Here is a 72089-nt window from a genome sequence, read left to right on the forward strand (position 1 = left end):
GGAAAGGGATAAGTAATAAATAGAGATGAGCAGTGTTCGACTAGAAATGGTCGCCAATCTCAAATTCGAGCTGTTGTGGGCGGTGTTCGAGTTGTTCGACGAATGCGAACGATTTGCAAAAAATTCAGCTGTTCGAGGTTATGTTCGATAACTGTTCGTGCACCAAAAGCGTAACTGGATTTTTTCACATCATGCAGGGATTGTCTGACACTCACTGTAATGTCACAGCCATGGTGGTTGTGGCATTACAGTGGTTGCCCAAATCGATGGGAATAGAGCTCACAGTAAAACATGAAAAGCTGGCAATTCAGCAGCGGCATACACCGGTACCCCACAATTTAGAACAGAAAGAATAGAGCATCACACATAGATTAGATAGACAGAAACATGTCAGTCACATATATAATAAGTACAGTGACAGTGTTGGTTACTGTACTTGTCATTTAGTGTTAAAGGATTTATTAAAAAAAATAATAGTGTTTTCATGCACCGTCTCTTTAAAAATGCCTGCCGGCAATTCAGCATCGGTACCCGACGATTTAGAACAGAAAGAATAGAGCATCACACATAGATTAGATAGATAGAAACATGTCAGTCACATATATAAGAAGTACAGTGATAGTGTTGGTTACTGTACTTGTCATTTAGTGTTAAAATAAAGGATTTATTAAAAAAAAATTGGCATGGGGTTCCCCGTAATTTTAGTCATTAGCGGAGGTTAAGCAGACGGCTGGGGCAGATGTTTGAAGCCTGGGTAGGGGGTAATACCAACAGAGCTTCCCAGGCTACTAATATCAGCCCCTAGCTGAATATCTAGCCTTTACTAGTAGAGATGAGCGTTGTTCGACTCGAACTGTTCGCCAATCTCAAATTCGAGCTGTTTTGGGCGGTGTTCGAGCCGTTCGGCGAACACGAACGATTTGAAAAAAATTCGGCTGTTCGAGGTTATGTTCGATAGCTGTTCGTGCACCAAAATCATAACTGGATTTTTTCTCAGTAATGCTGAAAATTAATGTTAATACGCAGTTTGAGTGTACAGTGGGTCGGGGGGAGTGGCAGGGGATGGATCTCTGCAGGAATAATGAAGATCTCCATTTTTTTTTCTCTTTCCCCCATTTACAGTGGGGAGGTGCAATCTGTCAGCCTATCAGCAGAGCACGCACGGAGCGAACTGCTTTTTTTCACACAAGCAATGGCATGTGTCATTGGCAGTGTATGTCACATGTCCTTGCCCTATAAGACCCAGCCATTTTCCCTGTCGCCACCATTTTCTCACTGCTGCAGCTGCGTGTTAGACGGCACCGCTGTTGCTGTGTGCGCTATACCTTGTTAATTTAAAGCCAATTTTCGCACAAATCTACAGATAGCTTGGGAGTAGGGAATAGTTGTGATTGCAGTCCTTTTAAGGACTAGGTTACAGCATTTCCTACGACTTTTATCAGGCAGGTCAGTGCTCTTAAATAGATAGGTTGGGAGTAAAGACTAATTGTAATTGCAGTCCTTTTCAGGACTAAGTTAGATCAGTTCCTATCAGTTTTTGCCAGGCAGGTCTGTGCCAGTGCTGTGCAAGTTTTTTTCACAGCATTTGGCTAAATCTAGCAAAGCTAATCCTTTTTGGCCTATTGCAGAGTGTGTTAGTGAGTGGAGTAGCCTATCTGTGTTGCAAGCTACACCACCTGTGTATAGAATACCATTTTTTTCACTGCACCTAGTGAAGTAAAACCTTTTGGGCATAGCATCATTCTATTAGTCCATCTATACTGACCTCCATCAGGTTGCAAATTAAAAATAACTTTTATCGGCATCTAGCTCTGAAAAAATATTTGGCCTTCTAGCAGTGTGTGGGACTTGTTCTATTAGTCAATCTATACTGACCTCAATCAGGTTGCAAATTGAATATAATTTTTTTCTGCATCTAGCTCTGAAAAAATATTTGGCCTTCTAGTAGTGTGTGGGACTTGTTCTATTAGTCCATCTATACTGAACTCCATCAGGTTGCAAAGTGAATATAATTTTTTTCTGCATCTAGCTCTGAAAAAATATTTGGGCTTCTAGCAGTGTGTGGGACTTGTTCTATTAGTCCATCTATACTGACCTCCATCAGGTTGAAAATTAAAAATATTTTTTATCTGCATCTAGCTCTGAAAAAATATTTGGGCTTCTTGCAGTGTGTGGGACTTGGTCTATTAGTCCATCTATACTGACCTCCATCAGGTTGCAAATTAAAAATAATTTTTATCTGCATCTAGCTCTGAAAAAATATTTGGCCTTCTAGCAGTGTGTGGGACTTGTTCTATTAGTCCATCTATACTGACCTCCATGAGGTTGCAAATTGAAAATAATTTTTTTCTGCATCTAGCTCTGAAAAAATATTTGGGCTTTTAGCAGTGTGTGGGACTTGTTCTATTAGTCCATCTATACTGACCTCCATCAAGTTGCAAATTGAATATAATTTTTTTCTGCATCTAGCTCAGAAAAAATATTTGGGCTTCTAGCATTGTGTGGGACTTGTTCTATTAGTCCATCTATACTGACCTCCATCAGGTTGCAAACTAAATATAATTTTTTTCTGCATCTAGCTCTGAAAAAATATTTGGGCTTCTAGCAGTGTGTGGGACTTGTTCTATTTGTCCATCTATACTGACCTCCATCAGGTTGCGAGTTGAATATAATTTTTTTCTGCATCTAGCTCTGAAAAAATATTTGGGCTTCTAGCAGTGTGTGGGACTTGTTCTATTAGTCCATCTATACTGACCTCCATCAGGTTGCAAATTGAATATAATTTTTTTCTGCATCTAACCCAGACAATAGTTTTGGCCTAATACCACAGTTTGGCCACTCAGCTCTGCTCGGTTCCCATCCATTGTTTTTTTGTGCAAACAACTCCAGAGTTGTGAATTAGTTAACCACCAAAATGAGTGGAAAAAGGCATGCTGCTTGTGGAAAGGGGAATAGGCGTGTTGGGAAGGGGAAAAAAGGTTGTGTCAGTTGGGTAGGTGTTAAAGCAACAGTAACATCTGCAGAAGAAAGACCATCTTCCAGCCAAACTAAAATGTCTGCTTCTTTTAGCAGACAATGTGATAAGATCCCTTTCTTACGGCCACGCCAATCGCTACAAATTCCAGATGAGGCAGAAAACAGCAGGTGCTTCAGTGGATATCAAGTGCTCCTTAAAGTGGGCTCTCCTCCACATCAACTTCAACATCACAAATACTCCAGTCCTCAGAGGTGTCACCCCAATCGCACTTGCTTCCTCACAGCTCCAAAATCTCCAGCTGCCCGTCTGAGTATGAGGTAGAACAGATGGTTGAGTCTGCAGAGCTGTTTAATCATACTATAGCCTGGGAATCAGAGGTCAGCTCCAGCGCTTCTGTGAATCCAGACGAGGAAATGATCTGCACTGATGCCAGAATCTTTATGAGTCGGATCCAGGACCTGACGCAGATGGTTCTGACCATAATGTAGACCCTCATTCCCAAACTGTAACTCCTGTTGGTGGAGACAAAGAGGAAGACGATGATGAGACTCAAATACCTGATTGGAGTGACAACTTTAGTTTTTTGTCAGGGCAGGAACAGGTTGGCTCTGAGGACGACGGGTGTGATAACACACAGGGTGATGATGATGAGGTTGGAGATCCCACTTACTGTCAACCCACAGTCAGCCAAGAGATGAGGTCAGCAGAGGAGGTGGAGGAGGATGCTAGTGACGACGAGGTCAGGTTGCGCCTTCCTGGACAGAGACGTAGTACTGGAAGCACGTCAACAACTGCATCCTCAAACACAACTCTGCCTCTGACCACAAGTCGTGGTGGCTCTTCAGGTCGCATGGGTGCTAAGCCTTGCATAGCCTGGGCATTTTTTCAGATCGATAAAGATGACCCAACTTGTGTTATCTGTAACATTTGTCAACAAAAGCTAAGTAGATGCCAAAAAAAACATAGTTTGAGTACTTCTTGCATGAACCGGCACATGGACATGAAGCATAAGTTGCAGTGGGAAGCTCACTGTGCTACAATGCGGCCTAGCTGGCCGGGCCAACCACCGTCTGCCCCATCTTGTGCATCTGTGGCCTCTTCATCCTCTGTGACTGGGGGGACAGCAGTCACACCTGTTTTGGGACGCAGACCTGCCACCTCTTTACCCGCAACAGCCAGCGTGATTGGCAGGTCATCATTTTCTTTGGAGGTGGTAACACCAGCTGGTGTTGAGCGTTGTCCGACATCGATAGCACCACCTTTGGATCAAGGCAACCTAACATGTCCGCCTGCATCTTCCTCACAAACCGGCAGTTTGCCGGGGACACCCTTATCAACCCCGTCTAAGCACAACAGCCAGCCCTCGGTCCCTTAGATGTGGACAAGTAAAAGACCATTTCCTCCTAGCCATGAGAAAGCTAAGAGGTTGAATTTCACCATCTGCAAGCTCTTGGCTACAGAAATGCTGCCTTTCCACCTGGTGGACACAGAGGATTTTCGAGACCTTATGTCCGTCGCAGTGCCCCAGTACCAGATGCCCAGTCGGCACTACTTCTCAAAGAAAGGTGTGCCTGCGCTCCACCAGCATGTCGCACACAACATCACCGCTTCTTTGAGAAACTCTGTGTGTGACAGGGTGCTTTTCACCACAGACACTTGGACGAGTAGGCATAGACAAGGGCGTTACATGTCGCTGACTGGGCACTGGGTAACTATGGTGACAGCAGGACAAGGGGCTGCTGTCCAAGTCTTGCCGTCCCCACGAGTTGTGCGTCAATCCTCTTTATGTCAAAGTTCCTCCACTGCTTCTGCCTCCTCAACCTCCTCTCGGTCTTCCACCTGCACCCAAAGCCTGTCTGGTCATGCCACAAGCTTTCTAACTGCGCAGAAGGGATCCTGCACACCTCCTTACTATGCTGGCAGTAGGGCTCAACGTCATCAGGCGGCTTTTACTTTGAAATGTCTGGGAAATGTGAGTCACACAGCTGAGGAGTTGTGGTCAGCTCTTGAGAACCAATTTCATGAATGGTTGTCTCCACTGGACCTGAAACCAGGGAAGGCCGTGTGCGACAATGCTGCAAACCTGGGTGCAGCCCTTCGCCGGTGCAATGTCACACACGTGCCTTGTATGGCTCACGTGTTGAACCTGGTTGTCCAGCAATTTTTAGCCCACTATCACGGACTAGATGGCCTTCTGCAGAGGGCACGGTCGCTGTGTGCTCACTTCCGCCGTTCGCATCCCGCAGCTCAGCAACTTACATCTCTACAGAAGTCGTTGGGCCTGCCACTTCACCGGCTAAAATGCGATGTGCCTACCCGGTGGAATTCAACTCTGCACATGTTGCAGCGACTGTGGCAGCACCGACAAGCCCTGGTGCAATATGTTCTGACGTATAGCCTGGGCCAACGAGATCCAGAGGTGGGGCAAATCACGCTGGAGGAGTGGTCTCAGATCAGGGACCTATGCACCCTTCTGCACGGTTTTGAAATGGCGCCGAAGATGTTTAGTGCTGACGATGCCATTATCAGCATGACTATTCCAGTGATTTACATGCTGGAGCACATGTTAAACAGAATTCGGAGTCAGGTGGTGGCACAAGAGGAGGTGGAGGAAGTAGAGAAGGAGGAGTTGTATGCGGAAGGGCTAACATCTGCAAGGTCCAGACGGTCGGCAGCACCAAGGCAGTAGGCATGTGAGGGTGGGGGAGATGGTTTTACCAGGGCGCATGGTAGCAGCCAAACTAGTGAGGAAGGTGCAGGAGCCCAGGAAGAAGTGGAGGACAAACTGATGGAAGACTCATCAGATGAGGGAGACGTTGATCACATTTCTGTTGTGCGAGGTTGGGGGGAGAGGACAGAGGAAGGGAGCATGATTGTTACCTCGCCACCAACACAACAGGGACTTGGTGCTCCTGGATGCGCAAGACACATGAGTGCCTTCTTGCTGCACTACCTGCAACATGACCCTCGAATTGTGAGAATTAGAAATAATCCTGACTACTGGGTGCCACACTGTTAGATCCCCGGTACAAAAGTAAATTTGCAGAAATTATTCCTGCCATAGAAAGGGATGCACGCATGCAGGAGTATCACCAGAGACTGTTGCAGAATCTTACATGTGCTTTTCCTCAAAACACCAGTGGTGCACGTAGTGAATCTCACAGTTCCAACTTGCCAACCGTGGGACCGTCGAGTGTTCAGCACTCAAACAGTAACAGAAACACAGTATCTGATGGTAACATCAATTTTGCGGAATCATTTCACCACTTTTTTAGCACATCCTTTGCAAGGCCACAGGAGACAAGAAGTCTGATACATAGTCAACACCTAGAGACGATGGTACAGGAGTATCTCCAAGTAAACATTGAAGCCATGACTGTGTCACTGGACCCTTGCTCTTTTTGGGCTTCCAATCTGGATAAATGGCCGGAGCTCGCCACTTACGCCTTGGAGATCTTGTCATGCCCCGCAGTCAGCGTTCTGTCTGAACGTGTGTTCAGCGCTGCTGGTGGTGTGCTGACATATAAGCGCACGCGGCTCTCCACTGATAATGTAGACAGACTCACGTTCATAAAGATGAACAAATCATGGATCCGAAACGACTTTTCTACCCCTGTGTCATCCTGGGGAGAGTAAAAGCTTGATGATTGGTTAAAATCACCTCACCAACCGTTTTAAGCTTTCAAATTACTAATCATCTTTATCGGTATCTTGGCTGGAAAATAATTTGGGCTTTGTAGCACTGTGCAGTACTGATTAGTGTTGAGCGATACCTTCCGATATCGGGAAATATCGGATCGGATTGGATAGGACCGATACCGAAAAAGTATCGGATGTCGCCGATTCCGATACCGGAAACCAATGCAAGTCAATGGGACAGAAATATCGGAATGAAAATAAACCCTTTCTTTCCTTGTAGGTTAATTGTACATGAAGGAAAACAACTAAGAATAATGTAGAATGTATTGGGGGAGATGGGGGAGACAATAAAGGCAGAGAGGTTTAGCCCAATCAAATGGAATAGCAGGAATTAATATTTTTTTTAAGACGTTCTGAGTTACGGAAATATTGACTATGTTAAGTATTTTTATTTTTTGTCAGATATTTATGTTTCACTACTTCCAAGCTCTTCTTCTTTTTTACTTCTCCCACACTTTCTCCTTCAACATCCTCAGCATCAGCATCTTTTTCTTCCACTTCTTCTTCACCTTCTTCATCTTCTTCTTCTTCACCTTCTTCGTATTATTTTTTTTTTTTACATTCTTCATATTCTACTTCTTCATCTTCTTCTTCTTCATCATATTCTTATTTGTGACAGGCATTCCTGTAGTTGTTATATTTCAAAGTTTGGACATTACACCTTTCGCTCTGCCCGTCACAAAAGATTTACAACAGGATTTGTCCACGTTCAGTTTGGCCTGCAGCAGCAGGTCTTTTCCAGGGGCACCACGAGGAGGAACGGACTCACCCCCATACACTGCTTAGTCATCTTCTGCTTATAATTTAGATATTATCTTTTGCTCTGATTTTTAGTCTTATGCTTAATGTTCTTCCGCTTTTTGTTCTGCAGCTTCTTGTACTTCTGCTTCTTGGTTTTCTGTCTCTTGTTATTCTGTATCTTGGTGGTTGTCTTCTCTTATTTGTCCTCCTGGTCAACTTCTTCAGGGTCATCTTCTTGGTCTTCTTCGGGGTGGTCTTCAGGGTCATCGTCTTCGGGAGTCCTCGTCTTCGGGGTCCTCTTCTTCTTCTTCGGGTTGGTCTTCAGTGTCCTCGTCTTCGGGGTGGTCCTCGTCTTCTTCGGGGTGGTCTTCAGGGTCCTCGTCTTCTTCAGGGTGGTCTTCAGGGTCCTCGTCTTCTTCGGGGTGGTCTTCAGGGTCCTCGTCTTCAGGATCATCGTCTTCGGGGTCCTCGTCTTCTTCGGGTTGGTCTTCAGGGTACTCGTCTTCAGGGTCCTCGTCAGGGAGATCCAGAGTGATTACCAAGAACCATTTCAAAAAGCTTGAACTTGGAAATGTAGCAGAAGGTACAAGAAGGCTGAGGAACTACCGAGGACCAGCTGACGGTACTGGAACCCGGATGGGTAGCAGAAGGTACAAGAGCCAATGGAACTACCGAGGACCAGCTGATGGTACTGGAACTCGGTTACTAAGCAGGAGGTACCTGTGCCAGAAAGCACTACCAAGGACCAGCAGACGTTGGTGGAACTTGGATACCGAGAAGGAGGCACCTAATCCAAAGGCACTGCCGAGAACCAGCTGACGGTACTGGAACCCGGATGGGTATCAGAAGGTACCCATGTAAAAAAAAGTTTCAAGGCCGCGAGCCGGCCGCAGTTACCAAAACGCACAGTCCTACAATGAGTGCTTGTCCTATTGGCACTATGGAACCAGCCTTCATTGCCAGATCCCGCAGCCCACATAGGAGTCACCTAAACTGCAGGCACCATAGAGTCGGCTAACCCGACCGCAACACGACAGGACAACGCATTGGAGGCAAAGTGACGTTGACACTACCCGGAAACAGCTGGCGTGCTGGAACCAGGCTGGGCAGGAGGGAGTACCCGTGCCAAAGACACTGCCGAGAACCAGCTGATGGTACTGGAACCCGGATGGATAGTAGAAGGTACAAGAGCCAATGAAACTACCGAGGACCAGCTGACGGTACTGGAACTCGGTTACTAAGCAAGAGGTACCTGTGTCAGAAAGCACTACCAAGGACCAGCAGACGTTGGTGGAACTTGGATACCGAGAAGGAGGCACCTAATCCAAAGGCACTGCCGAGAACCAGCTGACGGTACTGGAACCCGGATGGGTAGCAGAAGGTACAAGAGCCAATGGAACTACCGAGGACCAGCTGACGGTACTGGAACTCGGTTACTAACCAGGAGGTACCTGTGCCAGAAAGCACTACCAAGGACCAGCAGACATTGGTGGAACTTGGATACCGAGTTGGAGGCACCTAATCCAAAGGCACTGCCGAGAACCAGCTGACGGTACTGGAACCCGGATGGGTATCAGAAGGTACCCATGTAAAAAAAGTTTCAGGGCCGCGAGCCGGCCGCAGTTACCAAAACGCACAGTCATACAGGGGGTGCTTGTCCTATTGGCACTATGGAATCAGCCTTCATTGCCAGATCCCGCAGCCCACATAGGAGTCACCTAAACTGCAGGCACCATAGAGTCGGCTAACCCGACCGCAACACGACAGGACAACACATTGGAGGCAAAGTGACGTTGACACTACCCGGAAACAGCTGGCGTGCTGGAACCAGGCTGGGCAGGAGGGAGTACCCGTGCCAAAGACACTGCTGAGAAACAGCTGGCGGTGCTGGAACCCGGGGTAAATACTAAAAACAGAGTGGAGCCCGAGGCGTAATTGGAGCAACTTTAAAATCTGTAGTAGTGTGAATGTGGACAGAGCAGGAGAATTTGCCGGACACACAGCAGGGAAACAGCTGACGTTACTGAACCCAAATAACACTGGAGCAAGCGTTGACTGTGCAGACGGCACTTCTGAGCAGCAACTAGCGGTATTGGAGCCCAGGGTAAATACTAAAAACAGAGGAGCCAGATGTGTATTTGGAGGAGGTTTTAAATCAGTAGTACAGTGGATGTGGACAAAGCAGGAGAATTTGCCGGACACACAGCTGGGGATCAGCTGACGTTACTGAACCCCAATAACACTGGAGCAAGCGTTGACTGTGCAGATGGCACTTCTGAGCAGCAACTAGCGGTATTGGAGCCCAGGGTAAATACTAAAAGCAGAGGAGCCAGAGGTATTTGGAGGAAGTTTTAAATCAGTAGTACAGTGGATGTGGACAAAGCAGGAGAATTTGCCGGACACACAGCTGGGGATCAGCTGACGTTACTGAACCAAAATAACACTGGAGCAAGCGTTGACTGTGCAGACGGCACTTCTGAGCAGCAACTAGCGGTATTGGAGCCCAGGGTAAATACTAAAAACAGAGGAGCCAGAGGTGTATTTGGAGGAGGTTTTAAATCAGTAGTACAGTGGATGTGGACAAAGCAGGAGAATTTGCCGGACACACAGCTGGGGATCAGCTGATGTTACTGAACCCCAATAACACTGGAGCAAGCGTTGACTGTGCAGACGGCACTTCTGAGCAGCAACTAGCGGTATTGGAGCCCAGGGTAAATACTAAAAACAGAGGAGCCAGAGGTGTATTTGGAGGAGGTTTTAAATCAGTAGTACAATGGATGTGGACAAAGCAGGAGAATTTGCCGGACACACAGCTGGGGATCAGCTGACGTTACAGAACCCCAATAACACTGGAGCAAGCGTTGACTGTGCAGACGGCACTTCCGAGCGCCAACTGGCGGTGTTGGAGCTCAGGGATAATACTGAAAACAGAGCAGCCAGAGGTGTAATTGGAGCAACTTTAAAATCTGTAGTAGTGAGAAGGTGGACAGAGCAGGAGAAATTGCCGTCCGCACAGCAGGGGAACAGCTGACGTTACTGAACCCCAATAACACGGCAGCAAGTGTTGACTGTGCAGACGGCACTTCCGAGCGCCAACTGGCAGTGTTGGAGCTCAGGGATAATACTGAAAACAGAGGAGCCAGAGGTGTAATTGGAGCAACTTTAAAATCTGTAGTAGTGAGAATGTGGACAGAGCAGTAGAAATTGCCGTCCGCACAGCAGGGGAACAGCTGACGTTACTGAACCCCAATAACACGGCAGCAAGTGTTGACTGTGCAGACGGCACTTCCGAGCGCCAACTGGCGGTGTTGGAGCTCAGGGATAATACTGAAAACAGAGGAGCCAGAGGTGTAATTGGAGCAACTTTAAAATCTGTAGTAGTGAGAAGGTGGACAGAGCAGGAGAAATTGCCGTCCACACAGCAGGGGAACAGCTGACGTTACTGAACCCCAATAACATGGCAGCAAGTGTTGACTGTGCAGACGGCACTTCCGAGCGCCAACTGGCGGTGTTGGAGCTCAGGGATTACAGTTCAGGTGGTAGAAACATGAACACAACAGGAGACCTGGATACTGTTGCCAACCAATTATTTATTCTGGAAGAGGACTGGCAAATTCATGAGAGATCCAGGCCTTGTTCATTTTGTGAAAAGTAAGCCGGTCAACGTTATCGGAGGATAGTCGCATGCGACGGTCTGTTAGTACACCACCTGCGGCACTAAAGACGCGTTCCGATAATACACTAGCAGCAGGGAAAGCTAGCACCTCCAATGCATACTGACTAAGCTCTGGCCATTTATCCAGCTTACAGACCCAAAACTTGAAGGGAGAAGAGCCGTCTGGGAGTACACTGAGAGGGCAAGACATGTAGTCTGTCACCATCTGACGGAAACGTTGCCTCCTGCTGACTGGAGCCGTCTGTGATGGTGTAGACATTTGTGGCGGCGGGGACACAAAACTTTGCCACATTTCGGCCATACTGGTCTTGCCTTGTGCTGAGGCGCTGCTTCTGCTCCCTCTTTGTGCAGAGCTTCCTCCACTGCCTCGACGCACTGAGCAGCTTTGTAAAGCACTAGCAGCACTGCTCTCGGTTGGAATGGAGAACATGATGGAATGCACCAGTGAGTCTTGGTACTCCCGCATTTTACGCTCCCAGTTCAACGGTGTTATGAGGCTTTGTAAGTTGTCCCGGTAGCAAGGATCTAGGAGGGTGGACACCCAATAATCAGCCGTGTTGAGAATGTGGGCGATGCGGCGGTCGTTTCTCAGGCACTGCAGCATGAAATCAACCATGTGCTGCAGACTGCCAACTGGCCAAGAAACGCTGTCCCCTGCTTGAGGCGTGATCTCTGCCTGCTCTGCATCACCCCACCCTCGCTCTAGATACTGACTACTAGAGCATTGTGTACCTCCCTCCTCTGGACAGATGTCTTCCTCAACCATTGACTCCTCCTCATCCTCCTCACAAAGTGTCCCCTGCCTAGGCCTTTGTGAGGAACCACGTTGCGCAGACTGTAGAGAAGCAGATGGCATTTGTGACTCCTCATCCTCCACCTCTTCCAAAACCTCGTCCCTTAGTGCTTGCAGTGTTTTTTCAAGCAGGCAGATAAGGGGGATAGTCATGCTGACTAGTGCATCATCTGCACTCGCCATCCGCGTGGAATAATCGAAGGCACGCCAAACGTGGCAAATGTCCTTCATAGAGGCCCACTCAGTGGTGGTGAAGTGTGAACGGCGCGCACTGCGACTTGTTTGCGCCTGCTGCAGCTGGTACTCCATTACTGCTGCCTGCTGCTCACACAACCTCTCCAACATATGTAACATTGAATTCCACCTGGTGGGTAGGTCACATATGATGCGATGTTCCGGAAGAGCTGCAATGCGTGATCTTGCGTTGCTGGAACGCCGCAAGTGAGCGCACTCTATGCGGACCTTGTGAAGCAGTGCATCAAGGTCCGGATAGTCCCTCAAAAAACTCTGCACGACAAAGTTGAGCGCATGTGTCAGACATGGGATGTGAGTAAGGTTGCCTAGGCCCAGAGCTGCCACCAGATTTCGACCACTGTCACACACTACCATGCCTGGCTGGAGATTCGCTGGCACAAACCACACGTCGCTCTGCTGCTTGATGGCATTCCAGAGCTCCTGCGCTGTGTGGCTTTAATTCCCCAAATAAATTAATTTTAATACGGCCTGTTGACGTTTGACCACGGCTGTGCTCATATCGGTCATCATAACAGGTAACAGTTCACGGGTCGATGTGGAGGTAGACCGTGACGGCTCCTGCAGCGCTGATTCAGAAGAACTGGAGTATGAGGAGGAGTCAATGTGTACAGACTGGATTCCTGCAATCCTTGGAGTTGGCAGAACACGTACAGCGCCACTCTCAAGATCTGTACCCAGCTCCACAACATTTACCCAATGGGCAGTGAGGGAAAGGTATCGTCCCTGTCCATGCTTACTGGTCCACGCATCGGTGGTCAGGTGGACCTTGCTACTGACGGCGTTTTGTAGCGCATGTTTAATTTTTCCCTCCACATGATGTTGCAGGGCAGGGACGGCTTGCCTGCTGAAATAAAAGCGGCTGGGCACGTTGTATTGTGGGACTGCCAATGCCATAAAGTTACGGAAGGTGTCAGTCTCCACCAGCCTGAATGATAGCATTTCAAGGGCCAGTAGTTTAGCAATGCCAGCATTCAGAGCCTGTGCTCGGGGGTGGTTTGCCGAGTATGGGCGCCTTTTCTCCCATGCCTGTGCTAACGATGGCTGTAGACTGGCCTGGGAGTGTGAGGATGACTGGGAAAGTGGTGCTGTGGGTGAAATTACACTGTGTCTCTGTACAACAGTGCGAGAGATTCTTCCATGGCGATCCTGTGAGGAAGCCGAACCAGCTGTGTGTGAGCTGGAGGAAGATGCTACAACACGAGCTGAAGAGGTGGTAGGTGGCGCTGTAGGTTGGCCTAGGTCTTCAGTGTGTTTTTGTAACTCCACCACGTGCTTGGTCCGCACATGTTTCCACATATTTGTGGTATTGAGGTTGCTGACACTTTTCCCTCTTTTCACCTTCTGTTTACACAGCTTGCATTTGACAAAGCAAACGTCATCTGCAACTTTGTCAAAAAAGGACCAGGCACTGCAAGTCTTGGGAGCGCCCGCTTTGGATTGTGGAAGAACCATGCTCCTAATGGGTGCCGAAGTGGAGGCTACAGGCAACCAAGTCTGCCCCCTCCCTCTCCCTCTTTTTTGGGCTGTTCGGAGAATCTCTTCCTCAGAGCTGCTCCCACCACCTTCCTGTCCCTCACGCCATGATGGGTCAAGGACCTCATAATCTACACCACCCTCTTCAAACAACTGCTTCTCCTGGGTAGTCTCGACAGCACAGTACGCACCAGAAAGTCACACCTGAGTCTCATCATCAGATGCGTACTGAGGTGTGCTGCTGACCATAGGCACTGGCCCACCCGCCTCTTCAGATTCAGAGAGACAAAACGGTTGCGCATCACTGCATACTACCTCTTCTTCAAATTCTCGAATTCTGCTTTGCTGGCCCCCTCTTTCCAAGCCAAGAGATTCAGAGAACAGAAGTAGATATGGCTCCTGTCCAGGGCTCTCTGACTGCTTGGGCAATTTGGCAGGTGGTGAAGAGACAGATGGGTGCTCTTCAGTGCTCAGGACCTGAGAGGATCTGGAACTAATTGAAGTTGATGCGTTAGCTGCCATCCATCCGACAACGGCTTCAATTTGGTCCTCCCGCAGCAGTGGGGTATGGCTAGCTCCTACAAAGCTGCGCATAAAGGATTGTTCCCTGGTAAAACTGGGGGATGCTGAGTCACTGGTGCCCGCAGCAGGCACAGAATCCCCATGTCCTCTCCCTGCAGGCACAGAATCCTCACATCCTCTCCCTGCAGAAACTCCACGCCCACGACCACGACCACATGCCTTACTCCCTGCCTTCTTCATCTTGGTAGACTGATAAAGATAGGCAGAAAAGTACTAAGGGCTTAGTGTGCTTATTCCTGAACAGCTGCTAACAGGTATAAGAAACACTAATTTTATAAAGTGTGGACTAGACTTTAATATGAGCAAATGTGGCCTACACAACTGTAAAGTGGAGTGTTTGGTGAACTTTATTTAGGCTTTTTTTGTCACAAAAAGACACTGGATGTGCCTATAGATGTAATACCGATAGTATCACAAACTTTTTGTAGCTATTACAATGTAGGAAGGTAACCTACAATGCAATAGATGAGGCTACAAAAAATAGGCTAATACTAGTCTGGCTGGGGCTGCAGGGCCCAATGCTGCAGAAAGGCTCCTCTAACTACTCCTATATAGAGTGTTTGGAATCAATTTAGCTGAATACGGATGGAACCACCACACTAATAGGAGAAATCAGGAAAAATTATGAATTGGCAAAAAAGGACAATGTATGAGGCAGTGACACACACTGAGTGCACTACAACCAGACGTGGCTGAAGCACACACTACAGGGTGAGCTGCACTCACACACACAGACCTTGCAGACAGGCGAGAACAGTGCAGATGCAGAGCACTGTGCACTAGCGCTGCAAGACCAAAAAAATTTCTCTATCTACTCCTATATAGTGTGTTTGGAACCAATTTAGCTGAATACGGATGGAACCACCACACTAATAGGAGATATCAGGAAAAATTATGAATTGGCAAAAAAGGACAATGTATGAGGCAGTGACACACTCTGAGTGCACTACAACCAGACGTGGTTGAAGCACACACTACAGGGTGAGCTGCACTCACACACACAGACCTTGCAGAAAGCGGTGAACAGCACAGAGAACTGTGCACTAGCGCTGCAAGGCACAGTGATTTATAAAGTAGCTTGGGTAAAGCAGAATAGACCAAATAGGTAGCTAAAACTATCCCTCAGAACAACAGCGTCCTATCCCTAACTGAATTCACAGCAGAGTGAGCTCAAAATGGCGGCGGCGGCTTTTATAGTGCATCATTTCAGCAGCCAATCACAGCCATGCCATTAGTTAAGATGCCTACATGCCTAACAGGATGTGCCCACACTTCTTAGGATCCTCATTGGCTGAATAAAATGAAAATGGCTCATTGCATTATGGGAACTTCCGATTCCGGTATACAATATTGCAAAAGTATCGGAATTAAGTATCGGAATTCCTATACCGCGAATATCGGCCGATACCCGATATTTCAGTATCGGAATGCTCAACACTAGTACTGATTCTATTAGGCCATCTATACTAAGCTCCACCAGATTTAAAATTAGTAATCATGTTTATCTGTATCTTGGGTGGAAAATAATTTGGGCTTTGTAGCAGTGTGCAGTACTGATTGTATTAGGCCATCTATACTAAGCTCCACCAGATTTAAAATTACTAATCATGTTTATCTGTATCTTGGCTGGAAAATAATTTGGGCTTTGTAGCAGTGTGCAGTACTGATTCTATTAGGCCATCTATACTAAGCTCCACCAGATTTAAAATTAATAATAATTTTTAGCTGCATCTAGCCCGGAAAATAATTTTGGGGCTCCGAGATGCGCAAGACACATAAGTGCCTTCTTGCTGCACTACCTGCAACATGACCCTCAGAATGTCAGAATTCGAAGTAATCCTGACTACTGGGTTGCCACACTCTTAGATCCCCCACACTCTTCGATCAACCTTTTCATTTTAATAAAGACCAAAAAAATTGTCATTTTTGAAATTATAAGCATTAGCAGGTTAACAGAAACTGAAATCAAACAGTTTTCAACTCAAAACTTTATTCTAGGTGATGTTACATTTGCACATAGGACCCCTTGTTCGAAAGGAGCTTCTGAACTCTCTCGTCCATTGAATTTGTCAGGTTTTGGATGGTTTCTGCTTCAATTGTTTTGCATGAGGACAGAATACCCTCCCAGAGCTGTTGCTTAGATGTGAACTGCCTCCCGCCATCATAGACACTCCTTTTGATGATGCTCCAGAGGTTCTGAATGGGGTAGAGGTCAGGGGAGCATGGGGGTCACACCATAAGTTTGTCCCCTTTTATGCCCATATCAGCCAAAGATGCAGATGTGTTATGTGCAGCATGAGACGGTGCATTATCATGCATGAAAATGATCTTGCTGTGGAATACACGGTTCTTCTTCTTGAACCATGGCAGGAAGTGCTGTTTGAGAAACTCCACATACATTATGGAGTTCATCTTTACCCCTTCAGGGATCCTAAAGGGGCCGACAATCTCTCTCCCCATGATTCCAGCCCAAAACATTACTCCACCTCCTCCTTGTTGGCGCTGTAGCCGTGTTTGCGTGGGGTGTCCATCAACCAGCCATCCTCCACTCCATCCATCTGGAACATCGAGCGTTGCACGGCACTCATCCGTGAACAAAACAGTTTTGAAGTCAGTCTTCATGTATTGTTTGGCCCACTGGAGCCGTTTCTGCTTGTGTGCAGTGGATAGAGGAGGTCGACAGGATGGCGTACGCACAGCTGCAATCCTCTGAAGCACCCTGCATCTTGTTGTTTGGGGGACGTTGGAGGCACCAGCAGCTTCAAAAACTTGTCTGCTGCTATGACAAGGCTTTTTTGCCACTGCTCTTTTAACCTGACGTAATTGCCTGTAGGAAAGAGTCCTCAATTTTCCCTTATCAGCACGCACACGTGTGTACTGTGAATCAGCTACATACTTCTTGATTGCCAAGACACTTCATCCTGATCATCGCACAATGTTGATTGTAGTCATGCCTTGACCTAAACACTCCACAATTTGTTGCTTCTCAGCAGCCGACACATCCTTTTCTTTCCCATTTTGGCAGAAAATGTAGACTGCTTAATAATGTGGGACAGCCTTCTTAAGTAGTCTTGCCTTTCATTGGACACACCTGCCAAACTATTTAGCACAGGTGTCTGCAATTGCTTACAGTGATATAAAGAGCCCTGACACACATCACCATCAATGAGTTTAACTGACAAACAAACAAATTCTTCCCTTATCACCCCTAAACACTTTTTGCATAATAATTTGGAACACAGTGGACATGTGCTTTTCCACAAAACACCAGTGGTTCACGTAGTGAATCTTACAGTTCTAACTTGCCAACCGTGGTCTGTATGGAGTTGTTCAATAAAGGGCCCAAAATTAAGATAACATAGACGGGAGAGGTCTCTATGAATAGGAATTCCTAAGTATTTGATACCCTGTGAGGGCCAGGCAAAGGGAAAGTTGGACTGGATGGAATCCTGTATGGATTTGGGGAGGGAGACATCGAGGGCCTCAGACTTCGCTGCATTGATTTTAAAATTTGACCATGTAACAAAGTGATCTATTTCAGCCATAACAGCAGGGATGGATATATGTGATTGAGTGATATATACTAGGACATCATCAGCAAATACAGAGCACTTGTACTTGGTGCCTCCCACCTCAATCCACCTAATATTGGGGTTATGGCGAATTGATGAGAGCAGGTGCTCCGTCACTAGGATGTATAAGAGAGGGGACAGAGGACATCCCTGCCTTGTCCCATTGGTGATTATGAAAGGTGATGAAAATGTTCTGACGTGCCCCCTAGGCCTTGGGACACCCGGAGCCAGACCCTTTTTGGTGGATGCTGGTGGTTGTAGTCTCTGTGGCGGCGACCCGGTTCCGTGGCTCAGGGCGGTCAAACCAGTGGCGGAACTATTTATGTGGTTTTGATGTTTAAATGTCCGACTACGCCACCCGTGGATTGCGGTCAGAGTGAACCGCCGCTGCAGGGCAGACCGCTCAGGCTGGTGTTGTGGGTGCAGCAGAGCGTAGCATAACTCCCCACGGGAGGAGTATAGCCTCAGGGCAGTGTATGCGGAGGATGGGGGTGATGGTGCAGGGCAGCAGCAGTAACGACACGGAGTCATTGATGCAGTCCAGGGCCTTTACTCACAGTTCTTATTATCCTGACCACTTCTGCAGGTAACGGCTGCCCACGTCGTACTGTGCTCACCAGGTGAGGGGCTCAGACAACTCCCAGATAACTTTGGAGCGCTTCACAGGATCCCCTTTGTGTGTCCTTTGTCTCGCCTTTCTTACCAACCCTTCTGTCCGGCTGCCTCGGGCCTCCTCTTGGTAAACTTGGCGCAAGTTTCCCTGACCCTATGTGGTGCCTTCCTAGCGGGTGTAGCGAGGGGCTGCGCCACATAAAATGTCACAGCCTTCGGGTTCTAGCTGAGGGTCGTTTCCCGCCTCCACTAGTTTCGGGGACCGGTCTCCCCCTTTGGCCTGACCCCTCCACTCAGGTGGATTCGGGCGTGCGGTAGCGACTCGCCCGTCCGCACCCCTGGGATCCCTTCATTCCTCATTCCTGTAGCCTTCTCCGCTCCTCTTCCTTCCTTCTCCCTCTTCCAGGCCTGGGCCTCTGTTACTAGGCCTGCCTCCGGAGGTGAGCTCATGCAGAACCCCTGCTCCCTGTCACTTCTGCTCAGACTTCTCTGCACTGAACTAAGATGGTGCCCACCTTTTATACTCCCTTCTCAATGCACCCAGGAACTGCTTCCTCCCTTCTCCTGCACTGCAGGGTTCTCCTTCCTCAGTGTTCCCTCCCCCCACTCCAGCCAGGGACAGGGACTGTCGTGCCCATCTCAGGGGCATATTGGTCGCCCTGCCCCACGGCAATGTGGTGTAATGCATGCAGGTGTCGGGTCCTGATCCAAACTCCATCCTTACCTGAGAGTGAGATATCCCACCTCTGGGTGAGGTGCAATACCTCTGTAGCAACCGAGCCCTCAGGGTGCTACAGTTCCATTTATCTTCAGCCTAGGTGACGTATTGCGATACAGGGCCGTGATTTTGGCTATAAAAGGGTCCCCTAGACCCCTACCCCAAGCTTTTTAAGAGAATAATATATGGCGTGCCAGGAGACTCTATGGAATGCTTTCTCAGCATCCAACGAGAGTATCTAATTACAAATTTTTAACTGCATCTAGCCCAGGAAATACTTTGTGCCTAGAAGCAGTGTCTGCTAGTCAGCGGATTATCCGAGCTGTTAAGCAAGCTACACCACCTGTAGTTTGGACACTAAATTTTTTTAAAGGAAATGCTTCGGGACCACGGGATACTCAGTGAAGAGAATCAGGAGGCACCCCAAGGCATAGGGGCTGGGACTGGCGGTAGGACGCCTTGCGGTGGACAGCCGAGCTCGATCCTTATAAAATCTTTTTAACTGCAGCAGCTTTAGTGGACGCTACTAGAGCTGGAATTACGCGGCTGCTGGCATGAGACTTGCCCTCCAATAGATCCTTGTAAAAGGATTTAAAGTGTATTCATTCAAATTAGAGAGACAATTTAAATTAGAAAGCTTAGAGCTGCCTCCACCACAGGGGGGCTTGCTCGACCCACCAGCGGACAGGCACCAGTATTGGGAGAGGGGGGCTGGCCGTCAGGATCCACCGTGGCTCTAGCACAAACGCGGCGACACGGAGGTGGCATGGGCAGGAACGGACTGGCCGTGTCGGCTTCTCACTTTTTGGATTTTAGAAGGGCATGACATGCCTATATCTGTGTCTCCCCCTCCTTTTACTTCTCCACCTCTTTTCTTTTCGCATGACTATATGTATTTGTCACTTTTCCATGTGTTAGTTATGTCTTCTGAGCAGTTTGTCAGCTTTTGGACACCTTTAATGGTGTTTTCTATGTGTTTCTATGTGTTTTTGTTTGCCTGCCATTGGTTTTAACGGTGTTCGAAGGTGTTCGACGAACAGTTCAGCGAACACACGGGTGTTCGACGAACCGAACTCAAACACTACGGGGGTGGCTCAACACTAATTCCAATGTGCTCGACCCGAGCATTCTAGTGCTCGCTCATCACTATTACTAATGTGATACAGTAGGGGACATCTTAGTTTGAAATTGTTTGTAGCATATTTCCTATGTTATACAGGCCTCATGCACACTAAAAAAATACTTTCTTCTGTTACTAACGTCATACACTAGGGGGGGTCCCCCTATTTTAATAGCTAGCAAAGGCTAGGCAGACAGCTGGGGGCTGATATTAATAGCCCAGGAAGGGTGCCATGAATATTGGCCCCTTCCCAGGCTAGAAACACCAGCTGTCAGCCGCCCCAGAAGTGGCGCATCCATAGGATGTGCCAATTCTGGCACTTAGCCTCGCTCTTCCCACTGCCCTGTAGCGGTGGCAGTGGGGTAATAGGGCTGGGGTCGATGTCAGCTTATAATGCCAGCTGACATCATGCCCGGGTTAGTAATGGAGAGGCATCTATAAGACACCCCCATTACTAACCCCATAGTCTAAGATAAAAAAAACACAAACACCCAGAATAAAGTCCTTTAAATGAAATAAACACAAAATTCTTTAATGTTCTAAATTAAACCATACTTACCATCACGCCCATTCCAGCTGAAGCAAATGTCTTCTGCAATAAAAGTAAAATAATAAACCAACATCATCCAGATGAGCCAAGCTCACGTCCAATGAACTCAGCTCACCTCATGCCCATCATTGACAATGTGGGAGAATTCTCCTGTGCTCAGCGCTTGAGCAGGAGAATTATCCCACGCTGGAATGGCATTGAGAGGACAGGCTGGATCGCAGCTGAGCACTCTGCAGTGTCTATGAAGGATGGCATGCTAGATGGCAATGCTCAGCTGCGATCCAGCCTGTCATCTCAATGCCATCCCAGCGTGAAAGAATTCTCCTGATCAAGCACTGAGCGCAGGAGAATTCTAACACGCTGTCAGTGATGTGCATGAGGTGAGCTGAGTTCATTGGACATTTACTCGGCTCATCTGGATGCCGTCACAGCCAGACACTGAGGAGCGCAAGCATGCCTGCGCTTCTCAGTGTCTGCGGCATGGCAAGCTGGATGGCAGCTATCGGCTGCGATCCAGCCTGTCATGTGAATGTAGCAGAGCTGGAGCCGTCCTGGGAACCATGAAAAGGATGATGTTGGATTATTATTTTACTTTTTTTGCAGGAGATCGTTGGCTTCAGCTGGAATGGGCGTGATGGTAAGTTTGGTTTAATTTAGAACAATAAAGAATTGTGTGTTTATTTCAATTAAAGGACTTTATTCTGGGTGTTTGTGTTTTTTTTAACTTTGACTATGGGGTTAGTAATGGGGGTGTCTTATAGATGCCTCTCCATTACTAACCTGGGCTTAATGTCAGCTGGCATTATAAGCTGACATTAACCCCAGCCCTATTACCCCTCTGCCACCGCTATAGGGCAGTGGGAAGAGTGAGGCTAAGTGCCAGAATTGGCGCATCCTATGGATGCGCCATTTCTGGGGCGGCTGACGGATGGTGTTTCTAGCCTGGGAGGGGGACAATATTCATGGCACCCTTCCTGGGCTATTAATATCAGCCCCCAGCTGTCTGCCTAGCCTTTGCTAGCTATTAAAAAAGGGGGGACCCCACGTCATTTTTTTTTGGGTCCCCCATTTTAATAGCTAGTAAAGGCTAGGTATTCAGCTGGGGGCTGATATTAGTAGCCTGGGAAGCTCTGTGTGTATCACCCCGTTCCCAGGCTTCAAACATCTGCCCCAGCCATCTGCTTAACCTCCGCTAGAGACTAAAATTACGGGGAACCCCACGCCAATTTTTTCTTTAATAAATCCTTTATTTTAACATTAAATGACAAGTACAGTAATCAACACTATCACTGTACTTATTATATATGTGACTGACATGTTTCTATCTATCTAATCTATGTCTGATGCTTTATTCTTTCTGTTCGAAATTGTCGGGTACTGATGCTGAATTGCCGGCCCTCTTTTTTAAAGAGAAGGTGCATGAAAACACTATTATTTTTTTAATAAATCCTTTAACACTAAATGACAAGTACAGTAACCAACACTGTCACAGTAATTCTTATATATGTGACTGACATGTTTCTATCTATCTAATCTATGTGTGATGCTCTATTCTTTCTTTTCTAAATTGTCGGGTACCGATGCTGAATTGCCGGCCGGCTTTTTTAAAGAGAGTGTATTCTGAGCAGTTTGTCAGCTTTTGGACAGCTTTAAATGTGTTTTCTAGGTATTTTTATTTGCCTGCCATTGGTTTTAACATTGTTCGACGGTATTCGACAGTGTTCTAAGGTGTTCGACGAACAGTTCCACGAACATCCCGGTGTTCGACGAACCGAACCGAACCTGAACACTATGGGGGTGGCTCAACACTAGTAATAAACCTCCAGATCACAAATAAACGCTCAGGGGTACCATAACATGGTGCTTAGGGACCGCAAAGCTATACTCACCACAGCGGGTCCCTTATAAATGTATCAGAAACTCCAATTTCACATTGTACCTGTTGATTTTCTATATTCAACAGATACAAATACCGAGAAACAACCTAATAATTAAAATGACAGAGTATTAATATTAGGCAGGGTGTGAACAGGTTCAGAAGAGCTGACATCATTAGCTAGGGTGTGAACATGTTCAGAAGAGCTGAAATCATTAGCTAGGGTGTGAACAGGTTCAGAAGAGCTCAAAACATGGGGAAACTCCCAATAATAAAAAAAATGTATCTTCAAGGTACAGTAAGAGCCCCTGTTCACATAAAGAATTGTATTATATAAATCAAGATGTTATGACATTGCAAACCCAAAACCTTTGAATAAAAGAGACATCTGTTTCTTATCAATTATATAAGATGGCAAATTAACAACATTATATTCACCCGCCGTTAACGTATTTTCTTGCGATTTCTCTTGGGACATCTTCCTCCCGTGTTTAAATAAAAAATATGTATTTTGAATAATTGTTACAATTAAAAAGGGATAGGATAGGTAAAGAGAAGGGATAGAACTATGTATATGGAGACCTCTATTAAAGGGCATAGAAATAATGGGGACCCATAGCAAAAGTCCTAATAAGGTCTCCACCCCCAAAAATAAATAATCATTTGGTGGGGGCACAAAGGAGCATATACTACAAACTTTCATCTTTTACAAAGTAATCTTGCCATTATTGAAACCCCTTAATGTTCCCACACAGGGCTGGCCTCACCACCCGGCGCACATGGGCAAGTGCCAGGGCCCTGAGCAAGCGGGGGGCCCACTCACCTTCGGGGACACCGGCATGCTATGGCGGCCGTGAGTCGGGGAGCCCTTGCCAGGGTACACGTGAGTGGGCCCCCTGCTTGCTTAGGGCCCTGGCACTTGAAGTACTTATCTCTCCCTGTTCCACTGCAGCTCCAGTGTCTTCTGTTTCTTCTGACTCTGCAGCATCTCAGGGAAGAGGGCACAATGACATCACTACAGCGCGCTCTCTGTACTGAGCAGTCACAGTGCAGAGAGCTGGAAGACACTGAGGAATAGGAAGCAGAGAATTGGCAGTGGGGAATGAGGAGAGGTGAGTATTTGCTTTTTTTATGTATGTAGCAATATATGGGGCCCATACTGTATGGAGCATTATTGTTACGCAAGATGTGGGAAAGACTCAGTGCAACACAAAGGGAAGAGGGGAAGGAAGCACAAACACTAGCGAAAGGGGGAGTGGGGACCCATAGGCAGATCTAATATCACTCTGTCTACCCTACCGTCCCTATATAGGCTTCACACCTATCGCCAAGCAAGACCCAAAGCCCTGTATGTCCCTAGAGCTTGGTCCTGGATAGGGAGGGGTGAGCAGTGGTCAGGCCCCACTGCAAACAAAGACAACAATGTAGACAAACAAAGGGGATAAACTTAGCTTGAGCAGAGGAGTAATGCCAAGTGTCCTCCAAGGGCACCAGAGAAGAAGCTAGCCGACTGCTAGTGCTCCAAGCCTGCACAAAGGTACATAGAAGTATCACCAGCGATTCCCTGGAGCCGAGTGGTTTTAATGCCCAGGCAAGGGTGTGTCAATAAGCAGCAGGAGGGAGGTTGCCACTAGGTCCAAAAGGAAGAAGGATTAAGAAGGCATCTGTAATGCAAAGCATAGCCAGATCCAGAGCAACTGTCTACTACACCTGACACATCCATGACAATTATATGGGGTCCATTATTTTGTATGGAGCATTATATGGGGCTCATTACACTGTATAAAGCATTGTATGGGTTCCATTATTCCGTATGAAGCATTATATGGGGCTCATTACACTGTATAGAGCATTGTATGGGGTCCATTATTCTGTATGAAGCACTATATGGGGCTTATTTAACTGTATGGAGGACTATACTGTCCTGTCCAAAATATGCAAATTGCCTCTTCAGAGAAAAAAAGGACTTGAACTCTATTCGAGTTCCACCTATTCCACCTATTGGAAGCAGCAATCCTACAAGTCACAATCGACCCTTAACGAGTCTTGCAATATGACTTAAGCTAATAGTCAAATCAGAATTAGTGTTGAGCCACCCCCGTAGTGTTCGAGTTCGGTTCGGTTCGTCGAACACCCGTGTGTTCGCCGAACTGTTCGTCGAACTGTTCGTCGAACACCTTCGAACACCGTTAAAACCAATGGCAGGCAAACAAAAACACATAGAAACACATAGAAAACACCTTCAAAGGTGTCCAAAAGCTGACAAACTGCTCAGAAGACACAACTAACACATGGAAAAGTGACAAGTACATATAGTCATGCGAAAAGAAAAGAGGTGGAGGAGTAAAAGGAGGGGGAGATACAGATATAGGCATGTCATGCCCTTCTAAAATCCAAAAAGTGAAAAGCCGACACGTTCAGTCCGCTCCTGCCAGTGCTACCTCCGCGTCGCCGGGTTTGTGCCAGAGCCGCGGTGAACCCTGACGGCCAGCCCCCCTCTCCCAATACTGGTGCCTGTCCGCTGGTGGGTCGAGCGAGCCCCCCTGTGGTGGAGGCAGCTCTAAGCTTTTTAATTTAAATTGTCTCTCTAATTTGAATGAATACACTTTAAATCCATTTACAAGGATCTATTGGAGGGCAAGTCTCATGCCAGCAGCCGCGTAATTCCAGCTCCAGTAGCGTCCACTAAAGCTGCTGCAGTTAAAAAGCTTTTATAAGGATCGAGCTCGGCTGTCCACCGCAAGGCATCCTACTGCCAGTCCCAGCCCCTATGCCTTGGGGTGCCTCCTGATGCTCTTCACTGAGTATCCCGTGTCCCCAAGCATTTCCTTTGAAAAAATTAAGTGTCCAAACTACAGGTGGTGTAGCTTGCTTAACAGCCGGGATAATCCGCTGACTAGCAGACACTGCTACTAGGCACAAAGTATTTCCTGGGCTAGATGCAGTTAAAAATTTGTAATTAGATACTCTGGTTGGATGCTGAGAAAGCATTCCATAGAGTCTCCTGGCACGCCATATATGATTCTCTTAAAAAGCTTGGGGTAGGGGTCTAGGGGACCCTTTTATGGCCAAAATCACGGCCCTGTATCGCAATACGTAACCTAGGCTGAAGATAAATGGAACTGTAGCACCCTGAGGGCTCGGTTGCTACAGAGGTATTGCACCTCACCCAGAGGTGTGATATCTCACTCTCAGGTAAGGATGTAGTGTGGATCAGGACCCGACACCTGCATGCATTACACCACATTGCCGTGGGGCAGCGCGACCAATATGCCCCTGAGATGGGCACGACAGTCCCTGTCCCTGGCTGGAGTGGGGGGAGGGAACACTGAGGAAGGGGAACCCTGTAGTGCAGGAGCAGGGAGGAAGCAGTTCCTGGGTGCATTGAGAAGGGAGTATAAAAGGTGGGCACCATCTTAGTTCAGTGCAGAGAAGTCTGAGCAGAAGTGGCAGGGAGCAGGGGCTCTGCATGAGCTCTGCTCCGGAGGCGGGCCTAGTAACAGAGGCCCAGGCCTGGAAGAGGGAGAAGGAAGGAAGAGGAGCGGAGAAGGCTCCAGGAACGAGGAACGAAGGGATCCCAGGGGTGCGGACGGGCGAGTCGCCACCGCACGCCCGAATCCACCTGCGTGGAGGGGTCAGGCCAAAGGGGGAGACCGGTCCCCGAAACTAGTGGAGGCAGGAAATGACCCTCAGCTAGAAACAGGAGGCTGTGACATTTTATGTGGCGCAGCCCCTCGCTACACCCGCTAGGAAGGCACCACATAGGGTCAGGGAAACTGGCGCCAAGTTTACCAAGAGGAGGCCCGAGGCAGCCGGATAGAAGGGTTGGTAAGAAAGGCCAGACAAAGGACACACAAAGGGGGTCCTGTGAAGCGTTCCAAAGTTATCTGGGAGTTGTCTGAGCCCCTCACCTGGTGAGCACAGTACGACGTGGGCAGCCGTTACCTGCAGAAGTGGTCTGGTTAATAAGAACTGTGAGTAAAGGCCCTGGACTGCATCACTGACTCCGTGTCGTTACTGCTGCTGCCCTGCACCATCACCCCCATCCTCCGCATACACTGCCCTGAGGCTATACTCCTCCCGTGGGGAGTTATGCTACGCTCTGCTGCACCCACAACACCAGCCTCAGCGGTCTGCCCTGGAGCGGCGGTTCACTCTGACCGCAATCCACGGGTGGCGTAGTCGGACATTTAAACATCAAAACCACTGGTTTGACCGCCCTGAGCCACGGAACCGGGTCGCCGCCACGGAGACTACAACCACCAGCATCCACCAAAAAGGGTCCGGCTCCGGGTGTCCCAAGGCCCAGGGGGCGCGTCAGAACATTTTCATCACCTTTCACAATCACCAATGGGACAAGGCAGGGATGTTCTCTGTCCCCTCTCTTATACATCCTAGTGACGGAGCACCTGCTCTCATCAATTCGCCATAACCCCAATATTAGGTGGATTGAGGTGGGAGGCACCGAGTACATGTGCTCTCTATTTGCTGATGATGTCCTAGTATATATCACTCAATCACATATATCCATCCATGCTGTTATGGCTGAAATAGATCACTTTGTTACATGGTCAAATTTTAAAATCAATGCAGCGAAGTCTGAGGCCCTCGATGTCTCCCTCCCCAAATCCATATAGAATTCCATCCAGTCCAACTTTCCCTTTGCCTGGCCCTCACAGGGTATCAAATACTTAGGAACTCCTATTCATAGGACCTCTCCCATCTATGTTATCTTAATTTTGGGCCCTTTATTGAACAACTCCATACAGACCACTGTTGGCAAGTTAGAACTGTAAGATTCACTACGTGAACCACTGGTGTTTTGTGGAAAAGCACATGTACACTGTGTTCCAAATTATTATGCAAAAAGTGTTTAGGAGTGATAAGGGAAGAATTTGTTTGTTTGTCAGTTAAACTCATTGATGGTGATGTGTGTCAGGGCTCTTTATATCACTGTAAGCAATTGCAGACACCTGTGCTAATTAGTTTGGCAGGTGTGTCCAATGAAAGGCAAGACTACTTAAGAAGGCTGTCTCACATTATTAAGCAGCCTACATTTTCTGCCAAAATGGGAAATAAAAAGGATGTGTCGGCTGCTGAGAAGCAACAAATTGTGGAGTGTTTAGGTCAAGGCATGACTACAATCAACATTGTGCGATGATCAGGATGAAGTGTCTTGGCAATCAAGAAGTATGTAGCTGATTCACAGTACACACGTGTGCGTGCTGATAAGGGCAAATTGAGGACTCTTTCCTACAGGCAATTACGTCAGGTTGAAAGAGCAGCGGCAAAAAAGCCTTGTCATAGCAGCAGACAAGTTTTTGAAGCTGCTGGTGCCTCCAACGTCCCCCGAACAACAAGATGCAGGGTCCTTCAGAGGTTTGCAGCTGTACATACGCCATCCTGTCGACCTCCTCTATCCACTGCACACAAGCAGAAACGGCTCCAGTGGGCCAAACATTACATGAAGACTGATTTCAAAACTGTTTTGTTCACGGATGAGTGCCGTGCAGCGCTCGATGGTCCAGATGGATGGAGTGGAGGATGGCTGGTTGATGGACACCCGACGCAAACACGGCTACAGCGCCAACAAGGAGGAGGTGGAGTAATGTTTTGGGCTGGAATCATGGGAAGAGAGATTGTCGGCCCCTTTAGGATCCCTGAAGGCGCTAAAGATGAACTCCATAATGTATGTGGATTTTCTCAAACAGCACTTCCTGCCATGGTTCAAGAAGAAGAACCGTGTATTTCACAGCAAGATCATTTTTTTGCATGATAATGCACCATCTCATGCTGCACATAAAACATCTGCATCTCTGGCTGATATGGGCATAAAAGGGGACAAACTTATGGTGTGACCCCCATGCTCCCCTGACCTCTACCCCATTCAGAACCTTTGGAGCATCATTAAAAGGAGTGTCTATGATGGCGGGAGGCAGTTCACATCTAAGCAACAGCTCTGGGAGGGTATTCTGTCCTCATGCAAAACAATTGAAGCAGAAACCATCCAAAACCTGACAAATTCAATGGACGAGAGAGTTTAGAAGCTCCTTTCGAACAAAGGGTCCTATGTGAAAATGTAACATCACCTAGAATAAAGTTTTGAGTTGAAAACTGTTTGATTTCAGTTTCTAACAACCTGCTAATGCTTATAATTTCAAAAATGACCATTTTTTTGGTCTTTATTAAAATGAAAAGGTTGATCGAAAAGTTTGGGGGATCTAAGGGTGTGGCAACCCAGTAGTCATGATTACTTCGAATTCTGACAATATGAGGGTCATGCTGCAGGTAGTGCAGCAAGAAGGCACTTATGTGTCTTGCGCATCTCGGAGCCCCAAAATTATTTTCCGGGCTAGATGCAGCTAAAAATTATTATTGATTTTAAATCTGGTGAAGCTTTAGTATAGATGGCCTAATAGGATCAGTGCTGCACACTGCTACAAAGCCCAAATTATTTTCCAGTCAAGATACAGATAAACATGATTAGTAATTTTAAATCTGGTGGAGCTTATTATAGATGGCCTAATAGAATCAGTGCTGCACACTGCTACAAAGCCCAAATTATTTTCCAGCCAAGATACAGATAAACATGATTAGTAATTTGAAAGCTTAAAACGGTTGGTAGGGTGATTTTAACCAATCATCAAGCTTTTACTCTCCCAGGGATGACACAGGGGTAGAAAAGTCATTTCGGATCCATGATTTGTTTATCTTTATGAACGTGAGTCTGTCTACATTATCAGTGGAGAGCCGCGTGCGCTTATATGTCAGCACACCACCAGCAGCGCTGAACACACGTTCAGACAGAACGCTGGCTGCGGGGCATGACAAGATCTCCAAGGCGTAAGTGGCTAGCTTCGGCCATTTATCCAGATTGGAAGCCCAAAAAGAGCAAGGGTCCAGTGACACAGTCATGGCTTCAATGTTTACTTGGAGATACTCCTGTACCATCGTCTCTAGGCGTTGACTATGTGTCAGACTTCTTGTCTCCTGTGGCCTTGCAAAGGATGGGCTAAAAAAGTGGTGAAATGATTCCGCAAAATTGATGTTACCAGCAGATACTGTGGTTCTGTTACGGTTTGAGTGCTGAACACTTGACGGTCCCACGGTTGGCAAGTTGGAACTGTGAGATTCACTACGTGCACCACTGGTATTTTGTGGAAAAGCACATGTAAGATTCTGCAACAGTCTCTGCTGATACTCCTGCATGCGTGCATCCCTTTCTATGGCAGGAATAATTTCTGCAAATTTACTTTTGTACCAGGGATCTAACAGTGTGGCAACCCAGAAGTCAGGATTATTTCTAATTCTCACAATTCGAGGGTCATGTTGCAGGTAGTGCAGCAAGAAGGCACTCATGTGTGTTGCGCATCCAGGAGCACCAAGTCCCTGTTGTGTTGGTGGCGAGGTAACAATCATGCTTCCTTCCTCTGTCCTCTCCCCCCAACCTCGCACAACAGAAATGTGATCAAGGTCTCCCTCATCTGATGAGTCTTCCATCAGTTCGTCCTCCACTTCTTCCTGGGCTCCTGCACCTTCCTCACTAGTTTGGCTGCTACCATGCGCCCTGGTAAAACCATCTCCCCCACCCTCACATGCCTGCCGCCTTGGTGCTGCCGACCGTCTGGACCTTGCAGATGTTAGCCCTTCCGCATACAGCTCCTCCTCCTCTACTTCCTCCACCTCCTCTTGTGCCACCACCTGACTCCGAATTCTGTTTAACATGTGCTCCAGCTTGTAAATCACCGGAATAGTCATGCTGATAATGGCATCGTCAGCACTAAACATCTTTGTCGCCATTTCAAAACTGTGCAGAAGGGTGCATAGGTCCCTGATCTGAGACCACTCCTCCAGCGTGATTTGCCCCACCTCTGGATCTCGTTGGCCCAGGCTATACGTCGGAACGTATTGCACCAGGGCTTGTCGGTGCTGCCACAGTCGCTGCAACATGTGCAGAGTTGAATTCCACCGGGTAGGCACATCGCATTTTAGCCGGTGAAGTGGCAGGCCCAACGACTTCTGTAAAGATGTAAGTCGCTGAGCTGCGGGATGCGAACGGCGGAAGTGAGCACACAGCGACCGTGCCCTCTGCAGAAGGCCATCTAGTATGGGATAGTGGGCTAAAAATTGCTGGACAACCAGGTTCAACACGTGAGCCATACAAGGCACGTGTGTGACATTGCCCCGGCGAAGGGCCACACCCAGGTTTGCAGCATTGTCGCACATGGCCTTCCCTGGTTTCAGGTCCAGTGGAGACAACCATTCATGAAATTGGTTCTCCAGAGCTGACCACAACTCCTCAGCTGTGTGACTCACATTTCCCAGACATTTCAATGTAAAAACCGCCTGATGACGTTGAGCCCTACTGCCAGCATAGTAAGGAGGTGTGCAGGATCCCTTCTGCGCAGTTAGAAAGATTGTGGCATGACCAGACAGGCTTTGGGTGCAGGTGGAAGACCGAGAGGAGGTTGAGGAGGCAGAAGCAGTGGAGGAACTTTGACATAAAGAGGATTGACGCACAACTCGTGGGGACGGCAAGACTTGGACAGCAGCCCCTTGTCCTGCTGTCACCATAGTTACCCAGTGCCCAGTCAGCGACAAGTAACGCCCCTGTCCATGCCTACTCGTCCAAGTGTCTGTGGTGAAATGCACCCTGTCACACACAGAGTTTCTCAAAGAAGCGGTGATGTTGTGTGCGACATGCTGGTGGAGCGCAGGCACACCTTTCTTTGAGAAGTAGTGCCGACTGGGCATCTGGTACTGGGGCACTGCGACGGACATAAGGTCTCGAAAATCCTCTGTGTCCACCAGGCGGAAAGGCAGCATTTCTGTAGCCAAGAGCTTGCAGATGGTGAAATTCAACCTCTTAGCTTTCTCATTGCTAGGAGGAAATGGTCTTTTACTTGTCCACATCTGAGGGACCGAGGGCTGGCTATTGTGCTTAGACGGGGTTGATAAGGGTGTCCCCGGCAAACTGCCGGTCTGTGAGGAAGATGCAGGCGGACATGTTAGGTTGCCTTGATCCAAAGGTGGTGCTATCGATGTCGGACAGCGCTCAACACCAGCTGGTGTTACCACCTCCAAAGAAAATGATGAACTGCCAATCACGCTGGCTGTTGCGGGTAAAGAGGTGGCAGGTCTGCGCCCCAAAACAGGTGTGACTGCTGTCCCCCAGTCACAGAGGATGAAGAGGCCACGGATGCACAAGATATGGCAGACGGTGGTTGGCCCGGCCGGCTAGGCCGCATTGTAGCACACTGAGCTTCCCACTGCAACTTATGCTTCATGTCCATGTGCCGGTTCATGCATGAAGTACTCAAACTATGTATTTTTTGGCCTCTACTTAGCTTTTGCTGACAAATGTTACAGATAACACGAGTTGGGTCATCTTTATCGATCTGAAAAAATGCCCAGGCTATGCAAGGCTTAGCACCCATGCGACCTGAAGAGCCACCACGACTTGTGGTGAGAGGCAGAGTTGTGTTTGAGGATGCAGTTGTTGACGTGCTTCCAGTACTACGTCTCTGTCCAGGAAGGCGCAACCTGACCTCGTCGTCACTAGCATCTTCCTCCACCTCCTCTGCTGACCTCATCTCTTGGCTGACTGTGGGTTGACAGTAAGTGGGATCTCCAACCTCATCATCATCACCCTGTGCGTTATCAGACCCGTCATCCTCAGAGCCAACCTGTTCCTGCCCTGACAAAAAACTAAAGTTGTCGCTCCAATCAGGTATTTGAGTCTTATCATCGTCTTCCTCATTGTCTGCACCAACAGGAGTTACAGTTTGGGAATGAGGGTCTACATTATGGTCAGAACCTTCTGTGTCTGGTCCTGGATCCGACTCATAAAGATTCTGGGCATCAGTGCAGATCATTTCCTCGTCTGGATTCACAGAAGCGCTGGAGTCGACCTCTGATTCCCAGGCTATAGTATGAGTAAACAGCTCTGCAGACTCAACCATCTGTTCTACCTCATACTCAGACGGGCAGCTGGAGATTTGGGAGCTGTGAGGAAGCAAGTGCGATTGGGGTGACACCTTTGAGGACTGGAGTATTTGTGATGTTGAAGTTGATGTGGAGGAGAGCCCACTTAAAGGAGCACTTGATATCCGTTGAAGCACCTGCTGTTTTTGTGCCTCATCTGGAATTTGTAGCGATTGGCGTGGCCGTAAGAAAGGGATCTTATCACATTGTCCGCTAAAAGAAGTAGACATTTTAGTTTGGCTGGAAGATGGTCTTTCTTCTGCAGATGTTACTGTTGCTTTAACACCTACCCCATGGACACAACCTTTTTTCCCCTTCCCAATACGCCTATTCTCCTTTCCACCAGCAGCAGGCCTTTTTCCACTCATTTTGGTGGTTAACTAATTCACAACTCTGGAGTTGTTTGCACAAAAAAACAATGGATGGGAACCGAGCAGAGCTGAGTGGCCAAACTGTGGTATTAGGCCAAAACTATTGGCTGGGTTAGATGCAGAAAAAAATTATATTCAATTTGCAACCTGATGGAGGTCAGTATAGATGGACTAATAGAACAAGTCCCACACACAGCTAGAAACCCAAATATTTTTTCAGAGGTAGATGCAGAAATTTTTTTTATTCAGTTTGCAACCTGATGGAGGTCTGTATAGAAGGATTAATAGAACAAGTCCCACACACAGCTACAAGCCCAATATTTTTCAGAGGTAGATGCAGAAAAAAAATATATTCAGTTTGCAACCTGATGGAGGTCAGTATAGATGGACTAATAGAGAAAGTCCCACACACTGCTAGAAGGCCAAATATTTTTTCAGAGCTAGATGCAGACAAAAAATTATTTTGAATTTGCAACCTGATGGAGGTCAGTATAGGTGGACTAATAGAGAAAGTCCCACACACTGCTAGAAGGCCAAATATTTTTTCAGAGCTAGATGCAGATAAAAATTATTTTTAATTTGCAACCTGATGGAGGTCAGTATAGATGGACTAATAGAGAAAGTCCCACACACTGCTAGAAGGCCAAATATTTTTTCAGAGCTACATGCAGATAAAAATTACATTCAATTTGCAACCTGATGGAGGTCAGTATAGATGGACTAATAGAACAAGTCCCACACACAGCTAGAAGCCCAAATATTTTTTCAGAGGTACTGTAGATGCATATAAAATTTATTTTTAATTTGTAACCTGATGGAGGTCAGTATAGATGGACTAATACAACAAGTCCCACACACAGCTAGAAGCCCAATATTTTTTCAGAGGTAGATGCAGAAAATAATATATTCAGTTTGCAACCTGATGGAGGTCAGTATAGATGGAGTAATAGAACAAGTCCCACACACAGCTAGAAGCCCAAATATTTTTTCAGAGGTAGATGCAGATAAAAATTATTTTTAATTTGCAACCTGATGGAGGTCAGTATAGATGGACTAATAGAGAAAGTCCCACACACTGCTAGAAGGCCAAATAATTTTTCAGAGCTAGATGCAGATAAAAATTATATTCAATTTGCAACCTGATGGAGGTCAGTATAAATGGACTAATAGAGAAAGTCCCACACACTGCTAGAAGGCCAAATATTTTTTCAGAGCTAGATGCAGATAAAAATTATTTTTAATTTGCAACCTGATGGAGGTCAGTATAGATGGACTAATAGAGAAAGTCCCACACACTGCTAGAAGGCCAAATATTTTTTCAGAGCTAGATGCAGATAAAAATAATTTTTAATTTGCAACCTGATGGAGGTCAGTATAGATGGACTAATAGAGAAAGTCCCACACACTGCTAGAAGGCCAAATATTTTTTCAGAGCTACATGCAGATAAAAATTATATTCAATTTGCAACCTGATGGAGGTCAGTATAGATGGACTAATAGAACAAGTCCCACACACAGCTAGAAGCCCAAATATTTTTTCAGAGGTACTGTAGATGCAGATAAAAATTATTTTTAATTTGCAACCTGATGGAGGTCAGTATAGATGGACTAATACAACAAGTCCCACACACAGCTAGAAGCCCAATATTTTTTCAGAGGTAGATGCAGAAAAAAATATATTCAGTTTGCAACCTGATGGAGGTCAGTATAGATGGAGTAATAGAACAAGTCTCACACACAGATAGAAGCCCAAATATTTTTTCAGAGGTACTGTAGATGCAGATAAAAATTATTTTTCATTTGCAACCTGATGGAGGTCAGTATAGATGGACTAATACAACAAGTCCCACACACAGCTAGAAGCCCAATATTTTTTCAGAGGTAGATGCAGAAAAAAATGTATTCAGTTTGCAACCTGATGGAGGTCAGTATAGATGGAGTAATAGAACAAGTCCCACACACAGCTAGAAGCCCAAATATTTTTTCAGAGGTAGATGCAGATAAAATCTATTTTTAATTTGCAACCTGATGGAGGTCAGTATAGATGGACTAATAGAGAAAGTCCCACACACTGCTAGAAGGCCAAATATTTTTTCAGAGCTAGATGCAGATAAAAATTATATTCAATTTGCAACCTGATGGAGGTCAGTATAGATGGACTAATAGAGAAAGTCCCACACACTGCTAGAAGGCCAAATATTTTTTCAGAGCTAGATGCAGATAAAAATTATATTCAATTTGCAACCTGATGGAGGTCAGTATAGATGGACTAATAGAACAAGTCCCACACACAGCTAGAAGCCCAAATATTTTTTCAGAGGTACTGTAGATGCAGATAAAAATTATTTTTAATTTGCAACATGATGGAGGTCAGTATAGATGGACTAATAGAGAAAGTCCCACACACTGCTAGAAGGCCACATATTTTTTCAGAGGTAGATGCAGAAAAAAATATATTCAGTTTGCAACCTGATGGAGGTCTGTATAGATGGATTAATAGAACAAGTCCCACACAAAGCTAGAAGCCCAATATTTTTTCAGAGGTAGATGCAGAAAAAAATATATTCAGTTTGCAACCTGATGGAGGTCAGTATAGATGGACTAATACATCAAGTCCCACACACAGCTAGAAGCCCAATATTTTTTCAGAGGTAGATGCAGAAAAAAATATATTCAGTTTGCAACCTGATGGAGGTCTGTATAGATGGATTAATAGAACAAGTCCCACACACAGCTAGAAGCCCAATATTTTTTCAGAGGTAGATGCAGAAAAAAATATATTCAGTTTGCAACCTGATGGAGGTCAGTATAGATGGACTAATACAACAAGTCCCACACACACCTAGAAGCCCAATATTTTTTCAGAGCTAGATGCAGAAAAAAATTATATTCAATTTGCAACCTGATGGAGGTCAGTATAGATGGACTAATAGAATGATGCTATGCCCAAAAGATTTTACTTCACTAGGTGCAGTAAAAAAATTGGTATTCTATACACAGGTGGTATATCTTGCAACACAGATAGGCTACTCCACTGACTAACACACTCTGCAATAGGCCAAAAAGGATTAGCTTTGCTAGATTCAGCCAAATGCTGTGAAAAAAACTTGCACAGCACTGGCACAGACCTGCCTGGCAAAAACTGATAGGAACTGATGTAACCTAGTCCTGAAAAGGACTCCAATTACAATTAGTCTTTACTCCCACAATCTGTCTATTTAAGAGCACAGACCTGCCTGATAAAAGTCGTAGGAAATGCTGTAACCTAGTCCTTAAAAGGACTGCAATCACAACTATTCCCTACTCCCAAGCTATCTGTAGATTTGTGCGAAAATTGGCTTGAAATTAACAAGGTATAGCGCACACAGCAACAGCGGTGCCGTCTAACACGCAGCTGCAGCAGTGAGAAAATGGTGGCGACGGGGAAAATGGCTTGGTCTTATAGGGCAAGGACATGTGACATACACTGCCAATGACACATGCCCTTGCTTGTGTGAAAAAAAGCACTTCGCTCCGTGTGTGCGCTGCTGATAGGCTGACAGATTGCACCTCCCCACTTTAAATGCGGGAAAGAGAAAAAAAAAATGGAGATCTTCATTGTTCCTGCAGAGATCCATCCCCTGCCCCTCCCCCCACCCCGCTGTACACTCAAACTGTGTATTAACATTAATTTTCATCATTGCTGAGAAATAATCCAGTTATGATTTTGGTGCATGAACAGTTATCGAACATAACCTCGAACAGCCGAATTTTTCTCAAATTGTTCGTGTTCGCCGAACGGCTCGAACACCGCCCAAAACAGCTCGAATTTGAGATTGGCGAACAGTTCGAGTAGAACAACGCTCATCTCTAATCAGAATCTCAATTTGCAGACACTGGTGCGGTATAAAATAAAAACGTTTGAATCCCCCCACTGTGCACTGCAAGGATTTGCCAGTTTCTAACCTATTGTAGAATTTACAATAGATATCACTCATATAATGGAAGAAGTAAGCAAAATCTTTTGCATTGTACTATACCTATATTTCTAATCTGTGCATCATGAATCATGGTATATTTTAAAAGGGCCCACTGAGACTCTTTCGCCATGGGCCCACGAAAATCTGGAGCCGGCCCTGTTCCCACTCACACTATAATGGCCCCCACTAGCAGTCCAAACAGTATAATGGCCCCTAAATAGCAATCCAAGTAGTGTGATGGTTGCAGCATAAAGTGGATTGCGAAAGTATTCACCCCGTTGGCAATTTTTGTGTTTTGTTACCTCACAACCTGCTTTTTTTGAGGGTTTGCATCAGCTCATGGAAAGAACATACCTACAACTGTGGACATTTGGTTTTCTTTTTAATATGAAGCAAACAACAAATAGGACAAAATACTGAAAACTTCGGTGTGCATAGCTATTCATCCCCCTAAAGTCAGTACATTGTAGAGCCTCCTTGTGTGGCAATTATGGCTGCAAGTCACTTTGGATAAGTCTCTATGAGCCTTTCCACATCTTGCCACTGGGATTTTTGCTCATTCCTCAGGCCAAACCTTCTTCAGCTACTTAAGTTAGATGGTATCCTCTGGTGCACAGGAATCTTCAAGTCTGACCATAGGTGTTCAATTGGATTAAGGTCTGGGCTTTTACTAGGCCACTCCAAAACATTTACAACTTCCCCCTTAAACCACTCGAGTGATGCTTCTTCCGCTGTTTTGCATGCAAGCCAATCCTCTGTCCATGGCTCATGTGAAGATGCCTCCTGCCCTGCACCTGTCGTTGCACACTCTCAAGTAGCACCATCAGCAAGCACGTCCTTGTCCCAACGCAGTGTTCAGTTCGGTCCCCAGCTGCCACTATTCCTCCGGGTGTGTCATCCCCGCATTACACGAGCACGTGCCCCACAACATTAGCTGTGCCCTCAACAACACAGTTACTGGTAAATTCCACCTAACCACAGACACGTGGACAAGTGCTTGTGGGCTGAGACGGTACAGCTCTGTGACGGCACACTGGGTTAACATAGTGGAAGCCAGGACCCAGTCAGACCTTGGAATGGAACACGTCCTCCCGCCGTGGAGGATTGCGGGCCCTGGATCAATAAGGGTTGCCCCCACATTTTACAGCTCCTGCACCTCCTCCTCCTCCTATTCTTCAGCATCCATCTCCGAAATTACCACATCAGTCGCAAGCTGGAAGCAGTGCAGCACTGCTTCGGCCAAGCGGCAACAGGCTGTGCTGAAGCTAATATGCTAAGGTGACAAACCGCACAACGCTGAAGAGTTGTGGACAACTCTGAAAGAGTAGGCAGATCTGTGGCTCACACCGCTGAACCTACGGCCAGGCATGTTTGTGTGTGACAATGGCTGGAATCTGGTGGTGGCTCTGAGGCAAGGCGAGTTCACACACGTACCATGCCTGGCCCATGTGCTTAACCTCATGGATCAGCGGTTTCTCAAAACCTACCCAGAGCTACCAGATCTGACGAATCTGCTTGTGAAAGTACGCCGCCGGTGTTTCAGCAGTGTTTGCAGCTTCCAGCTCACCGACTGGTGTGTGATGCCACCACGCTTTGGAACTCTACATTGCAGATGTTGGGAAGGATTTGTGAGCAGAAGAGGGCAGTTGTTGACTACCAGCATCAACAAGGCCATCGGTATTCAGTTCAGACTCCACACATAAGACCTCAGGAGTGGACATGGATGTCAGACATATGTACCATCCTCCAAAATTTTGAGGACTCCATCAAGATGGTGAGCAGCGATGATGCCATAATTAGCGTCACCATCCCATTTCTCTGTCTTCTGAAATGCGCTCTGCTCACAATCAAAGAGAATGCATTGCAGGCAGAGCACGATGAGATGGAGCAAGGAACCATACAGGGTGATTACACATAGCCCAGCCTCATCTCATCCCAACAAGGATTGGGTGACAATGAGGAAGAGGAGGAGGAGGAAGAGCTAGTTTCATGCGCTATAGATGGTACTACCTGCACAACTGTCATACCGTCTGTTCAGCGTGGATGGCCTGAGTACAGGCAGGAGGAGAGCATGGTCAGTCGTCCTCTTGATGAAGACATGGAAGTCTTGCCTGTTAGCAGTCTGGCACGCATGGCTCAGTTTATGTTACGCTGCCTTTCCCGTGACCCTCGCATTCTCCAAATTTTGGGTGACCGTCATTACTGTTTGGTGACACCTCTAGACCCCCGCTACAAGGAGAACTTTCTATCTCTCTATCTCTTATTCCCGAGGCGGACAGGTCTACTTAAATGGGGCAGTACCAGAAGGCCCTTGTAGCGGGATTATTAAAAAAATTCCCATCTGAAAACGCTGGCGGCAGAGGTCACAATTCGTTGGACAAGCCAGGAGTACAGGCGAGAGAGACACAACTCCAATCCAGCAGAGGCAGGAGAACACTGTCAAAGTTCTGGGACAGTTTTCTCACCATCCCATCTTACAGACCCTGAGGCACGGGGTACTCTCACAAGGAGTGCAAAGTTTGGGAAGATGGTGAGGGAGTACCTTGCCGACCGCACCAACGTCCTCCATGATTCCTCTGTGCCTTATAATTACTGGGTATCCAAGCTGAACATGTGGAATGAACTGGCTCTCTCTATGCATTGGAGGTCCTGACCTGCTCTGCCACTAACGTTTTATCAGAGCGGGTTTTTAGTGCCTCCGGTGGAATTATAACCGATAGGCACATCTGCCTGTCAACTGAAAATGCTGACATGCTGACTTATAAAATTGAACAAGGACTGGATTAGGCCAGACTTCTCAACACCACCGAATGATAGCAGCATAACCTAAACTCAAAAACAGTGTCTTTTTAGGGGAGGTGTAATTTTATTCCCATGCACCTCTGTCTTCACACCAAGACATGGGTATATGCTTCCTGATTTGGTCTATTTGCTTCTTCTCCTCATCCTCCTTCACCAAATCATTCATCACCCTATCAACCATATAACCTCCTCTACATGTCTTGCAAGGGGCATTGGAGTTCCTCCAAATTTTTGGTAGCTTTTGCATTCACTGCGTAGGCAAACACTATGGGAAACACAGTTCCTAATAATGGGAACATTGTTTTTAGGAGGCTATCCAACCTCTACGTCTCTTTCAAGGGGCATTGGAGTTCCTCCAAATTTTTGGCAGCCGTTGCTTCACTGCATATGTAAACACTATGGGAATCCCACTTCCTAATAATGGGAACATTGTTTTTAGGAGGCTCTCCGACCTCTACGTCTCTTGCAAAGGGCATTGGAGTTCCTCCAAATTTTTGGCACCCGTTGCTTCACTGCATAGGCAAACACTATGGGAGACACACTTCCTAATAACAGGAACATTGTTTTTAGGAGGCTCTCTGACCTCTACGTCTCTTGCAAAGGGCATTGGAGTGCCTTCAAATTTTTGGCAGCCCTTGCAGTCACTGCATACGCAATAACACTATAGAAGACCCACTCGTTAATAATGGGAACAACAATGCATAACCGGGTGATGGCTCTCTAACAATAGCAAGGGTCGACTGCTGGCCCTTTAAGAATAATAAGGGCCGCCTGTGTGGCTCCCCAGGAGTCCGGTTGCTACAGTGGCATTGCCTCCCTCACAGGGGGTGATGCCATGCCTAGAAGCAAGGAGGGGTCCCCTGATCAGGTATACCAGCATCCAACACTTTTCTGGCTCGAGACCAGAAAGGGGAGCTCCTCCCCTTTAAATTACAACCTGGAGGTAGGGTTAGAAAAAGTTAGTTGAGGGGGAGTTGGAGACAGGAGAGCGACAAGGAAGGACCTGGGGAAGGGAGCTGTGAACAAGCTCACCCCAGAGAGAAGCGCAAGGGAATCGGACACCGGAGTCCATGGTTGTGCGGGCACTGAAGGCCCGGCAGCCAAATCCGGAGGGCAGGAGACTGCAGGTCTCCTGGCCCCACCAGACGCCTGGCGGCTCAGCAGCAACCTAGGGCCCAGAGCTGCCACGAAGGAGCGACACCTGAAGAAGGCTCAAGCTGCCTGCCAAAAGGGTGAGGAATAGACGTTTTTCTCAGGAATGAGGGCCAGGACATAGCTTTAAGCAGCAGGGCCAAAGAGAATAGGACAGAGGAAAGGCCTACAACTCAACCTGGTGAGGTGGATTCCCAAATTGCTTCTAGGCCACCCGGACCTCTATCACCAACTAGTACCAGTGCCCCAGTCTGCTCTGACAAACCGCAAGTAAAGAAAGTGGAAACCACCATTAATTTATTATCTGGTCATTATCTGCGCCCTCAGCCCTGCATTACACCGCACCAACAACATCTACCTCCACAAATCATCATATACTGTACTGGAGCTTAGCTCTGCGTGTGGAGAGCTAAACCAACTCTGCTGCGTCACCATCAGCTCCAGTGGATCTGCACTGCAGCGGCGGGACCATATAGCCACATACCACGGGTGGCGTCGTGAATACATTCCCCAAAATTGACTTTTACTGTACTTTATTTGACCGCCCGGGGCCACGGACCGGGTCACTGCCACCGTGACAACCCCAGCACCGACCGGCCCGGCACCGAGTACCCCACGGCCCCAGTGGGCTTTGTGACTTTCAGAATCCCTCCATCATAATTGAAACAGGATGTGTCGGATGATGTGTCACACTTCACATGGCCAGATAAGGTTGTAAAATGTTAAAATGACATTTCACAGTGAATGCATTTGTCTTGGTTGAAAGCAATGCAAAAGTGCAAAAATGCATCAAAAACGCTACGTGTGAACATAGCCCAATATGTGGAGGAGCATTTTTGTTTTTATATATTTATTTTGCCATATATACAAGTCATTACCCTGGAAAGGATGTTCCTTAACATATTTCACAGGAAAATTCATTTTGGTTTAGATTTTGTATGTTTTATTGTGAGTCCGTAAAAGTGGCGTAATACCTCTGACAACATTGTTTACAGCAGTGACCTGGGAGTCAGAAATGCTTTCAGGGGTCTTCCCCATGCTGTTCCCCTGTCATTTGAGCAGTGTTCCCATCGATTTGGGCAATTTTTAGGCCATCTGCAGAAACTGCTCGAGTTTCCCATAGACTTACATTGGGCTTATTAGTCGGGTCGAGCACCCGAGTTTTCCAATTTGCTCAACCCGAGCATCAAGCACCCGAACATTTTAGTGCTCGCCCATGACTATTCATAAGTGCTAACAAGGTTTCACCCATTGATACCATAAACAACTAGTTCAACAGGCTTCTAGCATCTCAAACATGTGAATCGACTTATTGTAATGTAACCTATTTCACCACATATTTATTAGTCTTCCATTTTACTATAAATTTCAAATATAGTGCTAAAAAATAATTCTAATATTTGAGTCTTCTAATTGTTCATTCACAATCCACAAACCAATTTCAATCATAATTCATAAAGACGTTATCACTCTCAGATTTATTCAATAGTGTCTGTATATTATTCCGATTGTGTCTCCCAAGATCTTGGCCAATATCTAAGGCTACGTTCCCACAATGAGCTTCTGGTGAGTTTTCAATGCTGCATATTTGTGCTGTGACTACAGTTCCAGCAAAGTGGATGGTATTTATAGAAATCTCATGCCCACTATGCTTTTCTTTTACTCATGACATAATTTAGCAACTTATGTATCAGAATATGAACTAAGATTCTGTATGAATAGTTGACTAAATAATACTCAATATCAAGGAGTGTAAATAATGGTTTTACACCATAATAGACCAATCATATAGATAAAAACGGTGTAAAATAACCACATTAAGTAAAAGAAAAAATATTTTTAAAATAGAATAAACTTTATGAAGACATTTTAAAATAAATTTGAAGCCAAAATTGGCCAGCAAAAGAAGTATGAAAGACATACAATACATTTGGTGTCAGTTGATCCCAAAAATGCAGAGAGATTACGTATATAACCTAGTCTGTTAGACCATATTGGAATAATTATAATAATTCTATGGTATATAGTAACATGTATAATGTCCCAAAATTATAAATGCTATCCTATACACCAATGAAGCCTCCCTATCAAGGCAAAGCATAAAGGATCACAGACCAAAAGTATATATTAATATGATATTATAATAGAATTACCTAACCAGGAATGTGGTGCCAGGAACCCTTAGGCGCGTTTTGGCGCTCCCCCAGAAGAAGGCTTGGTTGCCGAAACACGCTCTAATACAGAATTTGCTGATAAATGGAATTGATAGCTATGGTTGCTTTCTAAAAATCTAACAATATAGAATCATTCTTCTTATATAACTCGACTGGGGCTTTTATCACTGTTATTTTCTTTTAACAAAATAAATTGGATGAACCAAGCACTCCTCTGTTCAATCATTTATCTGGGTGGGGCAATATTTTCTAAATATTCAGTTATACTTGTTTCCACATATGATGCCTCATTGACATGTAACTGATGGCAAATAAATCAAATGGGTGGCTAATATCTTACATTTAATATCAGAGCTAATGAGGGCAATTGGCCTGAGTGCAAATGATCCTCCTAGGCTTGAGGACAAGGTTGGTAAAAGAAAGGAATACAACTTTAGGGATCAGCTCAGAACCTGTTTTATTAAAGTATTACCTGTGGAATAAACATTTTTTTTAAGAAAAAAAAAATACTCTCCTTAACCCATTGTTTCCTTTCCAATACAGCTTATTCCTCTGGGATTCTCTACTTCCATCTGTGGTGATGATATCTTATTGCAGGGATATGTGACCGCTGCAGCCAGTCACTTGTGATCCACTATAACCAATAATTATGTCACATACAACAGATCCAGGGCCATCTTAATGCATGGGCCCGATGGGCACTTGCCTATGAAACATTAATGATATTAACACAATAGAATAGATTACTCCATTTGTAGTGGGTTATCACCATGTCAGAAAAATGATGGCAACCTTTCAAACTCGCACAGACTATATAAACAGTAGAGAATACAAGCGCAAGGTATTTAACAATGTGTGGAATCGTGAACTGCGAAATGGCGAGTGTTTAAAACACTGGGAGTCTGAACTGAAACGTAAATTGATGTGCATGCAAAATGTAAATGCATGTTCACATAAGGCCACTAGACCGAGAAAAACCAAAGACAAGCAAAATACACAAATAACTGGAAGTAAATGGATAAATCGCAAGTGCATAAAAATAATGATAAATAATAAAGGGTATTTAGTTAACATAATTTTGATCAAAATAATGTAAAAGCCATCCTACCACGTCACGACAACCCTTATGGGACAGTCCTAACTCCAATATTAAAACCTTACCATTAGTCAAGTGACATACTGAAGCACACTAAACTACAAAGAAAAAACCTTATCCGTATGTATGTCACTTGACAAATGGTAAGAATAGCCATCTCCATATATAACTAACAAATACAGTAGCACTCTGTAACGCTACATAGATATAATCAAAGACCCCATCAGGTGTTCTGTTTTTCCCTGGCGACAACTAGAAGTGACACATATTAGTTCAATAAAAAGGTTTTTTATTAGATATTTAACATTTAAAAATTATTAAAAAACAGAAAAGGTGCTGGAGAAAAGGTACAGGAGCTACTATTCACAAAAAAATGAAAGTGATATTATGTAAATTCAACACTGATTATAGTTCCAAGTCAAGTTCAAAATACATATATAATTTGACTGATTTTACATTTTGCACATTGCCCCTTAGCCTAAACTATTAAAGCACAATGGCCTTAAAAATATTGAAGTGCTGTCCACTGCAGATACTCAAATGAAGGGATTAATCATTAAATATTTAAGGCTCACAGGCCATGTGATTAGTAGTCAAAAGCAGGGGGGGCTAGATGTCATAAATAGAAAAGAGCTAGTACAATTGCAAATATAAATTATCTAATATCATATATTGCACACTGCCCTCTGGCCTAAATGATTAGTACACATTCCCCAAGGTCTATGGAGCTAAATCAAAACAGAACTTTGATATGGGGAATCAAATCATTAGAATTCACAGGTGCATTTAGTAGTATAAAGGTCAAGCTGGTTGCCACAGGGAATCATCTAAATGTGAATGTAACCACAGTGGTCATAAGATTCCAACTTTGTCTCACTAATATAAATAAGAACTATCACATATATATTAAAGAACCGGTAGAACTTAAGATTTTCTAACCAGGTATAAACAAACGCTGTAGTGTCAAGGTGGGAGCTCCTTCACTCAGCCCAGAGAGAAATATCTAATAAAAAAACTTTTTATTGAACTAATATGTGTCACTTCTAGTTGTCACCAGGAGCAAACAGAACACCTGGTGGGGTCTTTGATTATACCAATTCATGTGTACCTGGTAGCCACGGTAAGGAGTTTTTTGTTGCCAGGAACCTACCAATGTGAATCCTCTCTTAGAGACTAAAGTTTGCATGTGTGTGGGAAGATAAGAACCTTGAGGAGTAATACTATTCAAATTTCATATATTTCATGTTTGCATACTTAGCGTTACAGAGTGCTACTTTATTTGTTAGCATATTTGATAAGGCATAAAGAAACTGGAAGCGTAGATTCTTTATTACTTGAACAACTGTAGTATCGGCGTCTCTGCCCCCTGACAGGCAGAGACGCCGTCCCACTCACAGCCGCGCTCCCCGCCCGGTGTCCTCCAGCGCTCCTGCCTCTGTTGCTAACGGAACGTGCAGCTCCCCGGGCACTGTGCTTAGGGCGCGTGTGCGCTCCCTCCCTCTTAAAGGGGCCGCGCACACCATCCTAAGGAGTCCCCGGCCAATGGTCGGAGGACCTCTCATTTAAAAGGTACCTCCTCCAAAATGGAGGTGCCCATGCAAGGTTGTAGCTTTGTGTGTTATACTCTGCTTCAGTCCTCAGGTCCCGCTGCTAGCCTGACTACCAGGCCAGCCCGCCAGCCTGACTACCAGTCTAGCCCGCCAGCCTGACTACAAGTCCAGCCCGCCAACCTGACTACAAGTCCAGCCCGCCAGCCTGACTACAAGTCCAGCCCGCCAGCCTGACTACTAGTCCAGTCCGCCAGCTCGTCTAGTCTCCAGCCCGACAGTCTGTCTACAGTCCAGTCCGCCAGTCTGTCTATGGGCTTTGCCCACCTGCTTTCCTGGAAGCACCTGCCCGTTACCTGCCGTGCCTGCCAGCCCGCTTATCCAGAAGCACCTGCTTGTTACCTGCCATGCCTACCAGCCAGCCTACCTGGAGGCTCTTGTCAGTTACCTGCCGTGCCTGCCAGCCCACTTACCTAGAAGCACCTGCCTGTTACCTGCCGTGCCTACCAGCCAGCCTACCTGGAGGCTCCTGCTTGTTATCTGCCAAGTCTGCCAGTCCGTCTGCCCGGATCACCCGTCAGCCTGCCTGCCATGCTCATCTGTTGTACTGGTCAGTCCCTGCCTTCTGACCCGTGGGAGTCACCTGCTCTCATACAAGGTCGGTCCCAGAGTAGCACCTGGTCCCTCTGCTCGGTCCTTCCCTGGTCATGGAGTCGATTGAGCTGCCGTACGACCTTGGTCGGTCCGAGTTGATACCTAGTTACGCCCCTCTGGTCCCTCCTTGCACCGCAGCACAGAGGTTCCACCACTCGGATCTGTAACAACAACAATGCTCTGAGAAGGAATATTGGTATAAAGTGTTGATACGTGTTGTTTCTGTAATTCGCTTTCTTGCCTCCAGAGGTTTGCCATTTTGTGGAGACAATCAGATTATTGGATCAGCAAAAAAAAGCAACTATCTAGGTGTACTAGAGCTGCTGAGTGAATCTGACCCTTGATTGCAAGCACCCGATTAGTCAACTTAATGAGTTTGCTATCTATGTCCCCTGTGCTGGATACAGCCTGAACTTGGCAGGAGTAAAAGCAGCAGAGTGTTGTCTACAGACTGTAAAATTCTTTGACTTTGTTCAGCATCTGTATTCATTTTTTGCTGGTTCTACCCATCACTGGAATGTATTGAAATTATCTTTAAGAAAAGATTTTATAGTCAAGCATCTGACATACCATGGACAGCACATTTTGATGCTGTTCATGCTCTTTTTGAGAAAATAAAACCTGCACTGGATTCTCTATCATTTAACAATGAACAGCATGTGAATACAAGGCGAGAGGCAGAAAAATTGAGCAAAAAAAATGGAAAACCTGGAAACAATCTTTCTCACAATTCTTTGGAATGACATGCTAGAAAGAATGAACAAAACAAGCAAGACCCTGCAATCAAAGGATCTGAACATCCTTATTGTCAACAATCTTCTTGAGTCTATGAAAACCTATCTTCAGGAAACTAGAGGCAAATTTAGTGAATATGAATTCAAAGACAGGAGTATGTGTCCAGATACAGATTACAGTGATGGGGAGAAAAAAAAGGACCGAAAACAAAGTGTGAGTCTTAGTAGTATAATAATGATGGATCAGCAGAAGAAGAGGTAGCTCTCAGTAAAACTGAAAAGTTCCCGGTGGAAACCTTCCTCCTCATTTTGGATATTCTAATCTTTGAACTGACAAAACGTGTAGAGGCTTATTCACAGATTGGAAACTTGTTTTCTTTTTTTAGTGAACTGAAAAACATTGCTTCTGATGCCTTAAAGAAAAAGTGTGAATATCTGGCTAATACAGAGGTAGCCAAAAGTTTTGGCACCCCTGCAATTCTGTCAGATAATACTCAGTTTCTTCCTGAAAATGATTGCAATCACAAATTCTTTGGTATTATTATCTTCATTTAATTTGCTTGCAAGGAAAAAACACAAAAGAGAATGAAGCAAAAATCAAATCATTGATCATTTCACACAAAACAACAAACATGGGCCAGACAAAAGTATTGGCACCCTCAGCCTAATACTTGGTTGCACAACCTTTAGCCAAAATAACTGCGAACAACAGCTTCCGGTAACCATCAATGAGTTTCTTACAATGCTCTGCTGGAATTGTAGACCATTCTTCTTTGGCAAACTGCTCCAGGTCCCTGATATTTGAAGGGTGCCTTCTCTAAACTGCCATTTTGAGATCTCTCCACAGGTGTTCTATGGGATTCAGGTCTGGACTCATTGCTGGCCACCTTAGAAGTCTCCAGTGCTTTCTCTCAAACCATTTTATAGTGCTTTTGGAAGTGTGTTTTGGGCCATTGTCCTGCTGGAAGACCCATGACCTCTGAGGGAGACCCAGCTTTTTCACACTGGGCCCTACATTATGCTGCAAAATTTGTTGGTAGTCTTCAGACTTCATAATGCCATGCACACGGTCAAGCAGTCCAGTGCCAGAGGCAGCAAAGCAACTACAAAACAACAAGGAACCTGCGCCATGTTTGACTGTAGGGACCATGTTCTTTTCTTTGAATGCCTCTTTTTTTTCCTGTACACTCTATGTTGATGCTTTTTCCCAAAAAGCTCTACTTTTGTCTCATCTGAACAGAGAACATTCTTCCAAAACGTTTTAGGCTTTCTCAGGTAAGTTTTGGCAAACTCCAGCCTGGCTTTTTTATATCTCGGGGTAAGAAGTTGGGTCTTCCTGGGTATCCTACCATACAGTCCCTTTTCATTCAGACGCTGACGGATAGTACGGGTTGACACTGTTGTACCCTCGGACTGCAGGGCAACTTGAACTTGTTTGGATGTTAGTCGAGGTTCTTTATCCACCATCCGCACAATCTTGCGTTGAAATCTCTGGTCAATTTTTCTTTTCCGTCCACATCTAGGGAGGTTAGCCACAGTGCCATGGGCTTTAAACTTCTTGATGACACTGCGCATGGAAGACACAGGAACATTCAGGTCTTTGGAGATGGACTTGAAGCCTTGAGATTGCTCATGCTTCCTTACAATTTGGTTTCTCAAGTCCTCGTACAGTTCTTTGGTCTTCTTTCTTTTCTCCATGCTCAATGTGGTACACACAAGGACACAGGACAGAGGTTGAGTCAAATTTAATCCATGTTAACTGGCTGCAAGTGTGATTTAGTTATTGCCAACATCTGTTAGGTGCCACAGGTAAGTTACAGGTGCTGCTAATTACACGAATTAGAGAAGCATCACATGAATTTTCAAACAGTGCCAATACTTTTGTCCACCCCCTTTTTTAGGTTTGGTGTGGAATTGTATCCAATTTGGCTTTAGGACAATTCTTTTTGTGTTTTTTCATTGAAGGCAAATTAAATGAAGATAATAATACCAAAGAATTTGTGATTGCAATCATTTTCAGGAAGAAACTGAGTATTATCTGACAGAATTGCAGGGGTGCCAATACTTTTGGCCACCACTGTATATAAGCAAATGCTTGTTATAAGGCCATGTGCACATGTTGAGTATTTGGTAAGTTTTTACCTTAGTGTGTACAAGCCAAAATCAGGAGTGGAACAATCAGAGGAAAAGTATAATACAAACACATCACCGCTTTTGTATTTATCACCCACTCCTGGTTTTGGCTGAAAAATACTGATGTCAAATGACCAAATACTGAGCATCTGCACGTTGCCTTATAAGAAGTTTGTACTTTCATATTGTGCCATCTAATCTATGTGGCTTACTGAGTATTATTGTGGTTTTTCATCATGTTGGTTAGCTGCTGCTGTACAGCATGTTTTTAACGTTTTAACACCAGTTGAAGTGTCACTAAAATAAACATATTTTTAAGATTATCGCCCATGTAATTTTTATTCTTGTGAGTGGTTGTCGTAGTGGCCCCAACACACTGGTTTGCCCAGGGGCCCATAATTCTGTTAAGAAGGCCCTGAACAGACCACAAAGTAGTAGTGTTGGGAGCAGTTGAACGTTGCATCACAGTCCAAGAAAATTAAGATACTTATTTGATCCTATTGGGCTATGTTCCCATGATGAGTATTTGGTGAGTTTTTGATGTTGCAGAATTTTTTAAAAAAAAATTGCAAGTAACACATTTTGCTTAATGCGTGTAGAAATGGTGCAGCAAATCTGCAGCTTCAAAAACTCACCAAAAGCTCATGGTGAGAATGTAACTTAACCACTTCGCGCCAGAGCCGGTTTTTGCCTTCGTGACCAGGCCAATTTTTTCAATTCTGACCGTTGTCACTTTATGAAGTAATTACTCTGGAACGCTTCAACGGATTCCCCTGATTCTGAGATTGTTTTTTCATGACATATTGTACTTCATGATAGTGGTAAAATTTCTTTGATATCACTTGTGTTTATTTGTGAAAAAATCAGAAATTTGGTGAAAATTTTGAAAATTTTGCAATTCAAACCTTGAATTTTCATGCCCTTAAATCAGAGAGATGTCACACAAAATAGTTAATAAATAACATTTCCCACATGTCTACTTTACATACGCACAATTTTGGAACCAAAATTTTTTTTGTTAGGAAGCTATAAGGGTTAAAATTTGACCAGCAATTTCTCATTTTTCCAACAAAATTTAGAAAAACATTTTTTTAGGGACCACATCTTATTTGAAGTGACTTTGAAGGGCCTTTATGACAGAAAATGTCCAAAAGTTACACCATTCTAAAAACTGCACCCCTCATCGTGCTCAAAACCACAATCAAGAACTTTATTAACCCTTCAGGTGTTTCACGGGAATTTTTGGAATGTGGAAGAAAACAATGAACATTTAACTTTTTTTCACAAAAATGTTACTTTAGACATAATTTTTTTATTTCACAAGGGTAACAGGAAAAAATGGAATACAAAATTTGTAGTGCAATTTCTCATTAGCGCGCTAATACCTCATATGTGAGGGAAAACCACTGTTTGAGCGCCTTTAGACTTTTTGAATGTAAAATTTGTTTGAATAATAAGCAGACGCCATGTTGAGTTTGGAGAGCTCCTGATGTGCCTAAACAGTGGAAACCCCCACAAGTGACACCATTTTGGAAACTAGACCCCTTAGGGAACTTATCTAGATGTGTGGCGAGCACCTTAAACCCCAAGGTGCTTCACAGAAGTTTATAATATTGAGCTGTAAAAATAAAATTTTCACATTTTTCCCACAAAAACGTTTTTCATCCCTTAATTTTGCATTATCATAAGGGTAATAGGATAAATTGCACCATGAAATTTGTTGTGCAATTTCTCCTGAACATGCTGATACCCCGTATGTGGAGGAAAACCACTGTTTTGATGCACAGCAGGGTTTGGAAGGGAAGGAGCGCCATTTGACTTTTTGAATGTAAAATTTGCTTGAATAATTAGCGGACGCCATGTCGCATTTGGGGAGCCCCTAATGTGCCTAAACAGTGGAAACCCCCCACAAGTGACACCATTTTGGAAACTAGACCCCTTAGGGAACTTATCTAGATGTGTGTTGAGCACCTTGCACCCCCAGGTGCTTCACAGAAGTTTATAATATTGAGCCATAAAAATACAATTTTCACATTTTTTTCACCAAAAAATGTTTTTCATCCACTAATTTTGCATTATCATAAGGATAACAGGAGAAATTGCACCATGAAATTTGTTGTGCAATTTCACCTGAGTACGCCGATACCCCATATGTGGGGGAAAACCACTGCCTTGGTGTACGGCAGGGTTCGGAAGAGAAAGGAGTGCTATGTTGGCTGGGATAGGTTGCACACACCATGTCACATTTGAAGAGTCGCTGACATGCCAAAACAGCAGAAACCCCCACCAGTGACCCCATTTTGTAAACTACACCTCTCAAGGAATTCATCTAGGGAAGTAGTGAGTATTTTTTAATTTTAAAATTTATACCATTGGGCAATGAAGAAAGCATAATTGTATTTTTACCACAAAAAAATGTTTTACCCTCAGATTTTACATTTTCACACAGGGCAATGGGTAAAAATGGTGCTGAAATGTGTCACACAATTTCTTCTAAAAGTGGCAATGCCCCATATGTGTCTGTATCGTACCGCTTAGCCATACGGCGAGATCTGGGAGGGACGGAGCGCTATTTGACAATTGGAGAACAAATTATTGTAGAATAGGCATTTAAATTTGGGAGCACAACATTTTCTGAATTTCTTTTGGGGGGCAAGGGACATTTAGCTTTTCCAGAACCTTTCTGCTACCAGTAACTTGGAAGTCCCTTATATTTTTAACAGATGACGGACCTGAATGGGGACTAGCTTGTTTTGAGGACTGAGTTGAAGCTTTTATTGGGAACATTTTATGTAACATTTATCCGGCGCTCTTAGGCTGAGCACTTAAATCGGGGTTTCCATCAAAATTTCCAAGTGATGTAATTCAGATGAAACCCCTGCAGGATCCATTCACTATAATGAGGCAGCAGAGTCACTCTGGACTCCATCTGGCCTCTGTTTAGCAGTGTCCTTTTTTTCAGAAGTGCACAAAACTGTGGCCAATCGCACTTTTATGCACGCCTAAAAAAACTGACACCGTGGGATCACAGGCCAGATGGCATCCACAGTGCCTATATCTGCCTAATTACAGGGAATATTCCGTCATGGGTTCCGTCTGAATCACGTATTTCAGAGATTTACACGGAAACTCTGGTGCAAGTGCTCAGCGCAGAGCGCAGGATAAATGTGAGCAGAGCCTTACTGCTATCTTTGGGAGACATAATAAATAAATCAGAAACAGGTGAAGAATTGGTTTTATTTATTTTTTACGCCGTTACTCGTACGGTATAAGTGATGAGATTACTTTATTCTTCGGGTTGGTGCGATTACAGAGATACCAGATTTATATTGGGTTTTTATGACTGACAGCTGTCACACACTAAAAGACGCTTTTTTTTGCAAAATCTAGTTTTTGCATCGCCATATTTTGAGAGCTATAATTTTTCCATATTTCGGCCGATAGAGTCATGTGACGGCTTGTTTTTTGCGGGACGAATTGACATTTTTATTGGTACCATTTTTGGGTACGTGACATTTTTTGATCGCTTTCTATTCCGTTTTTTGGGAGGTAAAATTAACAAAAAACAAACAATTCAGGAATTGTTTTTTGAGTTTTTTTTTATGCCGTTCTGCGTATGGTAAAAGTGATAAGGCAGCGTTATTCTTCGGGTCAGTATGTTTACAGCGAAACTACACTTACTGTATATTTTTTTATGTTTTGGAGCTTTTACACAATAAAACAATTTTATAGAAAAAATATTTTTTTTGCATCGCTTTATTCTGAGAGCTATAACTTTTTTATTTTTCGACTGATGGAGCTGTATGACAGCTTTTTTTTTTGTGGAACAAGATGAAGTTTTCAGCGGTACCGTTTTTATTTCCATTTTGCTTTTTGATCGCATTTTTTCCACTCTGTTTGGCGATATGATGAAAAAGCATAGATTTGTGCTCCGTTTTTTATTTATTTTATTTCGGTGTGCACAGAAGGAGTTAATTAGTGTGACAGTTTTATAGATCAGGTTGTTTCGGACGAGGCGATACCAAATATGTGTACTTTTTTTGTTTTTGAATAAATATACGGATTTATTGGTTTAATATTTTATTTATTTATTTTTATTTGTTTTGTGATTTTTTTTAACAGTTTGAAAACTTTTTTTAGACTTTTTTTTTACAATTTTACTTAGTCCTGTATGGGACATTAATTTTTAATTTTCTAGTCACTGTTCTCATGCAATGTAATAGACATTGCATGAGAATTTTGCTGTCAATTTTACACAGTCTGTCTCCTGCTGGACTCAGCTGCAGGCTGAGCTCAGCAGGACACCATATATGGCAGATCTGGAGGCGGTCATGTGACTTCCAGCTGCCATAACAATGGCAGGTCCTGGAAGACATCAGGGGGCCGTCGGAGAGGTAAGTGGACGACCCCCTCTCCTCTCACTATCTTCTATATGCCGCGATCACTATAGATCGCGGCATATAGAAGATAGCAAAGGGTTAACATCATTGGGACCTGATCCAATCAGGTCCCGATGATGTCCTCTGTCAGAGCTGCCGCTCTGAACCGCAACCGCAGCACTTGCAAGACCCTGGGGGTCCTGAGGTCTGCGGGACCACCGACCGTTCATAAACGTCGGCGCTGCACAGAGCCCAGGCAGCGCCGACGTTTATGTACAGTTGGCGGTCGGGGAGCGGTTAAGGCTAGCACCTCAGCCCAGTTTACACTGAGTAAAAAAGAAGCACAGAGAGCATGAGGTTACTATAACCGTAAGACGCTGCGTGTCTGATGCAGCAAAAATATGCAAAAACTCACCAAAACTCATTGTGGGAACGTAGCCTTAGGCTATGTTCACATGCATCATTTTTGCAGCATTTTTTTGGTGTTTTTATGCAAATTAAAAGCTACTTTTACAGTGCCAGAAAAGCTATAAGTTTTCAGAAATCTCATGCACATGCTTGTATTTTTTTCCTGACTGAATTTGAGAACTGCAAAAAAATTTTAAATCTGCAGCGTGCCAATTCTTTCAGTGTTTTTTCATCGAATCTTCACCCATAAAAAGCGAGAAAGTGAAAAATAGCTGGTTTTTTATGCGTTTCTGAAGAATAAAACTAACTTTATTAAACTTGCACTGTAGACAAAGCACACATGTAATCCCCACAGAAACAATGCTGCAAAAAATGCAATGAAAATGCTGCAAAACGGGAATTTTGAACACAGCTGTTTTACTGCCAGGAAAGCAGTTTTGGCTGTAGAAAAAAAAAGGTGTATGTGAAAATTGCCTTAGTGAAAAAAAAGAATGAAAGACTGAACAGGCATATAATGATTATCCATAATTATACAATTAATTATCAATCAACTTGGCTGGAGACATCAAAATAATAGGATGACAAACTAACAAGCAGGGAATATATTGCATGCAGCAACAGCAGTCACACCTGTATTCTAGTGCCAGATTGGACTCAATAATCCCTACGCCTAAAGGTAGGTTCACAATATAGTATAAAAAATTGTTCAGAGTTGCATTCAGAAAAGTGAGACATTTTTTTTCTCACTTGTCATTTGTGTACAATCCGTTCTTTTACTCAGCAGTTATTAATTATTTACAAGAACATTAACAGTTACAGAATTCAAATCCATAAAAATTGGATGGTGTACTGTGTTTCCGTTTGGCATCTGATTTTTTTTTTCTCGCACCCATAGACTTGAATGTGTGAGTCTCATGGGTGTAAATGAGCCCTTAATGTTGGACCTTTCGAAACAAAAATACTTCCATTTGCAGATCAAGGTAATTTGATACCATTGAGATAATTGGAAGTGGAAGGTTCAACATAACATAAATAAAGACTTTCTGGCTCCCAGTCCGTACTTTTGACGCGCCCCCTGGGCCGTGGGGTACCCGGGCCTGTAGATGCTGGGGGTTGTAGTCACCATGGCGGTGACCCGGTCCGTGACCCAGGTGGTCAATCAAAGGGTAGTTGATGTATATAGGTTATATAATGTCCGACTACGCCACCTGTGGAGTGCGGTTAATAGGGACCGCCGCTGCAGAACAGTCCTCTGAAGCCGGTGGTATAGCAGCAAAGGTGGTATAACTCCCCACAGGAAGAGTTAGCTTCAGGGCAGTATGTGTGGATGATGGTGGTTGTGCAGGGTGTCGCAATGCAGAAATAACCAGAGTCCTTATAGTGCAGTCCCAGGGTCTTTACTGGTAGCAATTAGACAGGCCTGGACTGGAGTACTGGCTAGAGATAAGAGTCTGGTCAGTCTGGGAGCAAGCATGAAGTCCTCCTGGCCAGGTGGAGTTGAAGGCCTGCTGTTTTTACTATACTCTTTTGACTATTCTGCTTGCAGCTGTTTTGTAGCCCACGTCCCTGAGTGTAACATGCTGTGCTCACCCGTATGGCTGGCAGCTCGGGCCTTGTGGATGCCTCGCTCCTCCTTGGCGGTACCGGTCCTTCTGTGCTACTGAGCCTCTGGGCGTCTGATGGGGGCCAGGAGACCTGAAATCTCCTGCCCTGCGGTATCTGCTGCTGGGTCTGGAATGCCCCACAGCCTCTGACTCCGGTGTCCAGTTCTCTGTGTATTCCAGCTAGGACGAGCTATCTCCAGCTCCAGTCCCTAGCTCCTCTCTCCTCGATGTCCTAAACTCAACTCTCTGACACCAACTAAACTAACCCCGCCCCCAGATACCAGTTGCCAAGAGGAGGGGTCTCCCTTTGCTGGCCTGGAGCCAGGAAGTGTTGCATGCGTAGTGTACCTGACTAAAAGGACCCCCTGCTTGCTTCCAGGCATGGCAGTACCTCTTTTAAAGGAGGCAATACCACTGTGGCAACCGGGCCCTCTGGGGAGCCACATTCCCCCCTAGTGAATTTCAGTACTCCGGGACTGAGAATATTTTTCAAAAGTAACAAAAAACAATAACAAGGCACATAGAAAAGTATTAACATTACAGTCTTTAACAGGTTACAGTATAATCTGCAACCAGGTGTCCATTCCACTGAAACAAGGTGCAAATTTGAGGGACATGTCCAAAACCCTGCACGGAGGCCCTGGGGTGGCTACAGGGCATTGATGATCCGATGTTGGACCACGTCTTCAGCCATCTCCACGAGTTTTTGTTCAGTGGTCTGTCTCAAAGGGGGCACTTTAACAAGTGCAACTATTTACAATGGAGAGTTCTTTGGTTATTCACCGTCCATAACCTATAAGTCTTTGGACCCTTTTCGGGTAACTGGATAAACAGGTTAAATGCACACATATTAAACATTTCAAAATTGGCAATATCTCTGTTATACCCTTACAGGTAACTATGTACAATATACAATTAAATGCCATTATACTTTAAGTTTTTGCATGTTTAAATTCTCCAACGAGCAGGGTTCTGACCTTTAGTAATTCTGGTAGATCTACGTAGTACACTATCTGTCAGTGCTCTACCCTGGTCCCTTGTGTCTACCCCTGGTGTGTTGGGCTCAGTGTGAACTGCACTACAGGTATTTTGAGGTGACACTGGTAGGCTGGGCAATCGCCTACGGACTCTTTGGCTTACCGTGGGTACGACAGGTTCACTGTTAGCAGAGGGTAGATTCTCCTGGTCTGCTGTTGATGAAACTTCTGCCTCCGGGGCCAACTTTTCTTCCATTTCTTCTGGGACGTCTACAGCTTTCTGAAGGGCTGGTTGAAGAAAGGTGAGGACTGGCACAACAATTGCATTGTTTACTTGTGTCCATGACCGGGTAAATTCTCCCAGCACTGTTTTGACCATTTCTTCCACTTCCTCTGTGGGTTGAGGGCTATCTTGGTCTTCCTTAGGGTGTTGCAATTGCTCCGGACATTTCTTCAAGTGGTCTCTTGAAACTGTTGCTGATGTTTCTCCTCCATCCTTACTAATGAGGCACACTTTGGTATTATCATGACTTGAGGGTAGGATGGTGTACGGCTCTACCTCCCATTTGTCATCCAATTTGTGGAGTCGCCTCTTCCTCTTTAGGACTTGCTCCCCAGGTGACAAGGGAACAGCAAGTGCATGTTGATTGTAAGTTTTCTCTTGTTTTTGTCTAACTTGGGACAGACTTCTTTCAACACTCTCTTGCACTTTGCGGTATTGTTGCTGCCGCTCAGTGTCCCAATCTGCATCTGGTGAGGCGGTCTCTGGTATTAGGACTCCCATGTCCAGGTCAGTGGGCAGCTTACCAGGTCTTGCTCTCATCAGGTAAGCAGATGTGCAGTTGGTAGAGTTCACTGGGATATGGTTGTATAGGTCCACCAGATCTGGCAACTTCTCTGGCCACAGACTGTGTTCTTCCAGGGGCAACGTCTTCAACAGGTCTATCACCACCTGATTCATCTTTTCACACAACCCGTTGGTTTGGGGGTGATAAGGCGTCGTCCTGATTTTCTTGCAGCCGTAGAGGTTGCAGAATACCTGAAACACCTCCGCTTCGAAGGCTGGACCCTGGTCAGTAAGCACACATTCTGGGTAACCGTGCGGACTACAGAAGTGCTGTTGGAAAGCTCTGGCTGCTGTCTGAGCTGTCTGATCTTTTACTGGCACTACTACCAGGAACCGGGAGTAGTGGTCTACGATGGTAAGAGCGTAGACATAGCCTGATCTGCTTTGGGCTAGCTTCACATGGTCTAAGGCTACCAGTTCGAGTGGCTGTTTGGTGATGATGGGTTGCAGAGGAACACTCTGGCTGTCACGGTCTTTTCTTCTTAGGTTGCATTGTCCGCATTCTCGACACCATCTCTCGATTGCCTTCCTCATGCCAGCCCAGTAGAACCGTTCACATAGCAGGACTTCCAACTTCTTCGTCCGAAGTGTCCTGCTCCATCGTGGTACGCTTCTAAGACCATAGACGCATCCCGCCTCGGGACTACCACCTGCCAGACCACTTCATGTGTCTGGGAGTTGATGGCTCTTCGATACAGCTTCCCTTCATAGATGAATAACTTGCCCTTCTCCTTCCACAACTGTTTGGTCTCCTCTGGAGCATCTGGATCAGGGTGTGAGTCAGCTTGTGTTAGAAACTCCTTGACTAGGCAGACAGCCGGGTCACTATCTTGCGTCTCTGCCCATCCATGGTGGGGCAAGGGATTAAACGTGGCCTCTTTGCTGGTGGAGCACCTGTTCTTTACACAATGGGAGCACTGGGTTATCCCATGACGGTGGAAAGTGGGGATCTCTACCTCCTCCAGCTCCTCCGGGTCTTCTCCCCCATCAGGCAAGTTGGGCATCCTGGACAGCGCATCAGCGTTTGCATTCTTGTGCCCAGCCCGGTACTTGATGGTGAACTCATAATTAGACAGTCGGGCTATCCATCTTTGTTCCAAGGTGCCATGCTTCACAGTGTCCAGGTGCGTCAGCGGGTTATTATCCGTGAAGACTGTAAATTTGGAGGAGGCAAGGTAGTGCTTGAAGCGTTCTGTCACAGCCCAGACTATGGCGAGGAACTCCAACTTGAAGGAATTGTAGTTTTCGGGGTTCCTTTCTGTGGGCCGGAGCTTCCTGCTGGCATAGGCAATTACTCTTTCTCTGCCTTGCTGTATCTGGGACAGCACCGCTCCCAATCCCACGTTGCTCGCGTCTGTATGGAGTATGAATGGTTGGCCATAGTCAGGGTAGGCCAGGATCTCGTCCCCTGTGAGAGCCATCTTCAGCCGGCTGAAGGATTCGTCTTCCAGCTTATCCCATTTGAATGGAGGCTTCGGGTTTTTGGCCTTCCTGGACTGGCTTACTAGGAGGTCCTGCATGGGTGCTGCCATTCTGGTGAAGCCTTTGATAAATCTTCGGTAGTAGCCTACCAACCCGAGGAACTGCCGCACTTCCTTGATAGTGGAGGGTCTTGGCCAGTCCTTGATTACGGTGACCTTGACTGGGTCTGGTGTTACACCTTCAGCGCTTACCACATGACCTAGGTACTGTACCTTTGGCTTCAACAGGTGGCATTTTGACGGCTTCACCTTCAGACCAAAACCAGCTAGGGCTTCAAACACTGCCAGGTGCTTCAGGTGCTCTTCATAGGACTTGGAATAGAAAATGATGTCATCCAGGTACAGCAGGACTGTCTCGAAGTTCTTATGTCCTAGACAGCACTCCATCAACCGCTGGAAGGTTCCTGGGGTGTTGCAGAGCCCGAATGGCATGCAGTTGAACTCGCTGAGGCCCATTGGCGTTGTAATTGCGGTCTTTTCTTTATCCGCCTCTGCCACAGGAACCTGCCAATATCCACTGGTGAGATCCAAAGTAGAGAAATAATTAGCAGATTTTAATGCAGCTAGGGACTCTTCAATCCTGGGTAATGGGTAGTCATCCTTATGTGTAATGCGGTTAATCTGCCTGTAGTCAACACACATTCTCATTGTACCATCCTTTTTCCTGACGAGAACTAATGGAGCTGCACAGGGGCTACAACTATCTCTTATCACCCCAGCCTCCTTCATCTCCCGTAACATCCCTTTGGCACATTGGTAGTGAGCTGGGGGTACAGGCCTGTACAGCTCTTTAATGGGTGGATGATCTCCCGTGGGGATATGATGTTGAACCCCTTTTACCTGCCCGAAGTCTAGTGGGTGTTTGCTGAAGACCCGCTTATACTCCTGGACCACCCGGTATACTCCATGTTTTTGGTGCTGAGGGGTGGAGTCAGCGCCCACGTGTAGCTTCTGACACCAGTCCCCCATCTGTCCCTTGGAGCCATTATCCTCCGCCGGTTTGGATGGAGGCAAGAGTTCCACTGTCTTTATGGAATTGTTACTGACGGTGAATAATTTGGCAAGGGTAGCATACCGGGGCAAATGGACCTCTTTCTCCTCAATATTCAGGATGCGGACTGGCACTCTCCCATGGCGGACATCAACTACCCCCCTGGCCGTCAAGATGGTGGGTCTACTGTCGAAGTATACGGGCTCTACCAGCCCCTGGTAATCTCTACCCCTGAGACCGATTGCTGCCCGACACCATATCAACATTTCACTTCTTGGGGGCATGGCAATGGGGAATGGGTCTCTCATCCTGACACTGCCAATTTCACCATCAGACAGTTCTACCTGTTGTCTTCTCATTAGGGCTCTGATCTCTCTCTGCAGAACCCGCTGCTGACTGGAACTGGCGGTCTCCGCAACCTGCAGTAACAAGACAATAATTTCTGAAAGACAATTTTCAATGACATTAGTGCCCAAGGTTATCATCGGATGACTTTCTCGGCGATCAATGTCAACAATTATCATTCCTTGTGATGGCAACTCTACTTTGCCAACCTTTATGGTCACTTCTTTAAACCCTACCTGAAGTACGGGCTGACCATTGCTGGCATAGATGCTTAAATGTTCATCTGGACGGCGGGAAATGTCCGAATCAGTCCAGTATTGTTTGTAAAGAATGTATGGCATAGTGGTCACCTGGGATCCAGTGTCCAGCAACGCACTCATTGGGATGCCATCAAGCACGACAGGTAGGACCGGCCGTCCTCCCACGTACTTATCTCGCCAGCTTCGTGGGCCTGGTGGTCTTACTCCTGGGGGTTGGCCCTCTGCCCCAGGTTTTGCTCGTTTAAATTACAGTACCTCGCATAGTGTCCTGCCTTGTGACAGCGGCGGCAGATGGGTTGTCCGTCCTGGTCGTAGCGATCGCTGTTCCTCCCTCTGGTCAATGGAATCCTTCTCTGTCAAAGCCACGGGATGTCCTCCGGACGGGAAGCCAGCTGTATCTTCTCCTTAGGGGGCACTTGCATGGACTGCACCGTTTTGGCCAGTGCAGCTACACTTTTAGTCAGCTCCTGGACCTGAAGGCGCAGGTCTGCAGGCGGGTCATTGTCCAGAGTCTGCACATCAGCCCCTACAGGTTCTGAGGAAAAGGATGCCACCTCCTGGTGGTATGTGATAGCTGGGCGTCGGTGGGATGTAGCGCCTCCTGGTGTTGATTCTCGCAGCACCCGGATGGCTCTGTCCTTAAATTGTGCAAAGTCCAGATCAGGGTTTTGCAGAACCATAATGCGCAGCTGGGTCCTGTGAGCGCTGGACAGGAGTCCCTCCTTAAACTGCTAAGTTAGCAATCTGTTCTCATCATGCACACTGTCAGGGTCTACCTGTTTGATGGCCCTCAGTGCCTCCTGCAGGTTTAAAGCATAGTCCCGTACACTGTCCTGCGCCCGTTGTTTGCACCCATAAAACTTCATTTTTATCTCAGCTGTAGTTCGGGTGTCAAAGGTGTCCTTTAGGCGGACCAGTATCTCTTTTAGAGTCTCCTTGTCTCTGGCTGACCAGGACTTCACTTATCTCTGGGCTGCACCGATTAACTGGCCTATGAGGATGCTGACTTTTTGCTCGTCAGACAGGGGGTACACTTTAAATAAGCTGTGCAGTCTTTGTTTAAAGTCACTCAGGGTGTGCGACTCTCCTGAGTACTGGGGCAACCACGCCACTCCCGGTGTATATGGCATTGAGAACGGCATTACCGTCGCAGCGGCCGCGCCTGCAGCTGAGGTTCCCTCCATATTGGGCATCTTCCTCCGCCCTAGTGAACCGTGGCCTACCTTCTTTCACTTTGTCTCCGTAGGCCGCAGTTCTACAGGCGATGGTCTCCTTTCAGGACCTGGCGTCGCACGCATCTGACGTCAGCGCTCGCTAGGGCTCCTTCCAGGACCTGGCGCTGCGTCATTGCATGAGGCGGGGCTTGGGCTTTGTGTGCTTCCAGTGGTTCCGCCCCTCTTCTTCCTGCGTGGCAACCTGAAAATGGCAGACAATGGCGGGAAACAGCGGTAATTTGGCGCGAAACTTCACCACGGTATGCGACACAGTTCGTTAAGGCACACAGTACCCGGTGACAATGGGCACGAAATCCTGCCAACTATGCCAAAGTTGACGCGCCACCTGGGCCGTGGGGTACCCGGAGCCGGGCCTGTAGATGCTGGGGGTTGTAGTCACCGTGGCGGTGACCCGGTCCGTGACCCAGGTGGTCAATCCAAGGGTAGTAGATGTATATAGGTTATATAATGTCCGACTCCACCACCTGTGGAGTGCGGTTAATAGGGACCGCTGCTGCGGAACAGTCCTCTGAAGCCGGTGGTATAGCAGCAAAGGTGGTATAACTCCCCACAGGAAGAGTTAGCTTCAGGGCAGTGTGTGTGGATGATGGTTGAGCAGGGTGTCGCGGTGCAGAAATAACCACAGAGTCCGTATAGTGCAGTCCCAGGGTCTTTACTGGTAGCAATTAGACAGGCCTGGACTGGAATACTGGCTAGAGATAAGAGTCTGGTCAGTCTGGGAGCAAGCATAGAGTCTTCCTGGCCAGGTGGAGTTGTAGGCCTGCCATTCTTACTATACTCTTTTGACTATTCTGCTTGCAGCTGTGTTGTAGCCCACGTCCCTGAGTGTAACATGCTGTGCTCACCCGTATGGCTGGCAGCTCGGGCCTTGTGGATGCCTCGCTCCTCCTTGGCGGTACCGGTCCCTCTGTGCTGCTGAGCCTCAGGGCGTCTGATGGGGGCCAGGAAACCTGCAATCTCCTGCCCTGCGGTATCTGCTGCTGGGTCTGGAATGCCCCACAGCCTCGGACTCCGGTGTCCGGTTCTCTGTGTATTCCAGCTAGGACGAGCTATCTCCAGCTCCAGTCCCTAGCACCTCTCTCCTTGATGTCCTAAACTCAACTCTCTGACACCAACTAAACTTACCCCGCCCCAAGATACCAGTTGCCAAGAGGAGGGGTCTCCCCTTGCTGGCCTGGAGCCAGGAAGTGTTGCATGCGCAGTGTACCTGACTAAAAGGACCCCCTGCTTGCTTCCAGGCATGGCAGTACCTCTTTTAAAGGGGGCAATACCACTGTGGCAACCGGGCCCTATGGGGTGACACACTATCATATGATTCCATTATTTAAAAAGACTTTATCTGAGAAAAGATCTATTATCAAAATGTATCCCATACAGAAAGAATCTCCCTGAAAGAGATTACCAATAACAATAATTTTATAGTCCGTCCTGTGGATAAGGGAGGAGGACTCGTCCTAATGAATGCACGGTTATATAAAAAATGTAATTCAGAAATGTAAAATGATACAAATATCATCAAGAACTTTCTGTTGCACACTTGTTGTTCCACCCCGGTCTGGGTGGGCTCTCTTCCCCTCACCTCGGTTCACTGCTCTCAGTGGTGCCCCACATCAGGCTTTGTAGGTTGCCCAGTTTGTGACATCATCTCCCAAGGCCTTTTTGAGGTCCATTAGGACACACACTTCTGTCTTCAGATTGTTATTCAAGACTTTGTTTTTTTTCCTTCCTCCTCCCAAGCACACCATGTTACTGGCTGTGATCCTTGCTGTCCTGCTGACCTTGCTGCATCCATCCTGCTGTTACCAAGATACCAGATAGTGTATCGTCCTTGCTCTCCATGTCTCATCCTGCCAGCTGTACCAATGCTCGGGACCCGTGTACCCACCTAGACGTCAGGTTTAGTGGGTCTACTTCAAAAAATGAGCCGTAATACATTCTTGTGATTCTACTACTAATTTTCAGAGTAAACTCCAGAAATTACTACAGGAAGGGTTAACTAAAGGTGCATTGAATTAACAACTTTCACAAGATGTTTGTGTAGAAATGTGACATGCGGAAGTAGTGCTTTGCTTCAAAAGCATCCAGCAACTGTTACAAATAACACAAGCACGGTAGGCAGGAAGTGTTGTGCTTCAGAAGCATCCAGCAACAAGAAGGGTTAACACAATCACAAGAGACTGTTTTAGTAGAGCCCCAGGGGGATTGTGGGGAACTTGTTATTGTAGTCTGGATGAAGCCGAAGAGAAAGGTGGTGTGTTATCTGGATCTGACAGAAGGCAACTGAACAGGATTCAGATCAGGAGAGAAACTAAACACAGGTCAGATAAACTCCCTAAACTAACAGTGCAGCGTGTTATTGGGCAGGAAGATAAGGACTGGATGGAATTGTGTCACAAGGATCATCTCCCTCATCAAACCTTCCTTCCTTCCATCTCCATGCAGGATAAACAGTGTTGTGTACTATTGTGTCCTTGTGAAGGAAAAGCCTGTGGCTGTGTATGCATAGAAGTGTGCTGCTAAGAGATCTAATCTATGCTGAATTATGCTACTGAAGAGACTGTAATAATGTGCCTTGTGAAGAAACTACTGTATTGTCACTGGAGCCAGTTGCTCAAGAAACTCAGACTGTACTGTAATGAAGATTGTTGCTGTAATATCCCTAAATGGCACTGAGCGTGCTTCAGATTAAATTCCACTGTTAAACTGTTGAAAAAGACTCTAGTCAGATGTGTCTGGTCAGCAATTGAATCTATGGTGTGCCTGAGAGAAGCTGCAGCCTATGGTAGCCCTGAGTAATGGTTCCCCCAGGATTTCAAAGAATTCATGAAACCCATCTCGCCCTAACTGAACCTAACGACTTGCGTGTAACAGAAAGCCAGGTGATCGTTGTAATGCACACGCCCGGACTGACTGGCGTGTGCGTGTTTATGTAGTGATTCCACTGTGCCATGAACCGGAAAGTGCCTGGAGGGGCGTAACTAAGTATCTGCCCGATCCGACCAAGGTCGCACGATGGCATACGACGCCAGTGCACCAGGGAGGAACCGAGCAGAGGAACCAGGGTCTACTCCAGGTCAGACTCCGGACACGGGTGTTGACCCACACTGGGGAATACAGGAACAGGCAGACTAGAGCGCAGGCTGGGTAGGGTCCACTACAGACTGGGAGACAAATTCGAAACCGCAGATGCGGTGGACAGAGCTGAGCAAAGCGAAAACCGCAGACGCGGTGGACAGAGCGGAGCAAAGCGAAAACCGCAGACGCGGCGGACAGAGCTGAGCAAAGCGAAAACCGCAGACGCGGCGGACAGAGCTGAGCAAAGCGAAAACCGCAGACGCGGCGGACAGAGCTGAGCAAAGCGAAAACCGCAGACGCGGCGGACAGAGCTGAGCAAAGCGAAAACCGCAGATGCGGCGGACAGAGCTGAGCAAAGCGAAAACCGCAGACGCGGCGGACAGAGCTGAGCAAAGCGAAAACCGCAGACGCGGCGGACAGAGCTGAGCAAAGCGAAAACCGCAGACGCGGCGGACAGAGCTGAGCAAAGCGAAAACCGCAGACGCGGCGGACAGAGCTGAGCAAAGTGAAAACCGCAGACGCGGCGGACAGAGCTGAGCAAAGCGAAAACCGCAGACGTGGTGGACAGAGCTGAGCAAAGCGAAAACCGCAGACGCGGTGGACAGAGCTGAGCAAAGCAAAAACCGCAGACGCAGAGGGAACAGGGCTCTGTTCACACGGAACAGACTAGAAGGGAAAGGCAGAACCAGATACCCACAGGGTACTTGCAGAGAAGTAGCGAGTGGACCACAAACTCACAAACGGAAGTACAGTGACAACGAGCAGGAGTTAGGTACGAGTTCAGACTCTGCAGAAAAAGGAAAGGAACGGACATAGAGAAAAAACAGGTAAAAGATAGGAGAGAGTTCAGACTGGAACTGAGTGTACGGAGGAGACCGACACTGCAGCGGGATACAGGAGCGGGTCTGGGAATACGGCCCCCAGAGAGGCGGGACGAACAGGCAAGGAGCGTGCTCAGACTGGCCTGGAAATACAGCCTCCAGGAAGGCGGAACGAACAGGCAAGGAACGAGTACAGACTGCAGGTTAAGGTACACAGATAGGACACAGCACAGACATGGGAACAGATACTGCAAGACAGGTAACATAGACAGGACCTGGCATGTCAGAGACAAAAGCCAACTGACAGGGCAAGATGCTCAGGCATGGGTTAATTGGGGCAGCTGGTTTAAATACCAGGTGACAGACAGCAATAGGCTGAGGACGCGCAAGGGGTGTGCCTGCAGCAGGTACAAAAAGCAGGAAGTGATCGGGCGCCGCCCTTAAGCAGCAGACACAGAAGCAAACAGACAGCATGGAGGGAAGCCAGAGAGACACCCTGGACTGGAGATCAAGTGCGCGCTCTTGCACAGTGGGAGATGGACCACTATGCAAGGACGCCGCCAGGTATGTTACAGTACCCCCCCCCCTTACGCCCCCTCTTCTTCAGGCCTGCCAGAATGTTCCGCAGGGAATTCGAGGGCCAATCCTTTACTTCAAGGAGATCACTTCCACTGTCCACTAGAGAAACTGGTCTCATCTGGGTAGCTAGGATGCTACCTCCTATCCAGCCATCCTCAGCAACAGACGAAACAGGTGGAGTACCAGGAACAGCACACAGGGAAGTCTCTCTCCACTTATTATCAGGTAGCACCCCAGAGGGTTAAGGAGACAACTGGAAGTCCTCCGCCGGGTTGGAGGAGTGCAGAGACTCGGGGGTAACCTCTGCTTCGGGGTACATCTTGTCAAACTCACAGGATGAAATGGGCGAGGTATCAGGTACAAGGTGTAGAAAAGTCCCTGTTACCTTGTTATCTGGTGGTACCCAGGAGGATTCAGAAAACAACTGGGGGTCCTCCGCCGGGTCGGAATAGTGCAGAGACTCAGGGGTAACCTCTGCTTCGGAGTACACTAGGTCGGACTCGTTGGATTAAGCAGGCGAGGTATCAGGTACCGAATATAGAAGAGTACCTGTCCATTCGTTATCAGGTAGCACCCTGAAGGGTTCAGGAGACAACTGGAGCTCCTCCGCCTGGTCGGAGGGGTATAGAAACTCGGGGATAACCTCTGCTTCGGAGTACACTAGGTCGGATTCACTGGACGAAGTGGGCGAGGAATCAGGTACAGAGTATAGGGAAGGCTCTGTCCATTCGCTACCAGGTAGCACCCCGAAGGGTTCTGGAGACAACTGGAGGTCCTCCGCCCGATCGGAGAGGTGTAGAGACTCGGGAGTAACCTCTGCTTCGGAGTACACTAGGTCGGACTCACTGGACGAAGTATCAGGTACAGAGCATAGGGAAGGCTCTGTCCATTCGCTACCAGGTAGCACCCCGAAGGGCTCTGGAGACAACTGGAGGTCCTCCGCCTGGTCGGAGGGGTATAATGACTCGGGATTAACTACCGCTTTGAGGTACCCATTGTCACGCTCACAGGACGGAGCGGACGAAGTATCGGGTACCGGGTGTAGGGAAGTCTCTCTCCATTTGTCATCAGGTGGTATCCCGGAGGATTCAGGAGGCAACAGGGGGTCCTCCGCCAGGTAGCAGAGATGCACAGACTCGGAGGTAATCACTGCTTCAGAGTACCCTTGGACAGGCTCACCGGTTAAAGTGGGTGAAGCATCAGATACCGGATGCAGGAAGTCCTCCTGTGTTGATTCTGGGTAGGCAGTAGTCTCTTCAGGCAGGAGAACAGGTGCGCTACCCACGCACATTACCCGTTGGGGCTGCTCCGGGATACCGGGAAATGAAGCTTCAGCAGGAACCTCAAGGTTGGAATCAGGAGGTCTTTGGGAGAACAGACCCTGGCGTGACGGCTTGCCTCTACGCCTAACACGTCTGGACTGCCTCTTGAGATCGTGAGAAGTATTCCGGAGAGCATAGTCATCCTGTCTGGATTCTGGGTGGGCAGTAGTCTCTTCGGGCAGGAGGACTAGTGCGCTACCCACACACATTACCCGTCGGGGCTGCTCCGGGATATTGGGAAGTGAAGCTTCATCAGGGGCTTCAGGGTTAGGGTCCTCGAAGACCATACGAAAGGCCACCAGGAAGGCCTGCAGGTCAAGGACGACAGGATCCCATGCTTCCCATAGGGGGGTGACCCATTTCAAGGCATCACCGGCTAGGTAGTCAATCATAAAGGCCACTTTAGCCCAATCAGAAGGAAAATAGAGAGGGTAAGCCTTGAAGTGTAGCATGCATTGCTCCACAAAAGCATGACTCTGTCTTGGATCCCCATAGTAACGTGGCGGATCCGCAGGAACGAGAGCTGATAGATCCATCAGGACGGGTGCGTAATTCGCCTGGAACTCAGCTAGAGAAAAAAAAAAATATATATTTATTTTTAATGCACGTATTCGCTGGAAAAAAGTCTCAGAGAGCGAAGGCCATGGGGCTCAACGGGAACCATGGCCTGAGCATGCTGTAATGCACACGCCCGGACTGACTGGCATGTGCGTGTTTATGTAGTGATTCCACTGTGCCATGAACCGGAGAGTGCCTGGAGGGGCGTAACTAAGTATCTGCCCGATCCGACCAAGGTCGCACGACGGCATACGACGCCAGTGCACCAGGGAGGAACCGAGCAGAGGAACCAGGGTCTACTCCAGGTCAGACTCCGGACACGGCTGTTGACCCACACCGGGGAATACAGGAACAGGCAGACTAGAGCGCAGGCTGGGTAAGGTCCAGTACAGACTGGGAGACAAATTCGAAATCGCAGACGCGGTGGACAGAGCTGAGCAAAGCGAAAACCGCAGACGCGGCGGACAGAGCTGAGCAAAGCGAAAACCGCAGACGCGGCGGACAGAGCTGAGCAAAGCGAAAACCGCAGACGCGGCGGACAGAGCTGAGCAAAGCGAAAACTGCAGACGCGGCGGACAGAGCTGAGCAAAGCGAAAACCGCAGACGCGGCGGACAGAGCTAAGCAAAGCGAAAACCGCAGACGCGGCGGACAGAGCTGAGCAAAGCGAAAACCGCAGACGCGGCGGACAGAGCTGAGCAAAGCGAAAACCGCAGACGCGGCGGACAGAGCTGAGCAAAGCGAAAGCTGCAGACGCGGCGGACAGAGCTGAGCAAAGCGAAAACCGCAGACGCGGCGGACAGAGCTGAGCAAAGCGAAAACCGCAGACGCGGCGGACAGAGCTGAGCAAAGCGAAAACCGCAGACGCGGCGGACAGAGCTGAGCAAAGCGAAAACCGCAGACGCGGTGGACAGAGCTGAGCAAAGCGAAAACCGCAGACGCGGCGGACAGAGCTGAGCAAAGCGAAAACCGCAGACGCGGCGGACAGAGCTGAGCAAAGCGAAAACCGCAGACGCGGCGGACAGAGCTGAGCAAAGCGAAAACCACAGACGCGGTAGACAGAGCTGAGCAAAGCGAAAACCGCAGACGCGGTGGACAGAGCTGAGCAAAGCGAAAACCGCAGACGCGGCGGACAGAGCTGAGCAAAGCGAAAACCGCAGACGCAGAGGGAACAGGGCTCTGTTCACACGGAACAGACTAGAAGGGAAAGGCAGAACCAGATACCCACAGGGTACTTGCAGAGAAGTAGCGAGTGGACCACAAACTCACAAACGGAAGTACAGTGACAACGAGCAGGAGTTAGGTACGAGTTCAGACTCTGCAGAAAAAGGAAAGGAACAGACATAGAGAAAAAACAGGTAAAAGATAGGAGAGAGTTCAGACTGGAACTGAGTGTACGGAGGAGACCGACACTGCAGCGGGATACAGGAGCGGGTCTGGGAATACGGCCCCCAGAGAGGCGGGACAAACAGGCAAGGAGCGTGTTCAGACTGGCCTGGAAATACAGCCTCCAGGAAGGCGGAACGAACAGGCAAGGAATGAGTACAGACTGCAGGTTAAGGTACACAGATAGGACACAGCACAGACATGGGAACAGATACTGCAAGACAGGTAACATAGACAGGACCTGGCATGTCAGAGACAAAAGCCAACTGACAGGGCAAGATGCTCAGGCATGGGTTAATTGGGGCAACTGGTTTAAATACCAGGTGACAGACAGCAATAGGCTGAGGACGCACAAGGGGTGTGCCTGCAGCAGGTACAAAAAGCAGGAAGTGATCGGGCACCGCCCTTAAGCAGCAGACACAGAAGCAAACAGACAGCATGGAGGGAAGCCAGAGAGACACCCTGGACTGGAGATCAAGTGCGCGCTCTTGCACAGTGGGAGATGGACCACTATGCAAGGACGCCGCCAGGTATGTTACAATCGTTATATATCAATCTTTTCCAAAAATCCATAAAAATTCATCCCCTTCCTTTACTCAGGCTAATAGTTACAGGAATAGCTAGTATGAATGAAAAAGTTAATGCCTGGGTAGATCTATATTTTCTACCACGTATTATAACTTCTAGTAGGCAATTCAAAGATTTCACTAATATTCTAAAAAAAATATGTGTCACGGGTGTGTTAGATGTGACTGACAGTCACCCTGCAGTTGGTTGCAGGAGAACCCTTTGTTTGGCATTACAGACACCTTCTTAGATTTGTCTCACTCTAGGACTAGCTACCTCCCTCCTGCAGATTGACATCTAGGCCTGAGTGTTTAAATACTTCCCATTTCCTATAGTTAGGTGCCAGTGATGTTCACATGACCCCTTGTGAAGGCTATGAGCTATTGCAGTCTGCTTACTGCCTCCGGGAGCTGAGAGGACATGTTGTAATCTCTCTGAAGTCGGCTCAAGCTAAGTTACTTTCCCCCATATCTGTCTACCTTGTTGTCTTCAGTTGTTAGTGGGGACTGACTAGTGCCAATCCCCCCTTCCCTAGCTCTAGTGACATACAGGGTTTTAGGTTCCTGTGTGGCGATTGGTGATGAACCAATTTAGGGACATTAGGGGAGACAGGGTGATATCAGATCAGCCTAGGATGTCTCCACACCCCCTTCCCCTAGTGTCTGGGCTCCCTTTCCCCCATCTCTTTGTGTTGCACTTAGTCTTTCCCACACCTTGCGTGACATTATCACTGGCCGTGCATATTTAACCCCTTTACCCCCGAGGGTGGTTTGCACGTTAATGACCAGGCCAATTTTTACAATTCTGACCACTGTCACTTTATGAGGTAATAACTCTGGAATGCGTCAACGGATCCCACTGATTCAGAGATTGTTTTGCTTGACATATTATACTTCACGATAGTGGTAAAATTTCTTCATTATGACTTGGGTTTATTTGTGAAAAAATCAGAAATTTGGTGAAAATTTTGCAATTTTCAAACTTTGAATTTTCATGCCCTTAAATCACAGAGATATTTCACACAAAATAGTTAATAAATAACATTTCCCACATGTCTACTTTACATCAGCACAATTTTGGAACCAATTTTTTTTTGTTAGGAAGTTGTAAGGGTTAAAAGTTGACCAGCGATTTCTCATTTTTCCAACAAAATTTACAAAACCATTTTTTTAAGGGCCACATCACATTTGAAGAGACTTTGAGGGGCCTTTATGACAGAAAATACCCAAAAGTGACACCATTCTAGAAGCTACACCCCTCAAGGTGCTCACATTCAAGAAGTTTATTAACCATTCAGGTGCTTCACAGGAATTTTTGGAATGTGGAAGAAAAAAATGAACATTTAACTTTTTTTACAAAAATGTTATTTTAGACCCAATTTTTTTTATTTTCGTAATGGCAACAGGGAAAAAAAGACCCCAAAATTTGTTCTGTAATTCCTTCTGAGTACGTCGATACCCCACATGTGGGGGAAAAACACTGTTTGGGCACACGGCAGAGTTCGGAAATGAAGGAATACCATTTGACTTTTTGAATGTAAAATTTGCTTGAATAATTAGAGGACGCCATGTTGCGTTTGGGGAGCCCCTGATGTGCCTAAATAGTGGAAACACCCCACAAGTGACTCAATTGTAGAAGCTAGACCCCTCAGGGAACTTATCTTGATGTGTGGTGAGCACCTTGAACCCCCAGGTGCTTCACAGAAGTTTATAACATTGAGCCATAAAAATCAAAAAATCTAACTTTTTCCCCAAAAATGATCTTTTAGCCCCAAATTTTTTATTTTCACAAGGGTAAGAGGAGAAAATGGACCCCAAAAACTGTTCTGCAATTTCTCCTGAGTACGCCGATACCCAATATGAGGGGAAAATACACTGTTTGGGCGCACGGCAGGGTTCAGAAGGGAAGGAGCACTGTGTGACTTTTTGAACGCAAAATTGGCTGGAATCGAGAGCAGACTCCATGTCGCATTTGGAGAGCGCCTGTTGCGCCTAAATAGTGAAAAC

Source organism: Phyllobates terribilis, unplaced genomic scaffold, assembly GCF_046119375.1.
Source record: "Phyllobates terribilis strain yellow unplaced genomic scaffold, ASM4611937v1 Scaffold_9__5_contigs__length_417890890, whole genome shotgun sequence".
Lineage (NCBI taxonomy): Eukaryota > Metazoa > Chordata > Amphibia > Anura > Dendrobatidae > Phyllobates > Phyllobates terribilis.